At 46.9% G+C, this 72089-nt stretch overlaps 1 non-coding gene and 1 pseudogene across 1 annotated transcript; one reads left to right on the top strand and one right to left on the bottom strand.

Annotated features, from left to right (window-relative positions):
* Positions 1 to 37570: 37570 nt before the first annotated feature.
* Positions 37571 to 46830, bottom strand: LOC128949288 (antigen peptide transporter 2-like; annotated as a pseudogene).
* Positions 46831 to 53249: 6419 nt separating this feature from the next.
* LOC128949293 (small nucleolar RNA SNORD45) lies at positions 53250 to 53332 on the top strand. Its single transcript, XR_008484195.1, has one exon. It is a non-coding gene; the product is annotated as a small nucleolar RNA SNORD45 (small nucleolar RNA).
* Positions 53333 to 72089: the final 18757 nt, after the last annotated feature.

Below are 72089 nucleotides of genomic sequence, written 5' to 3'. Positions count from 1 at the left end.
CTCCCTGCACAGGCGGGACCCCCCCCTTCCCCTCAGAGCTCTCCCGCGCTGAGGGGCCGCTGCCGCTTCCCGCCCTTCGCGCCCGCCCTCAGCGGCCGCCGGGAGCCGGGGCCGCCCCGGCCGCCCATTTATCGGAGCCATGGAGAAGGAAAACCGCTTTAAATTGTTCATGCCGCCGCGCCTGAGCGCTGGGCAGGTGTCTGCGGGTAGATCCCAGGTGAGCGCTCGGCCGCGGGGCCGCTGAGGGCGGCCCATACCACCCCCCCGCCCCCCTGCCGCCCCCTCGGGCTGCGCTGCTCTGGAGGCCGCGGCTGAGGAGGGGACGGGGGGAAAGCGCAGGGGCCCTTCCCCGGGGACAGTGCTGGGCCCGGGGAGTGCCCCGGTAGAGCCCCGAGCTGGAGCACACACACACCTGCCCCTTGCCCCGGGCTGGAGCATACACACACCTGCCCCTTGCCCTGGCACAGCCCCGGGCTGGAGCACACACACACCTGCCCCTTGCATTGGGCACAGCCCCGGGCTGGAGCACTCACACACCTGCCCCTTGCCCCGGGCTGGAGCACACACACACCTGCCCCTGCATGGGCCGTGACAGCTCCTGCACTGGACTAATTTCTGTGCATATGCCTAGAGTGGCGTATGTACAGACATATTCGGTTTGAATTTCAAAGACTTTTGTTGTTGTTTTCTGTCAGAACTGAAGGGAATCATCTTCTCGAGCATCCGCTCTGTGCTGTAAGTCCGTGTTTGATGTGGGTAATTCAGCCCAGAGAGCGAGCAGGGCTCTATCGCCAGCCGGGGTCTGTGTACAAATCACCAATGGGATGGAACTGCTGAGGAACTGCCTTGAGCTGTTTTATTTTCCAGCATCAGTCTCACTACATGGTTATAACAATGGGAAGATGCCAGCAGCTCACATCCCAGGCAGCAGACAAAGAACTTAATGTTACAACTTACTTTAAAAGTTTTTTGACCAATCACACAAAGCAAAAGCAGATTGATGGTAATTCTATCCAACCACTATAAGCACACGTACCTTTGGTTAAAACAATGCTTTCTTATTTTGAAAACAATACCTGCTTGTAAGCCCTAAAACACAATGCACAGAGCTCCATTATAAAGCTTAGAACTTCCTAATATCTCGCTAGATAAACTTTTCTGTAACTTAGGGTGTTATTAGTTATTCTAGCCGAGCGTTAATACACAGACCATTGTTCTATTTGTCCTTACTTTTCTACTTTTTACATAATTTTTCTGCTGACCAATCTCATGGCTGCTGCTTGGCTCTAATCACAGTTCTGCTGTCTCTGAGGCTGCCTTTTGCAGCTTTCCCAAACCCCTCTGATTTTATGGATTCCCACAGCTCCACTCAGATGCTCACACTGGTGTTGGTGTCTTGGTCTCACCAGATCAGGTGTGCAGTGAAAATGTTCTGTCCCCACACTGAATTATGGGAATTCAACAAGTTATTTTTTCATGTCGAAGCTCCTTATGAAATATGTTGAGATTCAAATGGGATATTCTGACAGCAGATGAGTTAGCTGTTTACAGGATGAACTTCTGTGACTTCAAAACCTTGTAAAAGGTTATTTTCATGCTGAAACATAATCAGATATGGTTTAGAAGTGCCCTTGGAAGTAAAGCAAAAAAGAAATATCAACTACTGGTCTTCAAAAAAGTAATTTGTCTCCTTGAGTCCTTTGCCATGCAGCAGTGCCCAGACAGGCAGGAGCTGCTGAGTTCCCTGCATTGAAAGCTCCCCTTTGGCCACAGTCTATAAATCAAACTGCAGGACACCAACAGTTTGATAAACCACTGGGAAGTAAGAAGTGAGTTCCAAAGCCATTACCAATACCTTGGGCTTTGAAAATTGTAGGCAGCTGTTTTATTAATGACAAATTCTATTTTCACATCAACTGTAGGGATTTTTTTTCCTGGATTTTATAATTCTTTCTTTGCAAATCTACCCATAAGAAACTAATTTTTAAATTTGTGCAGGGTTTTAAGAGATGCTCAGATGATGACTTTAAGCTGCCATTGGATGTGTCGAGCCGTGGCGAAATCACTGATTCAGGTATGATTGGAATATTTGCCACGCACCTTCTTTAGATTTTTATAGATGGTCAAGTTTTAGTTTTCATGAGCTGTCTCACAGTTTCATACCTGTAACTGTTAAATACAGTTTCACTGTTACTTTTTTTAGAAATACATTGATCAAAATCTCTTCATGTTTCAGATACAATTTCACAGCAAGTGAAACTTTGCTCTGAAGTAGATGAAGAGGTCAGCTAAGTATCAACTCTGCACATCTCATTCCTTGGGGTCTTTTGAATTTGTTCCCAAACAGTGCCTAAAGCATTATTCAGTAGATATTTCAGGCCTAAAGGAAGTAGTCAAAAGGGAATAATGTTTTCTGTCTCCTGTTGAAAGCTGAATCACTTAGAGGAGATTTTTGTGATTTAGTGAACATGCTTGGAAACAAATCTTTAAAAATTAGGGTGATAGCAATATTGTTGTTGTTTTTTCTTTATTTGAAGTGCCTGTGTAGTCTAAGAGCTTTAATTAGAATAAGATTTAAACATTTAAGTATCCTTGTGGAACTGCTTCTGAATATTCTGTTGAGGGGCAGAAGGGTTGAAGTCAGAGTATTCTTTGGAAAACTGAAGTAGATTATCCTAATTGCCTTGTCTGGCTTTATTTTATCTGTAAAACAATGAATTCAGTGGTTTCCTCAAGCACTGGATTCTTTTCACAATGTCTTTACCAGCAGATCTCTGCTTTGGCACAACTCAGTACAGCTCATTTTTTTTGCAATAGCTTCTATACTTTGCAGCTACAAAACACTGTTTGCTACCACAAAATAAAACACATTTCTTGTGCTCTCCCTGCTGATTTTCATATCCCTGACAATTTTTAGACTTTTTTAATCCTAAGCTATTAAAGTACCATCAGGACTGTAACAAAACTGTGGTGCAGCCAGAACAAGGATGGTGTTTGGGGCTGTTGTAAGTGAACCAAAGGGCCCTTGGGGCTCGTGTGTTGCTCTCCCTGCCTCGACCACTGGGCCAGCCCTGCTTGTAGGGCACTTTCAAGGTGTCCTAAGGGCACAAGGGTGGTAGTTTTCCTTCCTGCTCTGTGTGTGAGCAGAGAACTGCTGGGACACTTGGATATTTATAAATCCCTGGGTCCAGATGGGATCCATGCCAGGGTGATAAGGGAGCTGGCAGATGAGCTTGCCAAGCCTCTCTCCATCATTTATGAGGAGTTGTGGCTCACTGTGAGGTTCCAGGTGATTGGACACTGGCCAGTGTGACACCCATATACAAAAAAGGTAGGAAGGAGGATCCTGGTAATTCCAGGCCACTCAGCCTGGCCTCAGTAGCAGGTGAGATAATGGAGCAGTTCACACTGAGTGCTATCACACAGCACTCACAGCATGGCCAGGCTATCAGACCCAGCCAGCAGGGCTTTACCAAGGGTGGGTCATGTCTGACCAACCTGGGCTCCTTCTGTGAGCAGGTGACCACCTGGTGCATGCAGGAAAGGCTGTGGGTGTTGTGTGTCTGGGCTCCAGCAAGGCCTTTGGCACTGTCTCCCACAGCACACTCCTGGAGAAGCTGCAGCCATGGCTGGGACAGAAGCACTCTGTGCTGGGCTCAGAACTGGCTGGATGGGCCCAGAGAGTGATGGTGAACGGTGCCGCATCCAGCTGGCAGCCAGGCACCAGTGCTGTCCCTCAGGGCTGTACTGGGACCAGTTCTGTTTCATATTTTTATAGACGACATGGATGAGGGCATCGAGTCCTTCATCAGTAAATTTGCAGAGGACACTAAGCTAGGAGCTTGTGTTGACCTCTTGGAAGGAAGGAGGGCTCTGCAGAGAGACTTAGATCAGTTGGATGGATGGGCAGAGTCCAGCAGCATGAAGTTTAATCAGTCCAAGTGCTGAGTTCCATATTTGGGCCACAAAAATCCCCTACAACGTTCCAAGCTGGGGACAGTGTGTCTGGACAGTGCTCAGGCAGAAAGGGCCCTGGGGGTGCTGGTGACAGCCGGTTGAACATGAGCCAGCAGTGTGCCCTGGTGACCAAGAAGGCCAATGGCATCCTGGCCTGGATCAGGAATGGTGTGGCCAGCAGGAGCAGAGAGCTCATTCTGCCCCTGTACTGGGCACTGCTGGGGCTGCACCTTGAGTGCTGTGTCCAGCTCTGGCCCCTCAGTTTAGGAAGGACGTTGAGATGCTGGAGCACATCCAGAGGAGGGCAGCAAGGCTGCTGAGGGATTTGGAACACAAGCCCTGTGAGGAACGTTTGAAGGAGCTGGGGCTGTTTAGCCGGGAGAAGAGGAGGCTCAGGGGTGACCTTATTGCTCTCTACAGCTTCCTGCAGGGAGGTTGGAGCCAGGTGGGGTCGGTCTCTTCCACAGGACAGAAATGACAGAACCAGAGGACACAGTCTCAAGCTACATCAGGGGAGGGATAGGTTGGATATTAGGAAAAAAATTTTCACCAAAAGAATAATAAAGCACTGGAATGCTCTTCCCAGGGAGTTGGTAGAATCACCATCTCTGGATGTGTTTAAAAAAAGACTGGACATGGCACTTGGTGCTATAGCTGAGGTGTTAGGGCATAGGTTGGACTCGATGATCTGAGAGGTCTCTTCCAACCTCATTATTCTGTGATTCTGTGATTTGTGTGTGTTCATGGCAATATCACAGGTACTCCTGGGCAAAGTCTCTGAAGCTGCCTTTACTTAACTCAGCAGTGTCTGTCAGAAGGAGAGGACAGAAATGGGGTGAAGAACCTGCTAGAAGGAATTTTGTCTTCACTGATAATTCTGGCAAAACTTTTATTGATTTTGCTGGCCTGCAGTTATCCATGTCTTTAAGCCCATCTATTTGGTGATGTCTGAAGGGGGTTTGGGATATTTCATGTTATTTGTTTCTCCTATGTGCTCTGTAATGCCTTTTGCTACATACATAGAGGATGCAGAAAGATTTAAACTTGGGCTCCTGATCATATCTAAGATTATATCACCATCTGTGGAAAAAATATTACTCTTGTGATGTTTCTAAGAGATAAATATGTTAACTACAGCAGTCTTAATTAGATAGTATTTGAGATTAAATTGTGGAACCTGTTTTAATAGAATCCAGAAACAATGAATGAATTGTTCTCAAAACTCTACAAAGAGGCTGAGAAGATCAAGCAGTGGAAACTGACTGTGGAATCAGAACTAAACCAGAAAGAAAGAAAACTCCAAGAGAATAGAAAGATTATTGAAGCACAGAATAAAGCCATTCAAGAACTGCAGGCCAGTATTGTATAGTGTACATTGAATAGATGAAGTTCAGTGCTTCCTGATTCAGTCTGACACTATGTAAATATTAAAGACTGTTGCAGTTTGGTTTGTGCCTTGAGAAAATGATTATTTTGAGAAGTTGCAGGCACCTGTCCTGTGTGAGGGTGGATATGAAGAATATACCTGTAAGTGTCTCTTTTGCTGGTAAATTATTGTTCATTAATAATTACATCTTTCATGCAAAAGATGACTCAGCATGTAATACCAGATAAAACAGACTTCTGTCTACTGATGCCCCAAATTACTTTTTCATGAGGAATTTGAGAAGCCAAAGTGCATTTCTAATAGATTTTTCAATAACAGTGTCTCTTTGCATTTGTTCCCTATGAAATCAGTTTGAAAATGAAAAACTTCATTTGAAACTGGAAGATGAGATATGTGAAAATAAAGATCTCTTGAAAGAGTAAGTAATAGAACCAAGTATATATTTTTTGTGGTGGAAATAATCAGTTTCCATGTGGGCAGTTTTATGTAGCTGTTAAATTTTGAAGGTCATTTCCATTGTTGCTCCTTAGGTACACAAAACACTGTGCACTCCTGTGCAAACATGATATTTTACCCTCCCTTAGAGCTGCTGCTTTGAGGCATCTGTGTAATCTGCTCAAGGAAACTTGCACTCGCTTCACAGAGAAGACCAGCAAATGTAAATGCTTTTTTAGTTTTTATTTATCAGAGTAAAAGTGCTTCTGGCTTGCTCTAAATTCACAAACAGAAGAAAGAAGAAGAAATTTCTTGTGCTGTTCAGAGAAGTTCTCCAGTTGAGATCGACTGGATGTGGCTCTCAGAATGAGAAGTGAATTTTAAGTGGCTCACAAAATTGGAAGTGAAGCCCCAGGTCTAACAGACTTGTGGTTTGTAGTGCTAAATGGAGAGGGCTTTTGAAGGCAGTGAAATTGTTTGCTGCAAGGTTGCCAGCCTGGGAGCTCTTTGGGTGCCCAAACAGTGCTCCAGGTTTGAGGCAGTGCCCACAGCCCCGACTGGCACTGGCAGCCACTGCAGAGCAGGGCAGGGCTCCTCAAGGCTGCTCAGCCCATTGAAGCTTTGCAGTCCCAGCCACACTCTGGGAATATATTCAGACATAAGAAGTGACACTTCATGCCTGGTTTTAGGCAGTAGAATCTACTCTAAATCCCCAGCACTCTGGAACAAATTTCCAGAGCTGACATTTCCTGTTTTCAGCCATCACACATTTGTGGGGGAAAAAAGTCTTAACCCCAAGGTATAATGAATAACTGGAATTCTTCTCATGAAACTGAACAAGCCAAGACAGCTGGATAACTTCATGAAGTTTAAAGCCTTGAGGTTTTAAAATATGTTCTTGATTGGAAATCCTACTTCATATGCAATTTAGAATCGTTATTATAATAATTAGAATTTTACTAACTTGATCCTGGATACTTAAGTGTCTGTTTCTTTTTAGCCTTAATTCTAGAAACACTTGTATATAGTTGTACTGTTCTTTTTTGATAGCTGTTTCTTTTACTGTTCTCTTTTTAATTGTTTTCTTAGGAAAAAATAGTATCAATTACAAAAGTGAAAGGAAAGAAGGAAAATATGGACATGGAGTGTTGCAATTTTATAATGACAGCTCTGTGGTTATAGGTATCTGCGGATAGGAAGAAATTCAGTGCTAAACCCTAGATTACAGTTTATAAATACTAACAGGTTTGATACATTATTATTCAACAGCATTGATACTATAATAAATAATATGGTCATATAAACTGATCCAGAATTACACTTGTCACAGAAAAAAAATATCTTAGGAAGGAAATTTAAAAGCTGAGCTTGCTTAATGTTTCAATGAAATACACATTTTCCCTAGATTCTGTAACTTTTGCACAATGTTTCATAATGACTTATTTAATAAGAATGGAGCTGATAATTCCTTTTTTAATTCATTATGCTGATTAAATACAATGACTTGGACAGCTGGCATTCTTGTTCAAAAGAAAAACTTTCTCATATGTTCTTGCTTTGATAGATGAACAGGAAAAGGAAGCAACAATACAATTGTATGAGGAACTTCACTGCAACATAGAAGTAAGTGACCAAGCTTGATGAAAGGAATGTGAGCTATGTGAGCTGAGCCGAGTTCCATGTTTTTGTTGGGATACTGTTTGTATCCATCATGTGTGGGTATCATGTCATGTGTGAGCAGGAAGTTGGGTTTTCAATCCCTTTTCAAGAATTATTTTTGTGTTCTATCAAACACATTCAATGGAGAAGGTGCAGCAGTGTGTGGGATGTAGATCCCTGTGATCTGTGTGATGTGTGCTTAGTGCTGGGTCACTGCCACAGCTTCTGGCTTCTCTTTGGGCTCTGTTTCACCTCCCTGCTGGTTCCTCAGAATGGCTGAGGCGGGCAGCAGCCCCTGGAGAAGTTCCAGGGTTTCCAGTATTGAACTTCAAATATTAAATTTTGTTTTTAGAGAATGACAGTGGCATTTGAAGAGCTTCGTGTGCAAGCAGAGAACGACAGATTGGAAATGAGTTTCAAATGTGAGAATTCTGTTTATTGAGTTTATGCAGCTGGCTCAGTTGCTCAGTTTAGTACTTCATAGCTTGTGTTACACAAGCAGTGTCAGGGCAGCAGGATGTGAAGTGCTGGAATGGTGAGCAGCTCACACTGAGACACTGGGACCCTTCTTTTACTCATGCTGCCTTTGGTCACTGCCTGGCCCCTTCTGTTGCTGTTCCACTGGGCCAAATCTGGAACTTTATTTTTCAAACAGTCACTCAAAATTGAAGTTTTGTCTGTGAAGTACATTCTAGAGATCAATACTTATTTCCCATAGTTTGTTGAATTAAATTATAATGCACTAGTGTATAGCTACAGAAACTTTAGCTAAATGCTCTCTCCCTGTGTGTATAGCCTGCTATGTTCCTGTTTCATTTTCACATGCTCTTTTCTGTTTGTATTTTGATTATAAAATCAAACATTGCCTCAACAATTACTCTTGGGAAACAAATGGTACAGCTGTACAATTCCAAGCAATCTTAAACTGGAAGTTGTATTGAACTTGGAGTATATTTCAGCTAGAATGTTAACTATGGATGTTACTGTATCTCCAAAGTAAAAGAAGAAGCAGAAAAACTGGACAAGTTTGAAAAAGAATGCAAACTGGAAGTCAGTCAAAAGGAAAAGCAGGTTTGCTCATTTTCCATCCAATATGTAGAGCTTTATTTGGAACTAAAGGGGCAATGCAAGAGCCAAGAAGTCTTTCTGGGTTTAGTGATGTTTCAGTACCTTTAGTCTACTGGAATTCATGGTTTGATTTTGAATTGAGAACTTTTTTGTTTAGAGTAATGTGACTTGATCAATATTTAGCTAAGATTATATCTAGCAAATATTTTCTATCTGTCTGTCTATCTATCTATATCTATCTATCTATCTATCTATCTATCTATCTAATTAACTTGAATGACAGCAAAATGTCTGCTTATCATACCTGGGTACAAATGAAAATTAATATCTGTCCCTTTTCCAGACTTCATGATGATATTTCTTGCATTTTTCTAGATTTCAGCTCTTACCATACAGAGAGATGAAAAAGATGATGTCATAAAAGACGTCAGGGCTCAGCTGCAGATGTCACAAAATAAGACTGCTGACTTAATGGAAGCAAAATGTAAGAGTTCTGCCTACTGTGTTTAAATGTAATTGTTTATTGAATTTATATGTAATTGTTTATGATTGTTTATTTATTATATGTAATTGTTTATAGAAGCATAGAAAACAGGGCCATGATAGTCTTATTCTGTTGCTGGCTGGCAGCAGAATTTTGGGGCCTTGAAGGCCTTATTTTTGTTTGGAACAGGAGCTGCTCATGTGGGAGCAGGACTGGCAGGGCAGTTTTTAGGGTGAGTCAAGCAGTGAGAGCTTTTGAAAATTGCAAGGGGAAAAAAGGGTTGCTTCAGTTTTGCAAATTTAGTCAGGCAGATGTCACTGAGGAAACTTACTTTTCAGAACTTGATTTTCAGCATTTTTAAGCCATCTGTATTCAAATTTTATGTATTATTTTATAGTATTTGATGTCAGTACTGTTGATCTTTGTTAAATTCTTTAAATGTATGTAATTTTCCATTTTTGTCAGCATTTTTTAGTAAATATTCTATTTTTAAAATATAAACCTTTTTTTTTGTTTAGTACATAAGGAAGAAATGTTAAAGGAATCCCAGGGAAGTAAAGAACATTTGAGGGCAGAGCTGGAAGAGGCTCAAATTTCATTGCAAAAGGCAGAGGTACCTCTTGCTTATAGTTTTACAGTAGAAATAGACTAGATGAGTATTTGCATAAATAATTATGGATACTTTAGACATGAAACAGCTGTAGCTGTTTGTTGCAAAACATGTTTAGAAATGATATCATGTTTTGAAGGTTATTCAAAAGAACTTGGAAACTGAATTCCATACTACAGTGAAAACATTAATTCAGGTTACTGGAGAAAAGGAAGAGCAGGAGGAAGAATGTAAAAAAATGAAGGCTTTGCTTGCAGCCCTGACAGAGGAGTTTGAGACTTCTGTTGCCAATTTGAAAAGCTTGCTGCAAGAAGAGCAAAATAGGTAAATTAAAGAGTTTAAATTCCAAGAGTGATCTTACAGGTTGCAGTCTATGACAAAACCAAGAATAATTGGAAATGAAGCTGAAATTTGGAGGTTTTTTCCCCACAGTGGTCTAAATGCAGAGTATTTAATGTATTTTTTTTTGTTTGTGATAGTTGATGCTGTATAAAAAGTAAATGCCCCCTCCAACTTTCATAATTCTGTCTTAAAGAAATACAGATTTCTGTAGGTATATATTTGTTTACTTTTATGTCTGCTGTTCTGAGGTTTTAAAAGTGAAATTTGATATGTGTTGCAGGCAGATATCTCATCTGCCTGTTGAAAGGTAAATGTTCTTAAAGTGCTTGTGGTAAGACTTTGTCTTATTGTCCTGTAAGTTTCAAATGCAATGTTTTGTACTCCATATTTGGGATTTTTAATTTACCATTTTCTTAGATTAAAGAAATCTGAAGATGATTCAAAGCTGCTTACCTTGGAGCTCCAGAATAAATCTGCTGAACTGGGTAAGGCTTGTACAAAGGCAGAAAATGAGCTAGGCAGTAATAAAAATGTTTTCTGCTGTTGTCTGGAAATGGACTGTCTCTGGTAGTTGGGAAATGATTTTACAGTACCTGTACCTGTCAGGAATGCCTGGATTTATTTTTACTCAGCTGATCCCTTTTCTTTGGGGGTCATTGGTGCTGGCAGCAGCCAAAGGGCAGTGCTGTGCACAGCTCCAATAGTCAGACCATTCATGCATGAATTCCTCTGGAGCTAATTTTGGTTTGCAGCTCAGAGCAGCAGCACTGCAGGTGCCAGGAGTGACTTGTGCAGCAGAGATAAAACCCTCCCATGGAGGCTTCTGTGACCCTCCTCATGCTGGAAGTGGAATGATGCTGGCAGGGGTTGTCTTTAAATATCATCAATTTGATACCCTGTGGTTTCTAGGGATGTGCTCCTTAGTCCCCAGAGTAAGAGCTCTGCCTTGCTGTTGAGAACTTGCAAAAAATACCAGAATTGTGGATGTGCACATAGAAACCATCTGGAAGTTAGTAACAACTGGTTTCCTTTCTCAGCATATCCATCTGATACCTTCAGCAGTTCAGATTTTTTTTTCTGGAACAATGCAGGTGCATCAATACTTGGAGAATACTCCAGTCTTACAGTCCATGGTTTATTTGAAGTTATAATTGTGGACAACATAATAGGCTCTAAATTTTATTTAAGATAAATATTTAGTTTCTCTTCAGATATAGATTTGCTAATGTCTGAATCATTTTTTCAAGTCTACATTTAGATTAAGTCATAAATTAGCTTTTCAGTTTCTTAACTTAATCCAACAAGTTTTGAGAACTGGGTATTGCAAAAGGGGAAATGTTTTATACTGCCTGCTAAATATGAAAAATTATTCCTGTTCCATTAATTTTACATTCCATGTACTGTAGAAGAGATGACTAAAGTAAAATGTGATAAAGAGGTGCAACTTGAAGAGCTGTCAGAAACTCTGGTAAATATTCGTTTTGTTAATCTCATGGCATTTGCTCTTCATATGAAATTCCTCTTGCTTTGTATCTTAAATGCCATAAATAAACTCCATCTAGTCAACCTTAACATTTCTACTAAACTTTCTCACACACAATTCCAGTGTTTTCTTTGAAGAACTTCTTTATTGCCTCTGTTTTTTCTTGTCTCCTGTGCTTTTGGTTTTTCTTGTCTCCTGTGCTTTTGGTTTTCCTTCTCAAGGTTTTTGGTTATTTCCTTCTTTGTTCATGCCCATTCAAATGCCACTCCCTCTGGATATAAATGCCACTCCCTCTGTGAACCCTGCTGTGCTGTGACACAGGCCCATTTTCTGTCACAGAAATCTAAGCTATATGAAATACACTCTTAACAGAGGTTTATTTTCATTGTGATTTAAATTTACAAACCTAACAAGAATCCATATCAACTAAAGTTAAGAGAGTGTGAAATCAGGTGTGCATTTTACTGTGTCTGCTTGTTGTTATAATCTGTGCATTGAGTGTTCTGAACTGAGTTTCACTCATTTTCTAAAACGGGCAAATTGGAGGACTTTTACTGAAGAAGAATCTTGAGTCTGCTGTAGAAAATATGCAGAGAGAGAAAAATGTGGAGAGAGAAATGAAAATGCGCTCCAAATGAGAGAGGTCTGAAGCAAGGCAATAGTAACATGTTTTTAGAAATAGTGAAGTTACACATCATGACTTGGATACAAGTTTATACATAAGAAACAGCACCCAGAGCAGGGTCCCACCCTAATTTTGCAGCCCAGGTAATGAAACTCACAGCAGAGGACAGACATGAACAGCACTGGTGTCGCAGTTCACTATCTCACACCACTTCCAGATCCCAGCAGAGATTGGAAAGATCCAATCTGGATAATCCATGACATGGATGTTGTTTGGTTCTTCTGAAAGCCTTGTGCTCTTAGCTCACGTCTGATAACCTCCACCAGTTGGAGTTTGCACATGGATACTCAGAACTCTTCCTTTTCATTTTGCAGAAAGAATTCCAGGATTTGAAAGCACAGCTGACAAGTACAGCTGACAAGGAACAAGATTATTTAAAGCAGCTTGTGAGTATGAAAACAGATCTTGAACAAGAGGGGTATGACCATTTTGAAAATATAATATTGAATTAGTTTTGGTGTAATATAGAAGTTGCTTTAATCCACAGTGAAATGAACTACGATTGTTTTCTAATGAAAGTTTTGAACCATATATGTGACATTAATTATATACTTACATTTCTAAATTCCACTTTCTCTATTTGTATGTATTCTATGGCATATGTAGTTGCTCCATGTCTCTCTGACTTATTTAACAGGAAGAGAAAGTTTTTGAATTCATTGTTAATCTTGCTTTGAACTACATCACCTTCACTAACCATTATATTTATATAAAAGTTGACTCTGATTCTCTTTCCTTCTTCTGTCACCTTTTTACATCTCTCTGACTCTGCTGCAAAGCTTATATTTGTAGATAAAGGCCTGGACTTCTTTCAGCATGGAATAACACTTGATAATGGGCATGTTTAATTTAAAAGGAAATTTCAAAATGCATCTTCTTATTCCTCTTGGCCATTTGTTTGAAATTAGGTTAAAGAATGAACAACTAACAGTGTATCTCAGTAAGCTTTCACTAGAGAAAGAACAAACAGCACAAGAGGAAAATGCGGTGGCTGCAGAACTCCAGAAGCTGCAAGAACAACAAGAGGCAAGTTGTAAACTTCCAGCTTCCTTCAAAGGACAATACTCAATTTGACAAATTACTCAGTTTTACAAATTAGACGATGAGCTGCAACATGATTTGGGTCTGTAGAGTACCTGAGCTATTTTTTGTGTGTGAGTTGGAAAGGAAGAGTATTTACACTTCGGAACAAGGCAGGTCAGTGTGCTTTGGATGTCTTTGAATTGTTTAAGAAGTCACTTTGAATTTTATTTCTTTGCTGACACATGGGTCTTTGTTTAGGATAGTAAGAAAAAAGAAGAAAACACAAAGCAGTTAGTTGAAATCCTAGAAGAGGCAAATAGCCAGCTAAGGCAAGCGAAAACAAATATTAATAACTTATATTGTTAAAGGAAGTAGACTGAAATAGTTGTGTTCAAATGCTGCTTTCTGGGATTTTTTGAATAATGTTTTTCTAGATTACATAGCTAAACAGAAACTATTCAGAATTTCTGTTGGCCAAGTAGAAATTTTCTCAGATTAGAAATACCAATTGCTGCAGGAACAATGTTTGCCATCATTTTGTATTCCATAGTAGGAGCTGTCTTGTTTTGCATTAGACATCTCAGGTGTGAAGGAAATTCAAATGGAAGCTGAAGGTTATGGATTAAATGTGACAAGGCAAAACTGGATCAGAGTTACTCTCTGTATCCCCAGTTCAATAGACAGGCAGCTCCCATGTTTCACAGCTGCATTGCAATAGTCCAGGTCAGGATGTATCTTCCTTGGGTTCCTGGAACATCTTTTCCTACTTAAAAGAAGTATGGACAGTTCACATATTGACTTACTGGGCATGTGGCTGCATTTTAAGAACATTTTCATTGAGCAGCTTATGAAGTTCCCATCAACATTAGCAGCTCTTTTTAGAAAATAAAATATGGGTTTGTTAGAAGTACTGAAAATAAGTTAAAGACATTAAGTAAATATTTACTAATGCTTGTTAATTTGGCACTTAGAAATGAACTGGAGTCTTTGAAGGAGAAAATGGCAAAGAAAGGTGAAGAGATGAAAAGTACACTGGATGAAAGAGAAGAAAATGTATGTCATGTGTCATGAAAATATCTTACAGAACCTGTAGGACAGCATTCAATGTAAAATCTTTGTTGGGGTTTTTTCTGCAAGTCTCTGCCTGGGGGATGTGATCTCTGCCAGAGGTTTCTTCTTTCCCAGCTGCTGCCAGCTGTGCCATGGTGTGTCCACATGTGAGCCCTGGTATTTCAAAAGACAAGCACAGTCACTGGGATGTTCACTCTAAAAGAGTGAAACATCTTAAAGATTTGTTTGTTTTCAGACAAACAGAGAACCTGCTTTTCTGTTTTTTCATATACCCACTCAGTGATGGATGGGCTCTGGATTAGCTTATAATATGTAGTGTGAGTTTTAGCTTAAATATATTCAAGCATTTTTACTTTCTTTCTATTGGTTCAAAGCAACCTGGGATTTTTAGCTTTAGAATGGATTTCAGAATTTCATTGTAAAAGTCAAAGATCTACAATTGCAATTTCAGGTTAAGAGTATTGAAAATTAAATTTCAAGAAAGGAAAAGCCATTGAAGATTCTAGAAAATAACTGGGAAAATTCATTTTTTCATGGATGTAGGGAACTTCATACAAGTGCATTTTTTAAATTGTGAAGATCCTGGTTTTGTTTTTTTTTTCTTCTTCCTTCTTAACTCTATAACCACTAAGGAACTGGTTCACTGCTATAAATTAACGTCTTGTGGTACTTTATGGCTAAAACTCTGATTACTCTAACATGTCAGCTGGTGTTTCAGTCCCATTGGAACAAACCAGACTGGTGCAAGTGCAGGTTTGAGAACATTTTCAGGAATTGCTCACATAGGGAGTCATTTGTAGAACTTACTAATTCATGTCTGAAATATTTCTTTCAGATGAATAATTTAAAGAGACAGGTGGAAAATAAAACTAAATGCATTGAAGAGTTGCAGCAAGAGGTGTGTAGAGATTTTAATTTCACAAATACATAAACACATCATACTTTGGGTTGCCTTTTCAGCAGGTTTGTGTCTGCTGTGATGTCTTTAGATACACCTATGTAATTTAAAAATTCTCCTTTCTTATCCTAACCCTGAGCAAATTAGGGAGTCGTCTTAGGGATCACTTGATTTGTTAAATGAGCCTTAATTTGAAAAAAACAATTGCAAAAATAATATCTTTAATAAACTTCTACTCTTTTTCATTTAGTGCACAGAGTTATTTATGTACTTGTATGAGTATCTCAGTTCCACTAGGATAAAAAAATTCTGCACTGGCACAAACTGTAGTAACTTCACTGTAAAAATAAATAACTTGTATTTTTGGTCATGACATCTTCACACCTTCTGCCAGCAGCATCTTAGTTTTAATTCCCATTCTGCACCCCATTTGTTATTCCCTGCTGCTGCTCAGGAGGAGCCTTTCTTAAGGTCATGAAGAAACAGTAATTATCACAGAAATTAGCTGAACGTTCATTTGTTTTAAGAATTATTCTGGAACCTGAGCTGCACAACAGAGAGTTATTTGCCTGATGAAAGCTGGAATTTCTTGATGCAGTTAAACCATGACATAATTCTATGAACTTATTAAGGTACAGTGTTTGTTTTGTTTTATTTCAACAGAATAAGGTGCTGAAAAAGAAAATGACTGCAGAAAGCAAGAAAAGCAATACTTATGAAGGGAAGGTAGGTTTAAATAACATCATGTAGAAGATGAGGTGAGTGTTTTTAACTTCCAGTGTAAATAATGATAATACTTGTTAAATACATTCTGAACTGGTTTTTGGATCTGGAATACAGACTTTGCAGGAATGAGCTCATAGTTTTTAGAAGATGCTTCCATTTGTAATCATTGGGCACTGACTATTGGACATTTAAGAGATGGATTCACATTGCAATTAATGATGTTTCCAATCTGTTCCTTTTTTTTCTTTTGTTGATAGTGGACTGAACAGGGCTCAGCAACCTCATTGTAACAGAAAAGCATTTAAAAGAAATATATATATATATATATATATAAACATATTACTCTTTTTAGGCTGTTCTTTAAATGTGTTCTGCAGTGGCAATCCCTCTGATGGGAATATTGTGTCCAGCTTTGGGTAATGCACTTGAAGAAAAGTGGACTTTTTTGAGGATATTCATATGATAAACTTAAAAGGGAAAAACTGTAATCAAAATGCACAGCTGAGAGGAAAATGTACCATAAAACCTGTGAAAATCTGATACAGATTTACAAGAGAGGGAATAAAATCTCCATCTGTATTTGGTTTTTTTCCAAGGCATTCACAGCATTTAAGGTGACTGCTTAGGGTAGTCTTCCCCACTCTGCTGTTGCCATTGTTCCTTTGAGTATTTTCTAACTCACTTCAGGCAAAAGTTCAACTCTTTATTAAAAACAAAAGCTGAACTTTATATAGGAAACACTTGAATCATATACCTGAAAAGTAACAGTGTTTGTGCTCAAAAATAAGAGGTAAGAAAAAATCATTAACATAGTAATTCCTAAACAAATAACAGCAGCAATTCTGCTTTCTCCAAAGGTGAATAAATTGCAGTTAGAGATGGAAAATATGAACAAGCAACATAAGGAAGAAGTTGACATCTATCAAAAAGACATAGAAACAAGAAAAGTAAATGAAAATAAACTTTGTGAAGAGGTGAGAGGTGTTAATTTTTATGCAATTTATTTTTTTAAATTTAAAATGTTTTTATGAAGATTTATTGGCAGGATCCTTGCTTATATTTCAGTCTTATCAACATAAATGGAACTTGTTGTGAATCCTTGTGAGCAAAGCTTTAGTACATTAGGTGCTGAAGTTGAAGTATTTGAATGTGTCTTTGAAAATAAGAACTCCATTAAAACTTCTTTCTTTCAAGATGTAGTTCAAAGAAATTCCACCTTTGGTATAAAGTCAGCACAGTTAAATTAGATTATAACTTCTCCCACATTAGAATTTTTCTGCCCACACTTTTTTTATGGCAATGCTAAGAAATGTTAGGACAGAGTGCTTGAAATGGCATTTTGGTTTGCAGTGAGCTTGCCTGCCATGGCTGTACCTTTGATCTTGCCCATTTTAACAATCTGCAGAAAAGATGAGGGATTTGAAAGGGATCTTAAAAGCAAATAAAGCCCAAGTGGGACTGCAAACTTTGCACCCACAGGGGGAAGAAGAAATTAAGATTTAAAAGAAATGTATTGTTATGTTGATGAATGAAATGCAATTCATTACTGACAGGTAGAAAATATGAGGTTGCTTTGTGATGAAACTGCAATGATACAGAGAGAAACTAATGCCAGATGTCAGCACAAGATAACTGAGATGATGGCATTGATGGAAAAGCACAAGGTCAGAGATTTTCCTGCTTGCTGTGGTTTGCAATGTGTGATACCATGTCAATACCATGTTTATAACTTGTGACACCACGTTAATGACCTTTCAAAAGCAGAAACAGGCCTGAGTCCGGGAAAAGGAAGCTGAACACATGCTGGACTTTGCATCATCTAAAATCACATTCATTTGAAGATTATGAACACATTCCTATGGGCAGATAAATTCCATTCATCTAAACTTCTGGGATTTTTAGATTTTTTTCAATTCAGGCTTCCTTTGATACCATGTGAATATTTTTCAGTATCAGTTTGGTTCTTTCTCTGAGATTACTTAGTGACTGTCAGCAGTTTAGCCTGACACATTTTAGTTTACCTTTCTATTCCTCTATTTTGCAATATCTTTAGCAGATACATTAATAAAGATGGCACAGCTGGCTCTTAGTGCTGAGCACATATTGCTGCACAGAAATAAAGCACTCTCTGCCAGTCCACAAAATAATACTTGAATTGAGCATTTCCTGTTTTACAGTTTCTGCAGAAGCATCAATGAACCTTTTCTTTATGAATCTTAAGAGCCTGGTTTGAAAAATGATGTTTTAAGACTGGATAACTCTATAATTGTAACATTTAGTTACATGTTTTGAGTTTGTTGTTGGTTTGGTTTTTTTACCACAGAATGAATATGATAAAATGGTTGAAGAAAAAGATGCAGAGTTAAAAGTATATAAAATGAAACAGTAAAAGCAGTTCTCATCAGAATGAGCCCTGGTAAGGAGCACTTTCCAATGGTCAGTAATTCAGTGAAGGGGCTGATGTCCTTGTGTAGGGGTTTTATACTGGCTAAGTGCAGGCACACACAAAAAAAACATTCACTCATTTTTCTCTGCTGTAGTTGAGCAGAGGAGGGGAAAGAAAAATTCAAGTTGAGATAAAGATTAGGAGAAAAACACTTTGAGGGTAAAGCAGATTCAAACTTAAATGGTATCAAAAAATTATTACTAATAGAATTAAAAGTGAGTAATGAGAATTAAAATAAACCTTTAAAACACCTTTTTTCCCAATCCCTCCCTCTTGCCCACCCACAGCACAGAGAGACAAAAGATGTGATCTTCAGTCAGTTTGTGACTTCTCAAAATCTTTTTTCAGTTTGCTTAGAGAATTCCTTTTCCTGCTGTGCTCTGGGGTCTTTCCCACCAGAGACAGTTCTCTGGGAACTTTTCCAGTGTGGTTTGAATTTTTACCAGTAGCAGTCCCACCCAACCTGCTGCAACAGATCTTATTCTGGGCGCTAAAAACTCAAAATGTTTCTAAAAATAAATTGGAGTGGCAGAGTGCTTGTGTCTGCTCTTCCAGATAGTGTGTCATCGTCTGACTCCCCACTTTGAATAGGAAACTTTTGTTTTAAATATTTAGATTGTGCCCCCTCACCCCTCTTCTCCCAAGGGTTTTAAGGTATTACCTTGAACACTTCTGATCAAGTACCTGTTTCTTACAGTGCTTCAGTCTTTTTTAAACAAGCTAAAGCAAAGCTTCAAGTATAGGGCTGAAAAGCAAATAGAATTATCTTGTGTATCTAATGAGTGTCCCTGTTAATTACTGTCTCACTTGGGACTGTTTTCCTTTTTCTGGGCTGTGCATAGTTAACCCTGTTCTTTATTTAATGGTTGGTAGGAAGATGAGCTGTCATGTTTGAAAAGGGAACTGTCCTCCCCTAAGGAACAACTGAGAGCAGAAATGGAAGAAAAGGTGGAGTTTTTTATTCACTGAGCAGTGGGGGTGAGAGGTGTGGCCTGGGCTTGTGCTGTGGGAGGAGTTGGGTAAGAAATGAAACTGAACAGAAAAACAGTGACTTTGGAATGCTGGGGTTGTGCTAAATCTGGTCATAGATTTGTGTGAACTTTGTAACAGTCTGTGATTATAGATTATATATAAATAAACAAACAACAAAACAAAACTCTTCTTTATTTTAGTTAATTTTAACTAGTTAAGCAAAAAAGTTCCCTAAACTGTAGGATTTTTCAGTGACTTTTAAATGCTGAGGTTGTGCTAAATCTGGTCATATTTTTGTGTGAACTTTGTACAGTCTGTGATTATAGACTGTGCTCTGTAATCACACCAAGAAGATTTTTAACAACTGAATTCAAATCAATATTTCCTTGCTGTCACAAAACTCTTTTGTAGGAGAATCTTGTCAAAGAGCACTCTGGCAGTAAGATTCCTGAAAGTGAAAAGAAGCACAAGGTAACTTTAACTTTTTAATTGCTTTTAGAATTTGGTAGTGTTATATGTGTAGAATCAATTGAAGTGCCATGAGAATTTATTTGCATTCAGCAAAAGACATTGGAATGCTTTTGACTTAAAATTTTAAATTATAGAAAGTAAAAATTTATGTTCCTGGGATTCCTAAACCTTGTTTAGATCTATACAGTGAATCTATTCATGTAAAAAATAGAAGGTCTCCAAATTATATTCCTAACATTAAAAAAATAAAAATAATAATTAAAAATGCCTCCTTCAGTACAGGAAGCTCCTTGGGCAGTCCAACACTGATATTTTATAACTCCTAACCGTGAATTTTTCTTGTTGCATTTTTCTGCCTGTATTTCTTACTTCTCTGTCGATGATTTTTTTCCCCCCTGGGATAAGAAGGGATTTTAAAGGGTCACACCATTCCATGGAGATATTAGCCAGCAGTTTCTGGAAGGGCTCCCAGTGTGTAATTTTTCTTGCTCAGTTGTTGATTTTTTTCTGTCTCTAGAATTGTTTCACTTAGTCTTAAAAGTGTCCATTTGTAAAGGCACTTTTCCTCTATGGAAGAGAAAAAAGCTGATACAGCTGTAAAAATGGTCCAAGTATCAAAGTAGTCCTGACTGCAGAACTCACCCTTCTTCCCTGCCAGGAGTTCACTTGTGGTTTTCATATTGGAACAATGGAATCCAGCACCATTTTGATGTTATCTGTCAAAAAAAGGACTGCACTGGACCATTCAATGCTTCTCAGTTTAACTTCTAGTGAAAAGACTATTTTAAATAACACCAATCTTGATGTAGCTATCAATCTTTCTCTGAAAGCCTTTTCCTGCAGTTTTGTTTGTTCCCATTTTCTTTGATGTTTGATAGAGTCCAATGCAGTGGCTACAGTTCAGAATAGCCTGAATTTCTGCAGATAAGCATGGAGAACTTAAATACAATGTACCATGAAACTCAGCTCTTCCATAGCTTCCCCTTCATTCTCCTCATTTGGCAACAAAAATGATATAAAATATTATATTTCCACCCCTACCCACTTTGTTTGGGTCTTTGCTCCATGTTTGGATGGAAAGATCTGAGTTCCACCATTTCTGTCAGGTGAATTCTTGGGCACTCAGACTGTAAACTGGGTCCTGTGTTTGGCTTTAGATTCCACACTTAGCCCATAAAATATAATCTAAAACTAGAAACATTTTCTTTCCCAGACATATGTTATAAAGACTCCTCCAGTGGATAAAATGCAGAGTGGAAGAAGCACAAACCTGCCTGCAGGGCAGAGCAGCAGGAAAAAGCAGAAAGTGCTTGTGCAGCTGGACACTCAGTCAGACAGCTCTGAGCACACTGACCTCCTGGTAAGAGCCAGAGAACAAATCATGTGCTGAGCAGCTCTTTGTGCTCACTGCTGGGGCTGAGAATGGAAATAAAGAGTTTGGGCTTCCACATTCAAGCCAATATTTATCTGTATATTTTTAATTTATTGGTTCTTTCTGGAATTGTCATTGCATGTACATAATTAACATTCTTTTTATTGAACTGTTATAATGTTTGATTGAACTGCCTCATAATGACATCTTAATTTTTCTTTTTCAGAGTTTAATATCCTTAGGGGGAAAGAAAAAGTATTTTTAATATAGTGTGACTAAGTAACTTTTAATTTAACTTTTAACTTTTCATTTATTAGAGCATAGTCTCGGAAGAAGAAACGTTTAAAAATTTGTACAAGGATTATCCACATGCTTCACAATTACACTCCACAGCACCAAAAAAGGTATGTTAGCCTTTCCTAAGATTAAAGCAAGCAGTTAATCAGATTGCTTACAGAAACTAAAGGATGGCTTTATTTTCCTTCCTAGAGCCCAGCTCCATGCAGTGTGAAATCTCCAGGCTCTGCTCTGAAACTCAAAACCATGAGGAGAATGCGCCAGGCGGGCTGGGCTACGCTCTCCAAAATGGACAGGAAAAGGAAAACTAAAGTTGCTGTAAAGCTCTTTGCTTAAAATGCAGAAATACCCAGTGCCCTGGCATTGCTTGCAGGGTTGTTTTTCTCTCAGAGTTAGTGCTTTGTTGCATTTTTCTGTCATACTCAGTGTGTTTAATACTTCAAAATGTTGTAACAAAAATTGGCCAAATATTAAATTTTGAAATAAATAGAACTACATAGAAAGTTGTTTCAAAGCTATTTCTGGCATTAGAAATTCTGGTTTTAAAGAACTTCTGTTCTTTTAAATTTGCTCTGTTTTTCTTAACACATAAATACTTAGTGGAAGCTGTTAAATGAATGTTCTTTTACCTGAAGTCCTCTTGCTTTTTCCTGCATTTTAATGGCTGTTAGACCGGTCTTTTTAGACTGTTTTGTTTTCTGTATGTTAAAATGGTTTCAAAATTTCTAAAATTTCAGTAGAATTTTTTGTATTTAAAAAATTTCAGCTTCACAAGGAGTAAAATATGCATGTTATAAGATTGTGTAAACAATGTTAGGATGCCATTAAATTGTTCACCTGAAATATCAAGTATGGGACTATTTATTGTTGCTTTAAATATTTGAACACAGACAGAAATCACCAACCAGCCTTCCTAGGGACCAGCAGAAGTGCAAGGATAGATTAGAACATCTATTTCAGTATTAATCCTTGATTAATCTTTGTCAGGATCTCTGGCTGGTCAGAGTGACCCTGAGAAAAGTTCCAAAGTCTCTTTTCCCAGCCTGGTGCTTGAAGAAGGAGTCAGGGCTCTTCATTTCTCAGTCTCAAGGATGTTTATTTTATCTTATCTATAAAATATATTCTCCTGCTTTGCCGAGGTCCCTCCAGCAGGACAGCCTGAGGCACTCTGTCTGCCCCCGGGGCGGTGTTATGTCTTTATACTAAAAACTACATATACAATGTTTACAATTACTTACCTATCACCTACATTAGACAGTGAGCTTCTACTCTAAACCAATCTGTAAGTGCCAACATCACAGCAGAAGATGGAGGCCAAGAAGAAGAAGGAGAAAGCTGGACACACCTAGTTCCCTCCATCTTGCCTCCTGAACCCCCATACCAAAAACCCTAAAATCTACTTTTCCATCCCATAATAACTTCACTAATATGCTACCTAAAATGTTGTGGCTTGCTGATCTTCATACCAGATTGGTAATTTGCTCCATGGGTCATAATCAAAACCACAGGGGCATTTTGGGCTCTGTGACAGGGTCTCTGAGCCCCCTGGCACGGGTCTTGGCTGCTCCAGACAGCCAGAGGGATGTCCTGGGTCCTGACAAATCTTGGTTTCACAACAATGACAAACCCTGCTTCAGAGCCTAGACATAACAAGAAAACTACAAGTACATCTTAATCCCCGAGCCCTGAGCCCCCTGCCCATCACTGGGGGCTCTGAGGGTTTCTCCCCCTGCCCCAGTGTAGGATTGATGGGGGTGGCACGGTCAGGACGGACGGAGATGAGAGATCACTGCAGCCAGGTCGTGGAACTTGGGGTTTAGTGCAAAGGGCCTGGGTGCAGGGCCCTGCTGGGATTTGGGGTTTATTGCAAAGGGCCTGGGTGCAGGGGCCCTGCTGGGATTTGGGGTTTATTGCAAAGGGCCCGGGTGCAGGGGTCCTGCTGGGATTTGGGGTTTATTGCAAAGGGCCTGGGTGCAGGGGTCCTGCTGGGATTTGGGGTTTATTGCAAAGGGCCTGGGTGCAGGGCCCTGCTTGGAGCTGCAGCCACAGCTCAGAGCAGGCCCAAGAGAAGAGAGGGGTAGAGAGGATGACAGGGTAAGAGAGTAAAAGCATAAGAGAGTAAAAGGGGTAAGAGCATCAAAGGCAAGAGCTGAGACAAGAGGTAAGAGCAAGAGTAAGAGAGGTAAGAGCTAAGAGAGCGAAGTTCCCGTTACAATACAATAAATCTTCTTCTGTGTTGAATATTCTGATTCTCACTTAAACAATCTAGTACAATATACAAATCCTATAGCATTTCCATACCGCCTATAAGAATCACTACATTACCATCCTGTGCTACATTTTAAACCCTAAAAACTCCTCTTTGGACCCCTACAGTAGGGGCTGCTCTGACCCTGGGACCTGCCTGCAAGCAGAAGGAATTGTTCCATCAAAAGGGGATTACTTTCAGTGGCCACACCGTTGTTTTCCCGTTGTTCAGTAACTAAGGGATCTCAAAGCTTGCTTTCATTTCAATCTCGCTTATAGTTTCCATATTCTCAAAATCTTTTGCCAGACAATCATATTTGTAAGGCTTTCCTGTTTCATCTCCCCCAACACCCCAGAGCCGGCGCTGCTGCGGCCGTGGGGCAGAGGGGGTGCGAAAGGGGGATCCGGCCTTGGAGCGGGAGGAAGGGGAGGGAGAGGGGAAGGGGAGGAGCAGGAACAGGAGCAGCACGGAGGGAGCAGCCCGAGGAGGAGCAGCAGCCGGGGAAGGAGCATTGCGGGGTTCCACGGCGAGCCCGCAGCTCGGCTGGGCCCGGCAGCATCGCATTGCCCCGCGTCCCGCAGGTGAGCGCCGAGGGGAAGCGGCAGCTCCGGGAGGGTTTTTGGGGGGGAGAGGGGGATTTTGCTGGGGTTTGGACCTTGCCGATTCCGGAGTTGTGAAAAGTGTATATTATATGGGTCTATGCAGATATTTACTGTGGGAATCCATAAAATCAGAGGGGTTTGGGAAAGCTGCAAGAGACAGCAGAACTGTGATTGGAGCTAAAGCAGCAGCCATGAGATTGGTCAGCAGAAAAATTATTTAAACTGTAGAAAAAGCAAAGGCAAATAGAACATTGGCCTGTGTATTAATGCTTGTCTGAATAGCTCTCTAAGCTGCAGAAAGTTTATCTAGCAAGATATTAGGAAGGTTAAAGCTTAAGAATGGAGCTCTGCATTGTGTTTTAAGGCTTACAAGCAGGTATTGTATTAGAAATAAACAAGGATTGTTTTAACCAAAGGTGCGTGTGCTTATGGTGTGTGAAAAACGCCAATCACTTGTTTTTAAAATTTTAAAAGTTTATAAGTAACAAAATGGTTCTTAAAATAGTAAGACATTTAGAGTAATAATAATTTGGACAATTTCAATTAGGACAATATGAGACAAGAAATACAAAGAGTTACGGATGTCCGGGTACCTTTTTCTGGGCAGCACGAGCCCAAAAAAGGACCCCGCTAACAGAGGATTAACCCTTAAAAACAATAGGCCATTGCATATTCATACACCTCATAGATGATGCATAAATTCCTTTCAAACACAGGATTCTGTCTGGTCATGGTCAACTTCTTCCTTCTAATCCTAACAGCCCCTTCGAGGCAGGAAGAAGTTCGTTTCTTCTGATAAGAAAGCAATAAATTCTCTTTCTCTGAAAAATTTAGGTGTCCTGTGGCTGCTATCCTGCTGCAAGCCCTTTCTTTAAAAAAGTATCCGACATAGCATTGTTTCTATTTTAACAATTTTTATAACCTAAAACTATATTTAACATGGTACTTAAGAGAATTAATACAGCATTACTTTCTAACACAACACATATAATATTCATTTGAATATTTGCGAAAAGCCAATCATAAAATGCATGCATTTTACACGTTTACCATATGTATTTTGATGTATTGATTAATAGTGCTGTATTAACATTTTAATAACAAATGTAGTCTTGTAATTAAAAGGTAACTCTTGTAGTTAAAATAAGAACTATGTTAGTGGGTTTTTTTTAAAGAAAGGAATGAGGCACTCGCACCAGATAGCAGCCACAGGACACCTAAATCTTTCAGAGAAAAGAATTTATTGCTCTCTTACCAGAAGAAATGGACTTCTCCCTGCCTCTAAGGCACTGTTAGGATTAGAAGGAAGAAGCTGACACTGACCAGCCAGAATCCTGCCTCGAAGGGGCTGTTAGGATTGGAAGGAAGAAGTTGATGGTGACCAGACAGAATCCTGTGTTTGAATGGAATTTATGCATCATGTATGAGGTGTATGAATATGCAACGTGCTATTGTTTTTAAGGGTTAATCCTTTGTTAGCGGGAGTCCTTTTCTGGGCTTGTGCTGCCCAGAAAAAGGTACCCGGATGTCCATAACTCTTTCTGCTTGTTGTCTCGTATTGTCCTAATTCAAATTGTCCAAATTATTATTACTCAAGTTGTATTACTATTTTTATAATCATTTTATTACTATTAAACTTTTAAAATTTTAAAAAGAAGTGATTGGCGTTTTTCACAGGAGTCGAGTCCCAAATATGTTTCAGTGTCGCTGAGAGAGGTGTTTTTAATTCATTTGATGAGGGGATATTTTTGGATCTCTTAGGAGTGCAAAGGGGAGCAGGGGAAGCGCTGAGTGGCTGGAGTGGAGGGATGCTGGAGAAAGGGGACCCTGGAACACCTGATATAAAATTTCAATAGCCAATCCAAATTTTACTTCTATACCTTTTATTTTAATGCAAGCAAGCAGCGCTGGGTGGCCGGAGAGTCACTGCTCCACTCACAGCACACACAGTTTGGTAAAGTATATATACTGTTTTTAAGCCTACAAAGCATTTTCCAATGTGCTTGGTTAGTCCAAATTAGCAAATATCAAAAAGCTGGGAGCACCAATTTCATAATCTTTCCAGGTGGTCATTGATTTCTATCCTTGTTGTGGTTGTCTGGAGGGAGGTCTTAGACTGATGTCTGCTACATGATTTTGTCAAGTGCATCAAGTTTCTTATTATACATAAGATTTTAATTGCTTTTTTGCAATATCTCTTTGCTTTACCCCAACTTCCTCTATTTTATTCTAAGCATCAGTTATCTTGCTACCTCATCTCTTTTGCTCTACTATACTTCTTTGATTTTGATGCTTTATTTGGCTATTTGGTCATAAAGTTTCAAAACTTTTCTTTGTGTCTCTTTTGGACACAGCGGATAGAAGGATTTGCTGATTCCATTGCCAATTGACATGAATCACAAAAACAATTTCCACAGAATCAGGGGAGGATGAGCTCTGAGACCTCCAAAACCCCCTCAGCATGCCTGAGCAGGACCTGGGAGAGGGGGGAATGCCCGAGACCCCCCAGAGCAGAGCTCTGAGAAGAGGGACCCACATAACCTCAAAGTCAGGACACTGGAAATGGGCAACTCCTAGAAGAGTGTTTTTGGAATTCCTGGTTTTTGGAGGTATTTCTGGCCACCAGACACCCGGTGACTTCTAGAGATGGACTTGGCCAGTGGGACCTTCAAAGCCAATGTCCTGGTTTAGGGCAGTTTTGGGAGAAAAACCTCTAAAGGTGTTTCCTGTAGAAGACCAAAGTCAAGCGGCCCCTCATCCAACTGATTCTGGAAAAGTATTTCCTTTGAGAGAAGTGGAAAAACCTGTTTATTTAACAGGCAAAGCACTCACCAACCCCAAAAATTAACAGTATTAAACAATAAAACTGCTTGCTGCTCCAAGAGATGACAAACTCACAAAGTCCCTCTGTGGGCTGTAGCTTGGCTTGCTCAGTCTCTTATCAGTCACTTATCAGTCTCTTATGAGTCTCTTATGAGTCTCTCTGGTGCTGGAAATGCCGTGGCCCAGCCCCGGTGGGGCACAGGTGTGAGCACCTGATGCTCTTCTGGGTGTTCAGTACAGAGCAGGTTTAGACAGGTCCAAAGAAAAGGAAAACCAAAAACCACAGTCCAGGGAACTTCTCTTCCTCTGCTAGCTAAAACTAACTAAAAGCAAAGGAGGGCTCTGTCCCGCTGTCTGTCCGTCCGCAGACAACAGAGGAGCCGGAATGTGGAGGAGTGAGAGAGGTTCTGAAAACAAACTCCATGCTTCTTCTTCCTCCATCTTTGTTCTCAGAACCAGCCTTAAAGGTGAAAAGCTTATTTCAGACAAATGGGGATATGAGCATCATAAATTTGCCCATTATCCCTGGGACCCACAGAAGACCCTCAGGCTGTGTAAGCAGGACCCAGGAGAGGGGGAATTCCCAGGACCCATGGGCCCCCCAGCAGCTCTGAGAATAGGGACCCCATAACCCCAAAGTGAGGACACTGGAAACAGGGAACTCCTGGGAGAGGTTTTTGGACTCCTTGATTTTGAAGATATTTCTGGCCATCCGGTGAATTCTAGAGATGGACTTGATCAGTGGGACCTTCGAAGGCAATGCACTCATATCTTGTTTTTTCCGCAAACCAGGATTTCCCATTCCCAAACCTTATCTGGATAGAGAAGAAGGCTGCGAGGAAGCCGAAGATGCCCCAGGACACCCAGGCAGGTGAGGAGGACATTGCTTCCCCTTTCCCCCTCTCTCCTGCTCCATCTCCCTGCCCAACATGGCCCCCGGCTGCAGGACTGATGCTGCTGATGGTGTCCAGCCAGGGATGCACTGGGGGGATCTCCTTCCCCTTCCCTGTGGCACAGATGCAAATCTCATCCTCTCCTTGTCCTTCCTCCCCCAGAGCAGGAGCTGAGGATGGAGACCAGGGAGGGCAAATCCCCATGGCAGAACATCGTGGCAGAGGCCACTTTGAGTGGCTGCAGGGCACAGGAGTGCAATGGGGAGGAAAAGCCCTGGAGATCCCACAGGAGGAGGGGCTGCAAACCCAGCCCAGGATGCTCTGAGGAGGAAGGACCCAGCCTGTGCCAGGAAGGCAGGTGGAGCTCTGGCCAGAGCTCTGAGGTGGTGGTCTATGAGCAGCTTGATGATGGCAAGAAGCCCCACCAGTGCTTGGAATGTGGGAAGAGTTTCCCCACGAGCTACCACCTGATCATCCACTAGAGGATGCACACCGGGGAACGGCCCCATGAGTGTGGGGAATGTGGGAAGAGCTTCAGGTTCAGCTCCCACCTGATCATCCACCAGAGGATCCACACCAATGAACGGCCCTATCAGTGTGGGGAATGTGGGAAGAGCTTCAGGTTCAGCTCCCACCTGATCATCCACCAGAGGATTGAAGCCCCTAAACGGGTAGCCTTCAAGAAATAATGAGTTAAAACATGGCATGTGAAACATTTGAAGAAAGCTTAGCACTTAGGAAACATATAGGGCAATAAATCGGCTAAGGCATGGAACACCGTGACAGGAAAGAGAGATAGGGATAGGGGAACTGATGGGCTAAGCGTGTTCAGAGCCAACTAACCCTAATAACCTTGCCAAGCCATGGGACCAAGCCAAATACACCGGGAATTGGCCATATTTGGATAGGAGTTCAAAAGTTTAAGGAGGAAGACTCATCAGGTGACCCCTGTCCATGATGAAGGCAACCGGAACGACCACCGAAATGATCCTCAAAAGAGATGTTTCCGCCCACGCTCCGCCTACACCACGCCTCTTATGAATATGTATGCAAAAACATGATTATGCATGTGATATGATGTAACTTCATAATCAAAACTGTATAAAAGGCTTGCTTTTGTTACGAGATACTTAGAAATCCCTTTGTGATTTCTCCGACGCGTTGTAAAAAAATCCCTCCTGTCTATGCTGACTTAAATTGAGTCTCTTAGGCAGTTATTCTCGCCTTTTGGGGCAAAATTCGGCATCAGGATCCACACCAATGAACGGCCCTATCAATGTGGAGAATGTGGGAAAGGCGTCAGGAGGAGCTCCAGCCTGAAACTCCACCAGATGATCCACACTGGGGTACGACCCTTTGTGTGTGGAGAATGTGGGAAGGGCTTCCGTGACAGCTCTCGCCTGATCATCCACCAGACAGTGTACACTGGGGAATGCCCCTACACGTGCTCAGTGTGTGGGAAGAGCTTCATCGAGAACTCCAGCCTGATTATGCACCAGAGGATCCACACTGGGGAGAGGCCCTACAAGTGCAGGGAATGTGGGAAAAGCTTTAGGCAGAGCTGCCATCTGAATGCCCACCAGAGGATCCACACTGGGGAGAGGCCCTACAAGTGCAGGGAATGTGGGAAAAGCTTCAGAAGGAGCAGTGGGCTGATTCTGTACCAGAGGATCCACTCCAGGGAGAGGCCTTACAAGTGTGGAGAATGTGGGAAGAGCTTCGGCTAGAACTCCAGCCTGATTGCCCACCAGAGGATCTGTGCTGGGGACAGGCCCTATGAGTGTTCTGAGTGTGGGGAGAGGTTTTTCAGAGCCAATACTGTCTCCTCAAGCATCAGCAGATTCACACAGAATAGAGGCCCTTCTGCTGCCCTGACTGCAGGAAGGGCTTGAAGAAAAACTCCACCTTTGTCACCCACCAGCAGATCCACACTGGGGAGAGGCCCTGACAGTGTCCTAAGTGTGGGAAGAGCTTCTCCCAGAACTCTGCTGTGACCCAACACCAAGGGAGGCAGCAGTAAGGGATGCCCTACAAGTGCCCTGTGTGCAGGAAGAGTGTGGCCTTGATTTTTTATGATTTTCTAAGCCTTCTGATGTTTACATTCTTGTAGCAAACTTTCTCACACACTTTCTGTAAATAACTTATTGTTTTGCATTCTTTTTTGGAAGAAAAATTTGATGGACTGTTGGTTTGTCCAGTGTCATTGGAGAGGTGGCACTTTCACCCTCCAATCCAGTCACTTTTAGAAAACTCTAAATGTTGGAGTCAGAAAATAAACTTCCCTTTTCTCCCCCTTGAGAGCAGCAGTGTGTGCGCTCGTGTTGTTTTGTGTCCTACAGTGACAGGAAGAGCTTTGAGCGCTGCTTCAACTCCATCCCCCGTTGGGGACCCCCACTGGATGGTCCACAGTGACCCTCGCTGGGCAGAGACTTGGTCATCCATGGTCCTGGTGATCCATGTTGGGAAGACACCTGGCTGGTGGTCTCCACATCTTCCTGGCTTCCCTTGGGCACTTGGACACAGCCAGAGAAAAATCCATTGGGATGCAAACTGACATCAGAATTTCATAGGGGACAGGACATTTTTTTTACTTTTGACACCAAAAAGTCTGACCTTTGGCATCCAATCATTGCTTCGGGTGGCATCCAGGAATTCCAAATGGTGTTGGAGGTCTTTTCCAACCTGAATCATTCCATGATTCTAATTCTCTCTGGCCCACCAGCATCTTCCACAGCCAAATGGTGATGGACTGGGGCAAAAAACCAGGATTTTGGAGACAATGGAGTGGAAATCCCTCTTTTAAAACAGGTCATTTCTACCCACCCAAGCACATGGATCCTCGGCCAGCATGGACACATAAATGCTTTTATTTTGGCCTTTATTTTCTCTCATTTTTCTTTGCCCTTCACCCAACATTGGGGTAAATATAAAGACATTTAAATATCACACGGATGGTGACATTGTGGGACATGGGTGGGGACATGTTGGGGATGGGGATGGGGACAAGGACATGGGTGTGAACATGGCTGTGGATGGCGATATTGGGCATGGGGGGGTGTCACAGATAGAGATGGCGACATGGGGCTCTATGGCCATGGATGAGGACATGGGGGACATGGCCATGGATGGCGACACAAGTGGCCTAGGGGACAAGTCCATGGGTTGACATGTCCATGCCATGAGGTGTCCCATGGCCAAGGACAACATATCCCCACCACCACCATGATACTGTCCCTTTCATGCTACCATTTGTTCCCTGCTCTTCCCCTGGCTGTGACACCCGCCTTGTGGGATGTCCCCATGTCCTGGTGACCCGTGTCACTCAGGCCACTCCCGCCAGTGGCTCCAGCAGCAGCCAGAGCCCATCGTTGGCACGCAGGATCAGCTCGGGCTGGCGGCGCGGGGGTGACCTCACGTTGTCCCTCCGCAGCACCAACTGGGACGGTGTCAATGCCACTACCACCTTCATCTCAGCCATGGCAAAGCTCTGCCTGATGCAGTTCCTGCCACCACGTCCCCACTGTCACTGTCATCCCACTGTGAACCCAGCCAGGGACAGGGGTGGCACTTGGGGACACTCCTGTCCCCACTCCAGCACATACCTGGGGCCAGAAGAGAATGGGATGAAGGACGGCGGGGACTGTCCCTTACTGTTCTCCGGACAGCCTCAGAGGATTGAACACCTGGGGTGACACCGACACAGTCACACTGAGGGGACACAGCTGTCACCACTGTGGTGGCAGAGACACATGGAGGCCTTGAGAAAAGTTAATAACAAGTCAATAACAGGATGAGAAAAACAAGTATTAGTCTCAACAAGAAAACCACAGGTATTGGCAACAAAGAGGGGTTGGTGTGTAATCTACAACCAATGATGAGCTCGGGTTTTGTAATATGTATAAGCTTAATTAACACCACTATAAAAGAGTGTAAGCTAGATCAATAAATTGGAGTTCGATGCTGATCAATTAGGATGTGGTCGACTCCCTACGCTTCCTCAAATGGTGACACCCGATTGTGATACAGCAACGCACCACGGAGGAGTGAAGACACGCTCAGGTCCTGAGAAGCAGCCGGGACGGCAGAAAATGCGGAGAACGGAAAAAAAAAGCGGATAAAAAAGAAGCTGAGACGCCTTGTGCCTCGGGTGTCGTACAGGCGAGCCCGACTGATACGTGCTGCACGGACCTTGAAGAGGCTGCAACAGCGCTGACGATTTTAGGTATGAAAAGGCAAGCAGCATATGATTTATTTACTGCCTTTTTACAAAAAAGGCAGGTTAAGGGGATAGATTTGCAAAAGGATTTACCAGGGCTTTTGGCTTATGGCTACGATAGGGGAATTTTTATTAAGCCCCATACAGTTCACGAGTTAACGGAGTGGCGTAAATTCCGTGATTTATTATGGGAGGCTACTTTAGAGGGCGATAAAACTGCCAAGAAGTTAGGTAAATTATGGTGGGTCGTTCGCAATGAATTACTGCAGTTTCAGGCTGAGAAAGAGGCTGCCCAGCAGGCTAGCGCTGCTCATGGGTGTAATAAAGATTACGACCAGGACAGGGGATACGATCAGGATAGGGGATTACCAGTAGCCCCTGCAATGAGGACGGTCTTATTACCTGCTTCGCTGCCCTCTTCTGCTTTAAGCCAGGCTACACAGAGCGCTTCTGAGGCTTCCACACTCCCTGAACAACACGAACTATGGCCAAGATCACCCGATAATCTCCCAAAAATCAATGAGCTGATCCCTGGGGCGGAAAATGACCTAGCAGGGTCTATTGCAAGGGAGCGGAGATTGGCCTGGGCTGCGCTTGCCAGAGACGCTATTAAAAAGGGGGATGGGGAGCTTATCAGCGCTGCTACCCAGCTGGCTTGTCCTGTTGTATTCAATCCGCAAGAGGGAGGGGGCATGCAGGCTACTATTACAGCTCTTGAGTGGAAATTGCTGTCTCAGCTGAGGTCTACTGTTAGTCAGTTTGGAGTGAAAAGTGAGCCAGCCAAACAGATGTTAGATTATATTTTTGATGCCAGTCTTCTTCTTTTGGTGAATGATTGTCATGAGATAGATAAATTGATCTTTACTCAGCCTCAGCAATTGTTATTCAATGCTCATTGGCAAGGGCTTGTAAATGAATGCATAGCACAGTTAGGGCTAGGCTTACAAGAACAGGCAAAGACCTCTCAAAATCAGGTGTTAGCTGCTCTTGGACCTCTTCAAACGTCAGCAGCACTGCCTTCAACGCCTAGTTGGTGCCAGAACCGCAGTGACCACGCACCAACAGAAGTCGTCACTGCAGCGTCAGCACCCTCTCCTGTCTCCAACCCGACACCACAGGGAGCCTCGGCTTGGAACCGGCAGCCGCCGTAGAAGTTATGCTGATGACCCTGCACCCACGGAAGATCCCGACAGGGATTCACGGACCTATTGTTATACAGGGTCACGCGGTGGGTGCTTTGCTTTTCGGAAGATCATCTGCATTGGGATTATTTGTTTTGCCTGGCGTCATTGATGTGGACTATATGTTATGGTGCATACTCTTTTCCCACCACTCCAAATTAACAAAGGACTGAGAATTGCTCAGCTGGTGCCACTTGAGCCAAATGACTAAGGGATTACAGACTATGAAAGGACAAGAGAGGGGGGAAAATGGTTTTGAATCCACCGGAGGACTTACCTTACTGGCTTTGAACCTTTCTGAGAGACCCAAGAAAAGGATGGAAGTGGAATTTCAAGGACAGAAAGGATCATTTTCAGGCTTGTTGGACACTGGAGTCGATTCCAGCATTATTAGCCCTAGCCGTTCGCCTCCTCTCTGGGTTCGCATGAATGAAAAACAGCTAACAGCTTTCCTTTTCAGTGGTCCAATTACCACCTACCGTGCAATGCCTGATAAGGAAGACATTATGGCTCAGTTGGGGGTGGTTTTAACCCTTTGGGGTAAAAGCCATTGCTTGGACCATGGCTGAGGAACCTTGTGACATATGCTGTAGAGATATTAGATGTGCTTTTAATGCTTCTGCTTATTTTACCTTTTATTTTTAATTATATTCAAAATATGGTCAGTAGAATGATAGAAAAAACCTGGCAGACTAACCTCCTTGTGCAAAAAAGAAAAACGGGGAATTTGTTGGAGAATTTTGCTCAGACGTGGCTTGAAGGAAAAAAGGCCATGAACATATACAGCTGGTTAAAAAATAAAAGGCAGCTGTACGCAGCAAGTTCTCAGGCTTTTCCCTTAACAACAGTAAACACCATGTCCTTGAGGAAGTGATGAGAAAAAACATGGTGGAAAACATGGAGGCCTTGAGAACAGTTAATAACAAGTCAATAACAGGATGAGAAAAACAAGTATTAGTCTCAACAAGAAAACCACAGGTATTGGCAACAAAGAGGGGTTGGTGTGTAATCTGCAACCAATGATGAGCTCGGGTTTTGTAATATGTATAAGCTTAATTAACACCACTATAAAAGAGTGTAAGCTAGATCAATAAATCGGAGTTCGATGCCAATCAGTTAGGATGTGGTCGACTCCCTTTGCTTCCTCAAGGGACACCTCATAGGGTGGCCCTACCTCAGGCTCGGGCCAGAGGTCTGGGCTGTGGTGGGTCCCGTAGATGCTCATCAGGCAGATGACCCCTGGTGGGATGGGAATGGCCACTTTAGGGACAGCAGATGAGGGTGGCTGGTGACACTGGGGACACCCTGTCATACCCTTGGGGATGACATGGCCATCACGCTGGGGGATGTCCTCGGTGCAGTGCCAGGACACAGCAGTGACAGGATTGGCGTTTTTTACATCCTGTGACCTCCCTGTCCGTGGGATGTTGTGTCAGACACTGCGTGAAAAACGCCAATCACTTGTTTTTCAAAATTTTAGAAGTTTAATAGTAATAAAATGGTTATAAAAATAGCAATATTACTAGAGTAATAAAAATTTGGACAATTAGGATTTAAGACAATATGAGACAATAAAAACAAAGAGTTACAGACGGTCCGGGTACCTTTTTCTGGTACCCATTCAGCACCACAGCCAGATGTGCTTCCACAAACAAAGGCATTGCACAGTTTTTTCCACCAAGATGCTTGAGCTTTACAACAGCAATTTCAGCTGTCAAACACAGAGGTTTGTAATATTGTTAGCATCTGTGCTGTCAAGGTCACGCTGCACCATTGCAGATAAGAGTGAACCCTCATGGACTGTGTGCTTTGCAAATCTGGCAAATTGATGTCACACACATCCCTGATTTTGGCCGTTTAAAACACACCTGTGTCTCAATTGGCACCTTTTCCTCAGCAATATGGGCTACAGTACACACAGGGGAAAGGGGACTGGGTGCCATGGTACACTGGCAATCAGCTTTTGCAGCCTTGGGCAGTCCTCAAACCATCAAAACTGATAAAGGGCCTGCTACACTTCCCAGGAAACCAGGCAATTTCTACAGCTCTGGGGTGTATCACACCAAACCAGCATCCCTCATTTACCAGCTGGACAAGCAATAGTGGAAAGAGCACATGGTGCCTGAAAAGGTATAGTTAATAAACAAAAGGGAGGTATGTGGTGAGACCCCACAGAGTAGAATAGCTAAAGCTCTATACACATTAAATCACTTAACAGTCTTAGGAAAATCCCAGAACCCAGTTATGCTAAATCACTTCTTATCAATGCAATTGTGTGATGTTCAGCTGCCCAAATCCAAGGGAATGGCACGAGACCTCCTTACCAATACATGGGGGGGTCCCTGGGATCTCATTACCTGGGCTTGGGGACATTCATGTGTTCCAACAGACAGTGGGACACATTGGGTACCTGCCAGAAGCATCCAGCCTGCACTGCATCCTGACAGCACCTCCTGATAAACCCTCAGCAGACACAGAGCCGTGTGATCAGTGATTGGTGACAACCTCATGGAAATCTGGGACTGCAGTTCACATAAAGATTCATCTGTTTACAAATTATTCCCCTGTTTACAAACTGTTTTCCTTGTCTACAGATTGTTTCCTAGTTTTTGTGTTTGCTTTTCTTTCTTTAATAAGGGTTGAATGATTCTTGTTCTTACAGACTGTTTTATTTTCTTCAAGGCTTAAATGGTTTGTTTTTTTTACAAATAAGTTGCAATCTGTAACCTATAAGCCTAATGCCTGGGGCATATTTACCTGAGCTCTCCCCTAGCAGTTCCTGGACATAAATGCTGCAGCTATAATGCAAATCAAAATTTATAGAAAAGAAAGGGTGAGATGTTGGTGTCACCTTGCCAGCCCCTGGGCTCAGTGACAAGAGCTTTGGCCAATTTGATCTCTCATAAGCCTGCAGGCATCTCAGTGGCTCAGGACCCAAAGGGGTGCGGAGTTCAAACCAGTGACAGCATCCAGACCAGGTCTTTCAAATGCTCTATATAAAGGAGGGAGTGGAAAACAAAACCCTCTCTTGCCATACAAACATCAGGGTGAGTGGTGTCTGTCTCCTGTGCCCCTCACCCTCCACATGTCACCTAACACGGAGGCAGATCCAGCTCTGGATCACCTCCATGCAGGTGAATCCTGGTGTGTGATCCATGCTGGAATCTCATGGATCCTCTCATTCTGCAGAAACAGGCAGAGAAACCAATTGCGTGACCACAGGTACAGAGGGGAATCTGTGCGGGATTCCAGAAGGGATATAGGGCAGGATTCCAGACCAGGGCATGATTCCAGATCAGGATCAGGTAGAATTCTAAAGTGTATCTGGGCTGGATTCCAGAGCAGGATCAGGTGGGATGGATGGGGCAGCATTGGAGTGGGATTCCAGAACAGGATTGAGAGGATTCCAAAACAGATCAGGTGGTGTTGGTGGAGCAGGATTGGGGTACAAGGGATGCAGTAGGATCTGGTGGGATCCTTGCTCTCTGTGGGCTCTTCAGCCAGATCCAACCCATGGCGACAGAGACAGGGTGACACCAACTCTTACTCTCATCACCAGCTGAATGATCCATGGTGCAGGTCCAACCCCTTCCCTCTCCCTGCAGAAAGCCACAAATTGCTGGCAGAGCTCATCCTGCTGTTCCCACTCATCACACAGCAGCCCTTCCCAACAGACTGACTTCATGTTTTCCCATGTTTTAAACACAAGAATTACAGTTGCTCAAAATGTTTTATTTCTCATGTATAAATACCCTGGTTTGGGCAATAAATCTCAGTCCCATCCTCCAGTGCCCAGCACTTCCTCTCAGGGAATGAGGAATAGAAAAGGGGACATTGGGAACTGGGATAAAGACACTGGGGATGGGGACACTGGGAAAGGACTGGGGACACCAGGAGCTTGGAGTGAGCACAGCAGGAGTGAGATGAGGACGTGACACCCATGCCCAGATCCATTCCTTGGGATTGATTTCCCACCCTGTGCCCCATGTCCAGGAGCAGACATGGGGACCAGGGATCATGGGGACATGGTGGATACAGGGGATACACACACATCCAGGGAATGGGCAGACCTGGGGGACACAGTGGGGACATGGGGGACACAGGGAGTTGGGATCCTGAGGATGTGGGGAGAAGGGATTCACAGGACACTGTGACTGCGGACACCAGGAGCTGGCTGGTGACACAAACACCGGGAATGGGGACACTGGGGCTGATTCCCTTTTATTCCCTGCCAGATGCAGCCCCCTTCTCGCTGCCCATCCCGGGGCCCTTGGGCTGCCCGGTGCTGCCTCCTCCAAGGAGCAGGCGGCTGTAGGCGCCGCGGCGTTCCCGCAGCTCCGCTGGTGTTCCCGTCTCCATCACGGCCCCGCGCTCCAGCAGCACCAGGCGATTGGCCCCGTCCAGCACCCGCAGCTGGTGGGACACGACCAGCACGGTCTTGGCCAGCCCAGTGCGCACCCAGCACTGTGCCTGCAGCCAGAGAATGCTCTCATCCCAACCCGTCCAGCTCAGAGAACACTCATCCCAACCCATCCAGCTCATCCCAACCCATCCAGCTCAGAGAATGCTCATCCCAACCCATCCAGCTCAGAGAACGCTCATCCCAACCCATCCAGCTCATCCCAACCCATCCAGCTCATCCCAACCCATCCAGCTCAGAGAACTCCCATCCCAACCCATCCAGCTCAGAGAACCCTCATCTCAACCCATCCAGCTCAGAGAACACTCATCCCAACCCATCCAGCTCATCCCAACCCATCCAGCTCAGAGAACGCTCATCCCAACCCATCCAGCTCATCCCAACCCATCCAGCTCAGAGAACTCCCATCCCAACCCATCCAGCTCAGAGAACCCTCATCTCAACCCATCCAGCTAGGAGAACACTCATCCCAACCCATCCAGCTCAGAGAACGCTCATCCCAACCCATCCAGCTCAGAGAACACTCATCCCAAACCATCCAATCAGAGAACCCTCATGCCAGCCCATCCAACTCAGTCCTACCCTGTCCCACCTGATCCCACCCAGTCCTGACCAACCAATCCCACCCCACTCTCAGTCCCACCCTAATCCTATCATCCTGTTCTTACCATCCCATCTCCTTGTTCTCCATCCCATCCCCATGCCCACTATGCCATCCTGCCCACACTATCCCCATTCCCACCGTCCCATCCCATACTACTCCTACCACTCCAACCCTTCCCATTGCACTCCATCTCTGTCCTCATCCCAGCATTCCCATCCCCTTGATTCCCACCCCATCCCACCCCACCCTATCGTATCTCCTTGTCTTCATCCTTTGATTCTACTTTCCTGCCATCCTACCCCCCTGGTCTCTATCCCATCCTACTATCCTGTCCTATTTCTCCACTTCGTTGACCCACACCAGCCCATCCAATCCCTGTCTTCATCACATCATTCCCACTCCATGCCAATCATTATCCCTTATTGCCACCACCTCATCCCACCATCCCATTCCAGCCATCCCATCATACCCCATTTTCACCAACTGCACCCCTATCCACACCAACACCCTCCATCCCACCCCACTCACCGCTCCATCATCTCCATCATCCAGCGCCTCGTCGAGGATGAGCACGGCCGGACACTGGAGCAGAGCCCAGGCCAGGGCCACACGGTGCCGCTCCCCCGCCGCCAGCCACCCCCCGTGCTCCCCCACCTCTGTGGGAGCGACCACAGGGGATCAGTGGGGTGCAGCCCTGGAGTTCTCCCCTCTGCTCCCACCCCCCACACTCCCCCACCTCTGCGGGGGGACCCTGGGATCAGTGGGATCCCAGCACGAGAGGTTCCCCCCCTTTCCCCTACCCCCCACACTCCCTCACCACTGTGTGAGCAATCCCATGGGATCAGTGGGATCTGACCTGCGTGAGCAATCCCATGGGATCAGTGGGATGTGACCTCAGGGATCCCCCGCACACCCCACCATGTGCCACCCACTCCGCTCTCCCATCACTGCCAGAGGATCCTGGGATCAGGGGGATGTGCCCCAGGGGTGCCCCATCCATCCCCCTGGCTATCACCAGTGTCCCAGCCCCTGGATGAACTCCATGGCTCCAGCAGCAGTGGCGGCCTCCCGCAGCTCTGACTCTTTGCAGTGCTCCAGCCCCAGCAGGATGTTCTCACGGATCGTTCCAGAAAACAGGACGGGATCCTGCTCCACCAGCACCACCTGCCCCAGCCCCAAGCCCTATGACGCTGTCTTGGCTCCTGGTGTCCCCACTCCTGTTCCATGACCCCATCCCACCTTGGTGTCCCCATAGTGTCCATCCCTGATCCCATTCTCCCCATCTGTGTCCCCAGTGTCCCCACCCCTGACTTCCCACTTTTCCCATCCCGATTCCTGTCATCCCCATCCCATTTCCCAATGTTCCTATCCCATTTCTTGTTGTCCCCACCCTATTCCTGATGTCCCCATCCTCTTCCCAGTATCCCCATTTCTGCTCCCATGCTCCTGTGGTCCCAGTTCCATCTCATTGTTTGTTGCAGACATCTTTTATGGAAAATCCTTTCCTTAGGATTTTTCCTCCTGAGAAGCTGAGAGGCCTCAGGAACAAAATGTAAACATTGATTATCTGCTACTGTGGAATGCAACAGGTGCATCTGTGATGGGCCCATGTTGGATGTTTGTAATTAATGGCAAATCACAACCCAGCTGGTGCAGACAGAGAGCCAACCCACAAGCCTTTGTTATCATTCTTTCCTATTCTATTCTTAGCTAGCCTTCTGATGAAATCCTTTCTTCTGTTCCTTTAGTATACTTTTAATGTAATATATATATCATAAAATAATAAATCAAGCCTTCTGAAGCATGGAGTCAAATCCTTGTCTCTTCCCTCATCCAAAAACCCCTGTGAACACCATCACAATTGTCCCCTGACCCCTGTCCCCATTTTCCCCATTCCATGCCCAGTGTTCCCAGTGTCTCTGCTGTCCCACCTTGCGGTTCAGGTACTGGTGTTCATACTCTGGCAGCGGGATCCCATCCAGCAGCACCGTCCCGCTGCCAGGATCCTGCAGCCGCTCCAGCAGCGCCACGGCCGTGCTCTTCCCGCTGCCATTGGGCCCCGTCAGCACCGTCACCTCCCCAGAGCGCACCTCGAAGCTCACGTCCTGTGGGATGGGGACAGGTGTGAGAGTCTGTCTGAAATATTCCTCATCTGCCTCACCATCATCATTGGGGGACCACTGAAGAGTCCCCACTGTCTAAAATCTCTGGTTCTGAAGGAGAAAGTCACATGCCAACAAGGCCCCGAGACCTGAGAGCATTGTTAAGCTGTTGTCCACAGGTGTATTTACTATATGCTACACTGAGCCCAATGAGAAGAAGAAGGGGGCACCTTGCCTTTTTGCAACAGTAGCCTTGGAAGCTGTCCCCTCTTTGCCTGGCTGGACTTCTCCTGAGTTTTGGGTGGTCCCCCACAAAAGACCCCTCACTCGTCTTACAACTGCCGTGACAGACGGACTGAGATGTAAGAAGCCTCTCCATCAAAGACCAAGACATGAAACCCCCATGTGAAAAGGCCCCCCACACTCTTTCCAAGGACTGGGACTGAGACCCCCAACCTGGGAGAGATGTGTAGGGGAGGCAAGCTAACCAAAGCAAGATGGATGTTGCAGGTGTGAGCAGTGGACCACGAAAACAATGGCTCACGCCCACTGCTGAACATGGACTGTGTGTACCCCTTTTCCAAACATTATTCTTTCCTCCCTGAAGATACAATAAACTACCTTTGACTCGGTTGCAAAATCCATTCCCCTTCCCCCATCAAAAAAGAGTATAATTGGGGTCCAGATGGACTGCAACCCTGAGATCTCCCCGACGTAACAGGCGGATCCTCGACTGGACTGGACCAAAGGATTTTGTCTCTGCATTTGGTAGCTATATCCCCCTCCTTCTCTCTCTCTCTTTTCTAGCTCTATCTTTTTCTCTCCCTTAATCCCTCTATTGCATTTTGTTGTGGTCATTCAATAAAGCTGCATTTGTTTTATTACTGCAAACCTCCTGTGCCGTATTGGTTTTTTTGCACCCTGAGATCAATCCATGAACTATCAAGAAACCCGTTCGTAAGGATGGATTGTGACAGCCGGTGATGCCAAAATTCCCACCCCTGGGAAACCCCACCTCCCGCCAGACCCACCTTCAGCACAGGGTGCTCTGGATTTCCAGGATATGTGAAGGAGACCTTCTGAAAAGTGACATGGCCCTGAAGCTCGGGGGGCTCCCGCGTCCCCCCGACATTCCCTGCGGGTTTCCAATCCAGGTATTCCCAGATCCTCTGTCCAGCAGCTGCGTTGGTCAGGAATTCATTGAAGCCGTAGAGCAGCACCTGGGGAGAAGGAAGGGGGTGGCACTGGGATGGACAGAAGCACAGTTGGATGGACAAACACGTGCATTCCATGGGATCACCTGGATATGGCTACCAACTCTGTCCTGGTACAGCAGGAAGGTGACGAGGACCCCAGGAGTGATGGATCCGTCACGGAGCTGCTGGTGGCTCCTGAAGAGCACCATGACCCGGATGGCCAGTTTGATCACCTGTAGGTGGGACAGGGATATTGCTGCCCACAATCCACTCCTGGCGTCCCCATTCCATCTGCCCCCAACCCACTCTTGGTGTCCCCATTCTGCCTGTCCCCATCCCACTCCTTTGTGTCTTTATCTCTGTTCCTGGTGGCCTCATCTCTGTTCCTGGTGTCCTCATTCCAGTTCTGGTGTCTCCATCTCACTCTTGATGTCCCTATTCCTGATCCTGATGTGTCACAGACATATTTTCTGAAAAATCTTTTCACCAGGATTTTTCTCCAGAGAAGCTGAGAGGCCTCAGAAACTAAATGTAAACAATAATGATCTGCTGCTGTGGAATGAAGCAGGTGCATCTTTGATTGGTCTCATGTGGTTGTTTTTATTTGATGATCAATCACAGGTCCAGCTGTGTCAGACTCTCTGGTGAGTCACAAGATTTTATTATTCATTCCTTTCTAGCTTTCTAATGTCTCCTTTCTCTTTCTTTAGTATATAATTTTCTTTTAATATAATATATATCATAAAATAATAAATCAGCTTTCTGAAACATGAAGTCAAGAATTTTGTCTCTTTTCTCATCCTGGGCACCTGCAAACACCACCACACTGATGTTCCCAACCTTTATCCCAGTGTCCCCATCCTGTTTCTAATGTCACCATTCCCATTCCTGCCATGCCTGTTCCTGAAGTCAATGTCCCTGTTCTGTTGTCCCCATTCCTGGTGTCCCCATTGTACTCTGAGTGGCCCCATCTCAGCCGCTGGTTTCCCATTCCCGGTCCCAGTGTTCTCATTCCCAGTGTCCTTATCCCTGACCCTGGCATCCCCCATTCTCTGCTGTTCCCATTCCCAGTTCCCCCTGACCCTGTAGACAAGGACGAAGATTGCCAGCTCCAGCTCTATCTGCTCCTTCAGCCTCAGCTCCTTGGCCAGGTTACATCTGTGCTGCTCCTCCTCCTCCTCCTCTGCTGAAAAGGTTCGGATGGTCTCGATGGCGGCAACAGATTCCTGCACCCCTGCGGCTGTGTGGGCGGATGCTTCCAGCATGGATCGCTGAAGGGCCTGTGGCAGCAACAGGGGATCTCCAACTTTCCCAGGTCACCTTCCTGGCCCACCATCCACATCCCATCCCACCACACCCACTGCATCCCCACTATTGCATTCCTGCCATCCCACGCCCTTCTCTCTCACCCTCACCATTCCCATCCATTCTCCTAATCCCACTATCCCCATCCCCACTGTCTCATCCCATACCCACCACCTTATCTCATCCTTCTCTTCTCATCCACACCAGTCCCATCTCGACCATTTTGTTCTAGCCTCATGTCAGCACTCCCACCGTCTCACTCCCCTGGTCTTTATCCCCTTTCATCCCACCATTTATCGTCCTCCTTTCCATTCTCCATCCCATCCCCATTATCCCATTCCCCTCGTCATCATCCCCTTTCATCCCACCATTTCCACCTCCATCGTCCTCCTTTCCATTCTCCATCCCATCCCATCCCATCCCCACCATCCCATTCCCCTAGCCTCCATCCCAGCTCCACCATTCCCACCTTTCTTCAGTCCCCTCCCACTCTTTCCCTCCTACTCCTGACCTGTTTGCGGGTGCTCTGGATGCGGCGGGTGGCGATTCCAAGGGGCACCTCCAGCAGTGCCAGCAGTGCCAGCCCCGGTGCCAGCCCCACCATGAACCCCCCCACCACCAGGGCCATCACCAGGCTCCGCAGCAGCTGGTTGGCTCCACTCGGTGCTGCCCTGAACACCCATGGCACTTCCATGGAAAACTGAGCCAGGAGCTCAGCTGCAGGGTGGGAAAAGAGGTTGGGATCGTGGTGGGTGAGGCCATGATCCCATCATGGATGATCCCATTTGGGATGGGAATGATGTAATGGGGAGCAGTGGGATGGGATGATGGGAATGGCTGTGGAGATGGTCAGGGTGGAATGGGGCGGGACAGGGGAAATGGGATGGTGGGAAAGGAAATGGTGGGATGGGGTGATGGGATGGTGTGAGGCAGCTGGGGATACGCAACAGGGTGGAGGCACGGGAGTGAGAATAATGGGGACAGAACAGTGGCTAGAATGGGAAAGTGGGATGGGGACAGGATGGAACACTGGAGTAGAATGAAGCCAGGAAGATGGCATAGGATGGAATTGGATGGGATGGTGGGAATGGGAATGATGGGGATGGAGTCGTGGGATGGGATAACAGACAGATGGGATGGGATGGGATGGGATGGGATGGGATGGGATGGGATGGGATCAATGGGATGGGATCAATGGGATGGGATGGTGGGAATGGGATGGGATGGGATGGGATGGGATCAATGGGATGGGATCAGTGGGATGGGATGGGATGGGATCAATGGGATGGGATGGTGGGAATGGGATGGGATGGAATCGATGGGATGGGATGGTGGGAATGGGATGGGATGGGATGGGATGGGATGGGATGGGGAGGGATGGGATGGGATGGAATCAATGGGATGGGATGGTGGGAATGGGATGGGATGGAATCAATGGGATGGGATGGGATCAATGGAATGGGATCAATGGAATGGGATCAATGGGATGGGATTAATGGGATGGGATGGGATGGGATGGGATGGGATGGGATGGGATGAGATGGGATGGGATGGGATGGGATCAATGGGATGGTGGGGATGGGACTGGGTTGACAGACTAGCTGGGATGGGATGGAACAGGTGGGATGGGTCAGGTGGGATTGGGCTGGGCCGTACCCCGTTACCTGCTGGTGTTTCCTGGAAGAAGTCCAGGTCTTGGTGCACCAGGTGGGAAAAAAGCCGCAGGCTCAGGCTCTGACGGAGACTCGCCATCAACAGCATGAAGAGAGACCCCCAGCAGCCAGAAAACAGCACACTGTGGGGACACAGGAACACGGTGACATCGGGGACGCTGGGGACACGGGGACAGGCCCTGGGAATGCTCCAACCCACCTTGTGGCTCCAGCAGCCGCCACCATCCCGACAGCTCCAGCGGTGACTCCATCCCCACTTCCGACGGCATCCAGCACCTTCCCGGTGGTGTACGGCCCCGCCATCTCCCCTGGGTGTCACCGAAGCTGCGTCACCACGGGTGAGACCACTGACACAGGGGGACCCTGATTTGTGGGGGGCAGGATCCGGTCTGGGGAGCGGGGATCTAATTTTGGAAAGGCGGGACACAATTTGGGCAGGAGACAATTTAGAGAAGTCAGGACCCAATTTGGGGGGTTTCGTGAAAAATTTAGGGATTTTACACCCAATTTAAAGTGTCAGTACCAATTCTGGGGGGGTTCAGCACACAATTTTATGGATCAGAACCTAAACATAGGAGATCAGGACCTTAAGATCCCAGGTCTTAGAGGTCAACATCCATAATTGGGCATCAGACCATTAGTTTGATGGTCAGCACCCAATTTTGGGGGACCAACAGTCAAGTTTGCAGGGTCAGAACCCATTTTGGAAAGTGAGCACCCCATTTTTTCAGGGTCAGCACCCAACTGAAGGGGTCAACTCACAATTTAGGAGGGTCATCACTCTATTTTAGGGTGGTCATCGCCTATTTAGGAGCTCAACACTCAATTTTAAGGCGCCAGCATCCAATTTGGTGGGGTATCCCAGATTGGGGGGTTCCCAATTTGGGGCTGCAGAGCCCAAATTGGGGGTGTCAACGCCTGTCACCACATGTCAACGTCCTAAGGTGACGTTAGGATGTTTGTATCCCCATCTGTGTGTTCTGTTTATGCTGGATATCATGTTCTGTGCCTTCAAGACTGGCTCTGAAGAGTGAAAGTTTTGCTTTGGTTTTGTTATCAGCCGCTCCCCCACGGCTGGCGGGACACAGACACCGGGCAGTACATGGTGCTGCTTTTGCTTTTTGCTTGGCTTTTTGCTTTTCTCTTGCTTCTGCTTTGCTCTTGCTTCGCTCTTGCTTTTGTTTCCGCTCATTATTTAGTTTAGCTAAGCAGTCTGAATTTTTCCCTCGACTGTTTCTCCTTTCCCTTTTTTCGACCTACTTGAGCCTGCTCCAGACCAGGACCTGGGAACACCGAGAGTTTGCACTTTGTGGCTGCAGCAGCTGCCCCAGGACCAGAGGGACTGAGAACAGAGTGACCACCCCCAAGAGAGACTTTGTGAATTTGTCATCTTTTTCAGAGTGGTGAAAGAGTGTTGTCATCTGGTATTGTTCATTTTGTGTGCTTTGTCTGTTAAATAAACAGGTTCTTTCCACTTCTCTCTGAGGAATCTTTCCTGAACTGGTTTGGGGACGGGCTGTGTGGGTTTGCTTTCTGGAGGGGCCCCTTTTGGAGGTTTTCTCCCAAATTTGCCCTAAACCAAGACAGTCACCCACCAACGACAGCCAGCACAAGGCAGAGGACAGCAGCTCCAAGGACGTTCCTCTGCTCCCAGGTCAGTGCCAGAGCGCGCCGGACGCTGCCAGGAGCCTTGGGGACGCCTCCGGGGGTCTCGGGGACGCTGTCGGGAGCCTTGGGGACGCCTCCGGGGGTCTCGGGGATGCTGCCAGGGGCCTTGGGGACGCCTCCGGGGGTCTCGGGGATGCTGCCGGGGGCCGGGGGCGCGGGCCAGGCCAGCACGGCCAGGGCGGCAGCGGCGTGGGTGACCCCGAGCCAGGCGGGCGCCGCGGCCACCAACAGCCCCGGGCTGGCCCCGGGCGGCCCCAGGAGGCTCTGGAAGGTTCCGAACACCGCGGGGGTGGCGGCGGCCGTGACGGCGGCCGCGGTGGCTCCGGAAGGACGGCGAGGGGCTGGCAGCCGGGTGGCCATGGCCAGGATGGGCAAGCGCAGGGCAGCCTCGAGCCACACGCCCAGCACGCCCAGCGGCGCCAGCAGCGGCACCAGCGGCACCAGTAACACCAGTGCCAGGGCGTCGGCCACCAGCAGCACGCCGGGCAGGAGAGTGGCAGGTGGCAGCGCCATGGTGGGACCGGTATGGACAGTGCTCTCTGTGGGGCTCACGAGGAATGAGCAACAGCCTGTGGAGACACCAGTTAAAACCAGTTAGGACTGGGGCGCTCTCCTGTGCACACCAGTGCTCTCAGTCTAGACTACAGTGCTCCCAGTCTGGCCCCCTGAGCTCAGCAGTCCACACCAGCGCTCCCAGTTCAGCCTGGGGCACTTCCCAGTCCAGCTTGGGGCACTCACCAGTCCACACCAGTGCTCCCAGTCCAGCCCTCTCATCTACCCAGGCCACACCAGTGTTCCCAGTCCAGCCTGGGGCGCTCTTGAGTCCAGCCTGGGGCGCTCCCCTGTCCACACCAGTTCTCCCAGTCCAGACTATGGTGCTACCAGTCTGGCCCCCTGAGCTCAGCAGTCCACACCAGTGCTCCCAGTTCAGACCCCTGAGCTCAGCAGTCCACACCAGTGCTCCAAATTCAGCCTGGGGCACTCTCCAGTCCACACCAGTGGTCCCAGTCCAGCTCGGGGCACTTGCCAGTCCACACCAGTGCTCCCAGTTCAGCCTGGAGCACTCTTCAGTCCAGACAAGGCACTCACCAGCCCACATCAGTGCTCCCAGCTCAGCCTGGGGCACTTCCTAGTCCAGCCTGGGGCATTCTCTAGTCCATATCAATGTTTCCAGTCCAGCTTAGGGCACTCACCAGTCCCCAGCAGTGCTCCCAGTCGAGCCTGGGGCTCTCCACAGTCCACACCAGTGCTCCCAGTCTAGACTACGGTGCTCCCAGTTCAGCCCTCTCAGCTCCCCAGTCCACATCAATGTCTCCAGTCCAGCTTGGGGCACTCACCAGTTCACACTAGGGCTCCCAGTCCAGCCTGGGGCACTCCCCAGTCCACACCAGGGCTCCCAGTTCAGCTCCCAAAAGCTCCGTTAAGGTTTCGCTTTCGAGCCCCCGCCCATCCCGCTCTGCCCCGCCCTCTCCCCGCATCGCCCCGCCCCCATCCCCGCCCAGACCCCGCCCCCTCCGGGCACCATCTCCTTCGCCTCTCAACCCGCTCCAGCCCCCTCTGCCTGGCAACCGATGATGTCACCTCCGCTTTGACCAATCACAGAGGCTATTTCAGGCGTGGGCGTGTCAGGCCGGGATTCCCGCGCGCGCCTTCCGGGGAACGGCGGCGGCTGCGGGGAAGGGACTGTGGCGGCATCGGGACCACACCGGGACCGTCCGAGGGCGACACGGTCCGGACCGGGACACGCTGCGAGCAGCACCGGGGCCCGCACGGGCCCCCGGCACTGCCCGGAACCACCGGCGGGAAGAACCGGGAGCAGGACCGGGAGCCAGCAGGACAGACCGAGACCCACCGGCCACAGCAGAACCCACCGGTCCCCGTGTCCCCGATACTGTCTCCCCCCATTCGCCGGCTCCTGGCCCTGATGGACCCTGAGCGCGGGCGATGGACGCTGGTGGGGAGCTGATGTCGGCTTCTGCTCTTGGTACGGGGGGACCCCGACCGGGGGGGCAGGACCCCTTTGAGGGGCTTTGGGATCTGATTTGGAGGATTTGGACATAGCAGGACCCCTTTGAGGAGCTTTGGGATCTGATTTGGACATAACAGGACCCCTTTGAGAGGCTTTGGGATCTGATTTTGAGGCTTTTTGGACATAACTGGAGGGGGACAGGATGCCGTGGGGGGTTGCAAGGCCAATTTGAGGGGCCAGGACCTAATTTGGGGGAGGCAGAATCTGATTTGAGCGAGGTCAGAAACTAATTTGAGGGGTCAGGACCCAATTTAGAGGTTTTGAGCACCGGGTTTGGGGAATCAGGATCCAGTTTTGGGGCTCGACACGCAATTTTGGGAATGGTCAGGATCAATTTGAGGGGATTTGGGATCCAATGTGGAGGGTTTGGACATAACAGGACCCCTTTGAGGGGATTTGGGATCTGATTTGTGGGTTTGGACATGACTGGGGAGGGGGACAGGACCTGATGGGGGGTTGCAAGGCCAATTTGAGGCCAAAACCAATTTAGAAGTTTTGAGCACCCAGTCTGGGAAATCAGGATCTGACTTTGGGGTTCAACACACAATTTTCGCAGTGGTCAGGACACAATTTCCAGTCCTCTTCCCTCAATTCAGGGGTCACCACCCATCGTGATGACGCTGATGCTGTGTCCCCACCGGTGAGGTGGCCGCCCCCTACTTCACGGGCCATGTCACCCACCGGGTGGCACAGGAGGAGAACGCCTCAGGCACTGTGTGGCCCCTGGGGCTGGGTAGGTGGGTGACGCCGGGTGAAATAAACAGGGCAGGAGACTTTTTCTCCTTTTTAATGCCTTTATTAAAAGTGATCAGCTCAAGGTTGGGAAACTCGATGGGTCCGAAACTGCTCCCAGGGTGACTCGGAGGAGGAGGAAAGTGCAGCTTTGTCCACTAAAGGGCAGAGCTGGGCGTCCCACCTGTGACGGTGTTCACAGGGGTTCTTGGATGAGGGAAGAGATGAGGATCTGACTCCATGTTTCAGAAGACTTGGTTTTTTATTTTATGATATATATTACATTAAAACTATACTGAAAGGATAGAAGACAATGTTTCATCACAAGGCTAGCTAGGAATAGAATAGGAAAGAATGAAAACAAGGGTTTGTGTCTCGGACAGAGTCTGAGCCAGCTGACTGTGATTGGCCATTAATTAGAAACAACCACATGAGACCAATCACAGATGCACCTGTTGCATCCCACAGCAACAGATAATCATTGTTTACATGTTGTTCCTGAGGCCTCTAAGCTTCTCAGGAGGAAAAATCCTGAGGAAAGGATTTTTCATGAAAAGATGCCTGCGACACTTCACCTTGGCAGCAACTGGTATAACTGGTTCACTCTGCAACCCTTTTTTGCCCAAAAAATTGGCAGATTGTTTATTTATAACACCCCTGACCCCTCTGTCCATCCCGGCTGTGCCATCACCCAGCTGGGCTGTGACAGCCTGGCAGCTGAGGTCCTTGCTCAGGGTGAGAGGCAGCAAAGGTTCTCAGCATCTCTGCAGGCTGGGTACTTTGTTCCTCACCTCCAGACATCACGCTGATCTCTTAATTCTGTATTGGCTCGTTGTTTTTGGGTTTTTTTTGGTAAGTTTGGTGGGGTTGCTTCCCATGGCATGCTGGTCCCGAGGTTATTTTGCATTTTCTCTGATGCCCTCCCCCCCATATTCCGTCCTCTCACTGTTTGGAGAGAAGGGCCATCAATTTAGCCTCAGGCAGGGCCATCCCGATACAAAAGGAGCGATTAACTAAAACGACTGGTGATTACAATAACAGACAGGTAGAACTTCACTGTGACTGTGCTCACAGGGGTTCTTGGATTGGGGAAGAGACGAACATCTGACTCCATGTTTCAGAAGGCTTGATTTATTATTTTATGATATATATTACATTAAAACTATACTAAAAGAACAGAAGAAAGGATTTCATCAGAAGGCTAGCTAAGAATAGAATAGGAAAGAATGATAACAAAGGTTTGTGGCTGGGACAGAGAGTCTGAGCCAGCTGACTGTGATTGGCCATTAATTAGAAACAACCACATGAGACCAATCACAGATCCACCTGTTGCATTCCACAGCAGCAAATAATGTCAATGTTTACATTTTGTTCCTGAGGCCTCTCAGCCTCTCAGGAGGAAAAATCCTAAGGAAAGGATTTTTCAGGAGAGATGTCTGTGACAGCCTGACTGCCTGTTCTGACAAAAGCCTGTGCTCTAAGAAACTGCTGCAGCCCAAGACAGAGATAAAGGGGGGGCCCTTGAACTCTGAAACAGAGAGAGAGGCTGCTGTGGAAAGCAGGGTCAAAATGACCCCAGGAATTCTTTCTGATAAAGAAAAATTCACAGGAAATGTAACAGGAAATCAGTAGAATGAATATGTATGAACCTGTTGTGAAATTGCATGCAGATGTATTTGAGAGGGAGGTATGTGACTGTGTTCTCAGGGGTCCAAGGATGAGGGAAGAGATGAAAATCTGACTCCATGTTTCAGGAGGCTTGATTTATTATTTTATGACATATATTATATTAAAACTGAGCAGCCCAGCTTCTGTCCAGGCATTATTTCTTCTAAAGAGCCCATTATCGGTCCAGGGATTATTTATCCTGAGCTGCCCAGCTTCTGTCCAGGGATTATTGATCCCGAGCACCCCAATTTCTCTCCACAGATTATTGATCCCTTACCTGTAGGGTTCCTGCACACCTCAGTACTCCTCAGATGATTGAGCAGCCCAGCCTCTGTCCCAGGATTATTGATCCTGAGCTACCCAGCTCCTGTCCAGGATTATTGATCCTGAGCAGCCCAACTCCTGTTCAGGGATTATTGATCCTGAGTTACCCTGCTTCTGTCGAGGGATTATTTCTCCTGAGCAGCCCAGCTTCTGTCCAGGGATTATTGATCCCTTACTTGTAGGGTTCCTGCACACCCCAACACTCCTCAGGTGATTTAGCACCACAGTAGCCCCCGGATGCAGAGACATTTCTCCATCACATTTAAAAGAAAAGTTCAGGTGGGTTTTCCAATGAGCAATGTGGATTTCCCTGGAGTTCAGCAGGCAGGATCACATACCCCAGAACTAGAGCTTCTGTATCCCTATGGAAAGGTGATGGCACAGGGAATATCTGCTCTGCTGCTGACAAACAGCTGCAGCTGCTTTGGGTGCCTGAACATCTGCAGTGACAACTGCACCCAGCTGTTCCTGCTGCAGGGAGCGATTTTGGGAAAACATGGGCAGGATTGAGATGCTGTTCCCAGGTGCCTTCTAGAGCAGTATCAATAATCTTTCTGGAAGGAATGAGCTCCTGAGTTTTGTTTTGCATTCTTTTATAGAAGAAAAGAAATTTATTAAACTGTTGGTTTCTCCAGTGTCATTGGAGAGGTGGCACTTTCAGCCTCCAATCCATGGTCACTTTTAAAAACCTATAAATGTTAGAGTCAGAAAATAAACTTCCTTTTCCTTCACCTTCAGAATCCCTGAAAAGAACTGCTGCACCTCACCTGCACCTGGGTGCTGGGCCCCAGCTCCTGAGGGCAGCATCATCTGCCTGCTCACCTGTGACACAGGTACCAGCTGGGGAGTGAAAGAGCTGGGGCTGGGTGATCCCAGCGACAAAATAAAGCTATGCCTGCTTTTAATGTACGAATTGGTGTTAAAAAGTGTGAAAAACGCTAATCACGTGTTTTTAAAATGTCAAAAAGTTGAATGATAATAAAATGGTTATAAAAATAGCAATATAATTAGAGTAATAATTGGACAATTTGGATTAGGACAATAAGAGACAATAGAAGCAGAGTTATGCATGTCCGGGTACCTTTTTCTGGGCAAAATAAGCCTGATAAAGGACACACGTTAACAAGGGATTAACCCTTAAAAAACAATAACCTGTTGCATATTCACACACCTCATGCATGATGCATAAATTCCATTCAAACACAGGATTCTGTCTGGTCAGTGTCAGTTTCTTCCTTTGAATCCTGACGGCTTCTTCCCGAGTGAGGCGGGAAGAAGTTCGTTTCTTCTGATAAGAGAGCAATAAATTCTATTTCTCTGAAAGATTTAGGTGTCCTGTGGCTGCTGACTGGTGTGAGTCCTTTCTTTAAAAAAAAAAAAAAAGTATCTTACATAACATGGTTTCTATTTTAACATTTTGTTACAACCTACAACTAGATTTAACACACTACTTAAGGAAACTACTACAGCATCACTTTCTAACGTAACACATCAAGTATTCGTTTGAATATCTGCCAAAAGCCAATCAGAAACCGCACGTTATTCAAAATGCCCATTGCGGTGGGTGGAAGGCGCTGATTGGTGCCGGGGCAGGCGGAGGCGGCTGCGGGCGGGTCCCATTGCCAGCCCGGCCCTGCCCGTTCCGGCCGCGTGTCCCTGGCAGCGGAGCGGCGGCGGGTGCGTGGTGCGGGCCGGGCCCGGGGCTTGTGCAGGGCCGGGCAGATCCGCGGTGCCCGAGCGGGGCCGGGCATGGCTGGGCAGATCCGCGGTGCCCGAGCGGGGCCGAGCATGCCCGGGCAGATCCGCGGTGCCCGAGCGGGGCCGGGCGTGGCAGGGCAGATCCGCGGTGCCCCGAGCGGTCGCTGCCCCGAGCGCGGTGCCCCGAAGGGCGCTGAGGCCCAGGGCTCCGGGCCGGGCCCGGCGAGGCGGTGGAGGGCCGAGGGCGCTGAGGGCGATGGCGGCGGCGCCGAGCCGGGGCCGCGGAAAGAGCCGGGCCGGGGCGGCTCTGCCCGGGGCGGGGTTTGCTGCCAGCAGCGGCACCGGCTCCAGCGCCGGGCCAAGGGCTGCAGTGGCGGGGCCCGGCTGCAGCCACAGAGAGCGGCCCTGGGCGCTGGAAACGGCGGCTCCGGGCTGGGAGGGCCCCAGCAGCAGCAGCAGGAGGAGGAGGAGGCGGTGGCCGGGCCCGCGATGAGCGCTGGCATGTATTATCTGAGCGGCGCTGATGTCTCTCACGCTTTAGCTCTAGAATTACTCTGAGGCCCGGCCAGCCCCCGATCCCTCTGGCAGTGCAGCTTTTCCCACTGCTGGCGTCGAGTGCTTAGACCAGGCTGGGACCCAGCCTGGGGAGAGGGCTCTGAGGCAGAGGGGGAATTTTCCAGAGGAGAAATCCATTTGGATTGAGGTGAAATGTGCATCTGTGAGCTCAGTCTGCAGCTTGTTGTTTAGTCTGACTGTGACTGTGTTCACAGGGGTCCAAGGATGAGGGAAGAGACAAGGATCTGACTCCATGTTTCAGAAGGCTTGATTTATTATTTTATGACATATATTATATTAAAACTATACTAAAAGAACAGAAGAAAGGATTTAATCAGAAGGCTAGCTAAGAATAGCAAAAGAAGGAATGATAACAAAGGTTTGTGGCTCGGACTCTCTGTCCGAGCCAGCTGACTGTGATTGGCCATTAATTGGAAACAACCACATGAGACCAATCAGATCCACCTGTTGTGTTCCACAGCAGCAGATAAGCAATGTTTACATTTTGTTCCTGAGGCCTGTCAGCTTCTCAGGAGGAAAAATCCTAAGGAAAGGATTTTCCATAAAAGATGTCTGTGACACTTGTGCATAGTAAACTTTTTTTCCCAAAGAAAAAATATTCCAATATTTTCTTTTTTCCCAAAGAAAATATTCCAAGAGCTGTTTAGCATGGGTCCTCCTCAGTTCTACCTTTTTAGGGCATGTGTATTCCTTGGTTGTGGTTTTGGTCCTTTCTTATCATCTTCAGTTTTGGCCGCTGCCCACACTGCCTTCAGAGGATGGGTGCTGATAGCTGGCACATCTGTACCAGGTGTCTTCATCCCATGTTCATTGGATGTTATCCCATCCAAGCAGGCACTGTAACACAAGCACACTTATATCAACTACATCACTATTATGTCTAAGCTTATAATTAACAACAGAAATGAAAACTGTATCTTTATAACAAAGTTATTTTAACAGCACCCATCTAAAATCCATGTTAACATTTGCACGAAGCCAATATTGCAATCTGTATCTATAGCAGGCCAAGGGCCGGGCGCCCCTCGGTGGCTCTGGCCCGGCAGAATTTTGGGGGTCCTGGTGTTTGGTGCTGACAGAGCCCCGGCGCTGGGCCGGGGGTGCGAGGGACCCTCCCTGGGGGGGGTCGGGCTGCCCGGGGCAGGCGCTGCAGCGTCAGCCCGGAGCCACAGGGGGATGGCCCGGGCCCGGCAGGCTGGGGGCTGGCACAGCGGAGAGGGGGCCCCAGAGCTGGGGGAGCCTCTGCAGCCTGCGGTGTCAGACACCCCGATAAGGGGGAGCCCAGGAGCCCGGAGATGGTGGCACCATGGACAAGGGACACCCATGGTGTGAAGAATGCATATTTTATGATTGGCTCTTTGCAAATATTAAAACGAATGTTATGTGTTATGTTAGGATGTTATGCTGTATTGATTTTTTAATTGATTTTTTAAGTGTGTTAAATGTAGTTTAGGTTATAACATAATGTTAAAATAGAAACTGTGTATGTGAGGTATTTTTTAAAGAAAGGAATGAGGTACTCGCAGCAAGATGGCAGCCACAGGACACCTAAATCTTTCAGAGAAAGAGAATTTATTGCTCTCTTATCAGAGGAAACTAACTGCTTCCTGCCTCCCTCAGGCTTGAAGATGCCATCAGGATTCAGAGGAAGAAGCTGACACTGACCAGACACAATCCTGTGTTTGAATGGAATTTATGCATCAGGTATGAGGTGTGTGAATATGCAACAGGTTATTGTTTTTAAGGGTTAATCCTCGGTTAATGTGTGTCCTTTTTTGGGCTTATGCTGCCCAGAAAAAGGTACCTGTACGTCTGTTACTCTTTGTTTTTGTTGTCTCATGTTGTCCTAAATCCTAATTTTCCAAATTACTAATGCTCTAATTATATTACTATTTTTATAACCATTTTATTACTATTAAACTTTTAAAATTTTAAAAACAAGTGATTGGCGTTTTTCACCCTTGGGTACCCTGGGTGCTGAAACGGGGACCCCGCACAGGCAGCACCCCTGGGCCCCTCTGACTCACCTGGGGAGCCCAGGGAAGGAACCTCTGGGGTTGCCCCAGCAGCCCAGAGAGAGGGGACACCAATACACACTGGGGCTGCAGGAGCCCAGAGAGGAGGGAGCCCCTGAACTGCAAAGTAGGGAGACCAGAGAGGGGAACTCCTTGGTGGGTGTTTTTTTGCTGAATTTTGGAGGTTTGGGTTTTTTTGAGGGTGGCTGAATCCTGGTGGTCTGGAGGCTTTTATGGACATCAGACACCTGGTGAATTCTAGAGATGGACTCAGGCAAGAGGAACAGCCAGTCCCCAAAATGCCACTCTTGGCATCCCTCATACCCCTCTGCAGTCCTCCCTCTAACGTCTTTAAGCCTCTGGGAAGAGCCCAAAGGGATGGAAGTGCCTAAAATGCTGCTGAAGTGTCTGAGCTGCTCTCACCTGTGGATGTTCCTGTCCACAAACCTCTCCTGGTCAGTGCCACGGGGGGCTGGGAAGGAGTTTAGGGGATCCTGAGAGGATTGGAAGGGGTTTTGGTGGCTCTTGGCTCCATTTGTGGTGCTGGGAAGGGGTTAAGGGGGCTCTGGAGGGGTCTGTGGGAGAGTTTTTGGAGTTCTGGAAGGGCTGTGTGGCTTGGAGAGAACTTGGGTGGGTCTAGGGAGAGGTGGGAAAGAGTTTTGATGGATCTTGGGGCCATTTCTATTGCACAGAGTGGTTCGGGGTGTGGGGGACAGCAGGGATCTGTGGGGTGGTTTGATGGAGCTGGAGTGGCTGTGGGGCTGGGAGGGGGTTTTAGGGCAGTCATGACCCCCCAGACCCCCAAAGCTGCCCCCAGACCCTGCGCACAAGGTGCTGCTGGGGGACAGGGGCTCCATGGAGGGGTTTGTGTTCCTGGCACCCTGAGAGTGAGGGGGGATTCCCCAGGGCCCTGTGTGACCCCCCCATGCCAGTGTCACCCCCTTGTCCCTCCCCACAGCACTCCTGCCCCAGCTCTGCTGCCCCAGAGGGAATTTGGGGAGGGGGCAGAGGGAGTGAGCAGCCCCTGCTGGGTGATGGCCCTGGCCCAGCCCCTTTGTTCAGCACCGAGCTGGGCTGGGGCCGCAGGAGGAAGAGGCCGATGGGAAGCAGATCCTGCAGCTGGGACAGTGCTTGGGGTCAGGGCAAGGTCCTGCCCTGCACACCTGGCTCAGGTGTGACCCTGCCCCAGCAAGGGAGCGGGACATTCCCATCCCCACAGATCAGGGCTGGGAGCAGCACTTGGAGCACGGATGTGGAAATACTGGGAGCTCACTGAGAGGGTGAATTATCCCACCTTCCCCTTCTGAGGTCGTAGCCCAGGAGGGCAGCCAGGGAGATGCCCAGCAAGAGGCAGAAGTGCAGGAGCTGCAGCTGCCACGTGTCTGCCAATGCCAGGAGGAGGAAGTGGCTGATGGAGCTGCTGTTGGACATTTGCTGTGGCTGCACTTGGGCACCTGTTCATGGAGAAAGGGACAGTGAAGGATTAGAGGAGATACTGTAACCAAAATCAAAGCAATTTCCCATACACCCTCCTTTGTAACACACAGAGACATGCTCTTGTGTTGAAGAGTTCTGATGTTTCCTTTTTAAGCTCTTTCCATGTACTTCCTGGTATTCTTGGATATCAGAAACCCTCAGCATTTCTGCTGCCCTCTGGTAGAACAGAGTGATTTCCCTGAGGCAAGATAATGAGTGGAGACTGGGGGCAGATGATCTGTCACTTCATTCTGTTTGCAGTTCCTCTGGGCTTTCACTTTTCTCAGGTGGAGGATATTCACAGTCCCACGTTTCTCTTAAAAACCCCCAGGCACGGCTGAGAGCAGATGGATCCATCACAGCCCAGCTCCACATTTGTAGCCAAGGACTCACATTGCTCATTTCACCAACCCAGCAGCATTTTCAGTGTCACAACACCTCTGCCTTTCCCCATGGATCTTATCACTCAGAGATGATGTAGGACAGGTTTGCATGCTGGGTTGAAGCTCCCGGCTTGGACTGAAATCTCAGAGGGACATCCAAGTGTCCTTATGCTGGCATTGGATGAAGGGAGATGCAGCTCCTTCCCTGGCTGCCCTGACAGCATTGCCCAGAGCCGGGTACTGGAGACAGCATCACCCTGAGCCAGCGGTGCCCCCTTCAGAGCCCCCAGGGCTGGGCAGCTGCTCCCAGCCCTGTGCTCTGCAGAGGGAACTGGGCCCGGGGCTGCAGAGCTGCCCCATGGCTCTGCTGCAGCTCTGCCTGCACAGGAGGGGCTGTGCACGCCTTGGAGCCTCGTCCCTGAGGCAGGGGCTTGGCTGGGGCACAGGAGGGAGGGGGCTTGTTCAGAGGGAGGGGCTGCACTGGAGGGGATCCTGTGGACATCTCTCAACTCTCCCTGCCAGAGCATTGCTGGGTTTTGTTTTCTCTCATTGCCTGATCTTCTCTCTGTTTGCTGGAGATTTTCCTTCTGCAGGTGTTTCCCTGAGCCTGATCTGTCCCTGCCAGCTCTCACAGACCCCAAATCTCTGCACTCTCCCTGGCCTGACAGAACCCTGCCTGTTTGCAGGGCACTGGCTAGGGGCAGATTCTGTTTGCAGCTTGGAGAAAGAACAGCTCAGACTCAGCCTGATGACTCCAGCAAGGGTGATGGTGCTGCTGACCATAGGCAGAGTGGCTGAAGGCACATCAGGGATCTCCTGTGAACCTATTGATCACTAAAAGGAACAGTTCAGATGTCTCAGGCACTTGTCAAAATTCATAATCGTCCTTTAATATTTATCCCTCCCTCCATGTCATTCTCCAGTATCAGGAATCTGAAGACAAAGTCTTAGGAAATGTCCTCATTTTTATCAAAATCCTTGTCTTGGAAATATTCTGTGACTGATCAGAAGCCCTCAGTACATCAGAGCTTCATGAGTATTTCACCTCCCTGCACCAGAAATACTCAGAGATGTACTCACAGAGTCTGTAGGCATTGGGATGTTCCAGCTGTAGGAAATCACTCCAGGAGCTGCTGCTGCATTGTCCTGCAGCCAGAGGTTCCTGTGCCAAGGCTGGCAGTGATTCTGCCCCAGGCACTTCTCAGCCCTTTCCCAGCCCTGCCTGATTGAAGCTCTCTGTGCCTCTGTGCTGTGCCTGGGGTGGCTGCAGGCAGTGCCCCAGCCCTGCTGGGCTGTGCACAGGAGCTGCTCCTGGGCAGAGCTGTCTCTCTGCAGTGCTGTCCTTGCCAGGAGCTGCCTCTGGGCCAGGAGCCCAGCCCAGCTCAGCAGCACAGACACAGCACAAAGACTATAATGAGCCTCTGGGGCTTTGTGCTGATGCCCTGAACATCAGTCCCTGAGAGGGAGCTGAAGAAACTTCTCCAGAACTCCAAGTCAGAATCCAACTCCAAAGTTTCTTTGACTTTTAATGGCTCTCACTGAGGGACACGACTGAGAAAGTGTCCCCAGGCCCCAGGCAGAGCAGAGAACTGGAGGCACTGATGACAGCTGGGGACAAAGAGAAGCCAAGTCTTGCTGCCCACGGGCACAGCAGGGTCTGTGCCACCAAGGGCTGTGAGGAGACACCTTGTCCTGAGGCACTGGGGCCTCCTGGCACAGCCCCATCCAGGCTGGGCACTGTCAGCCCCTTGTCCTGCCCTCAGCATCCCCCCCTAGCTCACATCCCAGCGGCCTCAAGAATCTGCTGGAAGGAGTCCCTGGGGAGCCTTGCTCAGCAATGGCGCTGGGGGCTCCTGAATGCTCCCTGCAGGGACTGCAGGTTTTACAAAGGACTTTGGGTTTTGCTTTGGCCTTGCAGTCTCTGAGAGCTTTGTGCAATCACGGCCTCCAATTATCTGCTGTAATTAGTCCATGGAGAGGCTTTGTCAGTAACAACCCTCAGTGGCGCTCATTAACGCTTCAAGGTACTTCAGTTTTTTTAAGGTACTTGGTGTCTCCCTTTTGATAGAGACTGCGTGAGAGATTTGTGCAATCATGGCCTCAGTTATCTGCTTTAACGAGTCCCTTGAGAGCTTTGTATTGACACTCAGTGGAACTCATTAATACTTTGAGGTAATAATGGTTTTTAAGGTGCTTTGGAATTTCCTTTCCTCAGTGAGGCTTCTGAGAGGTTTTTGTGCCATCTAGCCTCCAATTCTCTCCTCCAAGGAGTCACGAGGACCATGTTTTCCGGATGGACCTCAGTGGGACTCATTCATGCTTTGAGACACTCTGGGGTTTTCTTCTGTCTTTGACTCCTCGAAAGGTTTGTGCAATCTCCTCTCAGGCCCTGAGATTCAAGGGCTCAGCTCCAAATGCACCATGGGGCTCATTAGAATCAAGCAAGTCCTGACAAACCATGGTTTTGCCTTGATTTCCCTCTACTGTAGTGCAGTTCACTAGGACGTTTTTTTTCTATTGTTATGGAGAAATATTTCAAAGAGCTTCTAATAAATCCACATTCCTGTTTTAAGGGTGTATGGTTCTATTTAGAGAAGAAATGTTAGCAGCCTTCTGTGACTGATATTGACCCAGGGACTTTGCTAAAGGAGCTCTGGCCTGCTCTGAGAAGCTGTGTCTTGAGATCTGACACAGTGTGGAGAGCCTTGCTCCACATTTCCAAACCCCATCCTGTCTCTCCTCACTCACCTGGCATCAGCTTAGCTTGGAGAACTGGCTGCTCTCAGGCAAAGAGGGGTTTTTTTTCTTATCTTTTAGCGTTCTAAAACTCCTAAGCTCCCTGTTGAAAACAGACACCCTCCTCAAGTGTGTGCCAAGCCCAAGCTGCCACCAAGACCCCTCCAGAGCTGCCCTGGGCCAGCTGTGAGGATGTGTGGAGGCCCAGAGGCATAGCATCACAGTCTCAATCCCCCAGACATGGAGGACTGGTTCTAGATAAGAGGAATAGGCTTTCAGGTTAGGGTGAGATGCTTTCTTCTCATATTGATCTTTGCAGACACATGCCGATTTATGTTACGTTAGGTTACCCCATTGGCCCATTGGCCTAATTACCCTAGTTCAACTCCTATTGCCCACATTTGTTTGGCCCTAGAATGTTCTCTCTGTCCCTCCACTTGCCCTAGTTTGCTGTATTCCTCAACCCTTGTTTCCTATTGGCTGACCTGAGATCTGACCCCTCCTCTGCACCATTTTCCCCCATATCCATTGGACCCTGACCCTCAGCTCCACCCTCACTACCCCATATAAGACCCTGATCCCTCAGCCTACACCCTGTCTTCATCCCTGGACCCTGTTCAGCTGTGTAGCCTGTTTCCTGTAAACCAATAAACCCAGTTTGCTGGAGATCATAGGAAGACCCATCCTGCTCATTCTGTCACCTTTCTAAGGCAGCAGTGAGGTTTGGGCTCATGAGTGCTGGACGTTCCAAGGGCCTCAGTAGGGCCATGATGCTACACATGGCGCCCGAAGAAGAACCAGATTCCTTGAGGTCCCTGTGAGTGTCTCCAGCAGTGATCCTACCAGCCAGACGTCACTGGAAGCTGTACCCCTGCGGGTCAGCCACAACACTGAAGTGAGACTCCAGTTTTATCGAATCTCGCTAAAGAAGAAGTTGACAATCCCCTCAATAGCCGTGGGACCAGCTTCTCTGACAGCCCCATAAGCCCCACTTTGGCTGGAGATTGTGCCTGTGAGACTGAGAGTGAGTGACTGAGTGGCAGAGAGCTCCAAGGGCTTTGGGCTTTTGATTTTCTGTTCCTGTGGGTGGGCATTCCCTCTTCCACTGGGGGCAGCTACGGGAAATACTCATTCCCAGGCTGAAAAGGATGCTTTTGTTAGGTTTTGGAGAGTTTTAAATTTAGAGGAGAGTTAATTTTCTGAAGGGAGTTTAAAAGGTATTGTTCATGGTTATTTGAGGAGCTTCCTGATATCTCTGTTGATTCTATCTATCACTTACCATTTTGGGATGCTGTTGCGGAAAATCTTTATATTTTATAAACACAAGGGGTTTTAAAAGTTGAGAAATTTTATCTGTTGTTTCATTCAATTTATAGGATCATTTAATGAGTTCATGGTTCCAACCCTTTGCCCTGGTTTATTCAACCCACCCTTCACGTTCCCGAACCCAGGTTCCCTGAGAACAGGATGGGAGATGGAGCCCGCCCTTTGGCACAGACAAGCCATCTGCTGTCTGCCATCTCCCCTCCTTTTCTGTCCTCTCCTCAGGGTGGCAGTGGCCATGCTGCCTTGAGATATTCCCTCACCCACATTCCTTCATTCCCTAGTTCTAATCCCCCTTCCTATAAATCACAAGATGGCAATACTCCTGTTAGAGAGACCGCCATTTTAGATCCCCTCCTGCCTTCATCCCCATTTCCCGCCTTTGCTCCAGGCACCTCCTCTGTGACAGGTCCCACCTTAATGTTGAATTCTACCGCTGCATTGGGTCCCTCCCCTATCATCAGAAAGCTCCTCCCTGATGCGGGCTCCACCTCTCCCCTTCCAGGCAGGCCCCTTCTCCAGTCCAGCCTCTTCCAGTTCCCACATCACTGGAACCGGACATGGGGCCAACTGGAAGGAAGCCATTTTGGCTACCAAAGGCCTTCAACGCCAGGCATTGCCGGTCGGCAGAAAGGCCTGCGCCTCTGCCAGCAGACCTGCCTCCTCTACAGAGGAAAAGAGTGATAGCTTATCTGAGAGTGAGGATGAGCCCAAGGATTCTTGGCAGAGGATGCGGAGAAAAGCTGCAAAGGAGGGGGACTGGGAGGTGGTATCCAAGATTCAGGTGGCACCTGTGCAGTATAAGCTGGGGCCAAAACCTAAATGGGAATCCATAGGGAATAGATTCCCATTTAGGTTTTGGCCCCTGGGAATCCATAGGGAATAGATTCCCATTTAGGTTTTGGCCCCTGCTTATACTGCACAGGTGCCACCTGAATCTTGGATTCCCTACCTCCACAGGGAAATGAAGGACTTAGTAAAGCTGCCAAGGATTATTGGAGGAGTTCTCCCTATTTTAACAATTTGCTGGACATGCCATTTGCTGCCCACATAATGGTGCCAGAAAATTTAAAATGGTGTATGAAAATTATATTGTCACCTGATGAATTTATTTTCTGGAAAGGAGTTTGGATAAATAAAGTTCATGAGTTACCAAAAGGTTATGTTGAGGAAGAAGGGCGACAACACCTCACAATGGACCACATTACCAGGGAAGGAGACTATACTAGACTGCAGTATCAGGCTGAAGTCATTTCCCAGTCAATACTGGAAGATCTCAAAGGCGCTGCATGGTCCACCCTCCTCCAAACACCTGATGCTTCTACACCCCACACTGACTTCACTTACATTCACCAGGGCTTGGATGAGGGCTATATCCAGTTCATAAAGCACCTTATGAAAGCCCTGGAAAAACAGGTAGATGATCAAAAGGTCCAGGATTATCTTATTAGCAAATTAGCTTTCTGTAATGCCAGTATTGACTGCAGAAAGGTTCTTCACAGCCTCCCCCTTGACCCTGAGCCGACCATTGCTCAGATGGTTGATGCTTGCATTTGCCAGGCGATCTCAGACTGTGACTCCAGCCTAGCCAAGGCCACCAGCCAGGGTGCAATTGAAATGCTGGTTGCAGCAAATGTGCTTCCCCACAATACAGAATGTAATAAAGGCAGTGGAAACTGTTATAACTGCAGGAAAACTGGACATGTAGCAAAAGATCATAAATACAAGAATACTGTTCTGGTTTTTTACCCAGCCCTCAGTCCCACAGCCATTACCCAAACTGTTCTTGAAGCCAACAGCACTACCAGCCCTCAGGAAACTCCCAGCAGAGCATGAAATGACACCAAATATGAAGTTATTCTTTCTCACCCTTCCATTGGTGAGAGATGTCCTAGGTTACAATATAAAGATGTATTCTATTCCCATCCTCAAGAGCTGTTGAAACAGGAGGGGCATTGTTTTATTCCTTATCTCCTGTTAAATAAACCCATCAATGCCTTTCTGCATGACTCAGAGATAAGGCCCTCTAGGAGCCATTTCTGTTTAATGGACCACCTCATGACTCATAGAATGATATCAGCCCATTGTGAGATGCTCCACCCAGGGGGGAAGAGCTAAGCATGCCCCCCTGGATATTATCTGGGGTTTGGGACAAAACAAGCTGCCTTTCCACTGGATTCCCCAGAGCAACAGCTACCTTTTCCACTGGGTCTTCAGAGGTAGGCTACACCCTACTACAGGATCTCTGCTCCAACATTACCACATCTGCCACTCCAGGAGGACTGCAGCCACCATTCCAACTGGACTGCTACCAACACCCTGACCAACAGAGTGACAGGTTATATTCTGACTTTATCAGTGTTTTTTATTTTGTATTATTGCATGATTTTTTTTCCTAATAAATTGTATTTCTGACTTTGAGTCTCTCTCTGGTTTTGCGGGGTTTGCTGCCCCTCCACCAGGCCTGCCATACCAGCTGAGATCTCAGAAGCAGCGCCCGGCCCCTGTGAGATTCCAGCTCCTCTGTGCCATGCTGCTGCCCCTGTAGCCATCTCTGCCTGCAGTGGAACCACCTCTCTGTGCTTTACTGTGACTGAAAGCGCCCCTACAGTTGTGCCCAGCCAACTGGAAGACATCCTTACTGTGACTGTTCCTGATAAAAAAATCCACCTTGTCCTTGCTGTGGTACCCAGGTGAACTGTGTGTTGGGCTTGATTGAACATCTGAGGGTAACCCATGGGAAAAGGAGGGTTTGCTTTCAGTGTGCTCAATGTCAAAAAGAGTAGAGTAATTATCATAGTATTGTTTGTCACTTTCCTAAATGCAGGGGAACAGCAGAAATGGCTCCAGGCAGGGAGTGGGTATGTGAGGAATGCAGCAGGGACTTCAAGATGAAAATTGTTCTGGGACAACACAAAAGATTGGCACATTCATTGATTAGGCATCAGGAAAGGGTTGCTTTCCCACCCAAAAGAGACTTCCAACCAAGGAGCCCACAAAAGATGCTTGACTAAAGAGGAGGAAGAACTACTGATAAGATTGGAGGCTCAGTTTGAGGGGAACAAGAACATCAATAAACTCATTGCAAGACACTCATCACAAGCAAAACAGCTAAACAAAGCAACGACGAAACGAGATTGCTGCCCAAGAAACCAGCCGAGGATGTAGATAAAGAAACAGGGATGAGTCATCAAACCAGGAGACCACATGAGGGCCTGAGAACGGACTTGGACAAAGATCTTGGGAGGAGTCAGATGCTTGGGAGAGCAGCTGCTGGAAGGAAAACAGATCCCAACATGAGTCACTACCCCGATAAGGATAACAACAGCTGGGAAACAGCAAGTGACAGAGGGAGAGGCAGCTGCAGACCCATTATCTCAGAACCCTCAGTGAATGGTATCAGCTGGGACAATTAACACCTTCCCACAGGCATTCAAGCACTTCCTAGATGGCCAAGAGATGCAATCAACAGTCAATCAATCAGCACAGGAATGCTTCTGATGCTTTGAATCAATCAGCCAGATAAGAATAGCAACCAGAGATAAGGGAAAAATGAGGACCCAGGAAAAAGGAACAACAGGAGCTTTTCAAAAAAAAGAAGAGCAGTTGAGAAAGGTAATTTTCGTCCAGGACCTGTTCCATCTAGATAGGGGAAAAAAATGCTAAAATGATCCTGAATGACACAGTGTTTGTCCTGTGAAATCATACCCATGGAACATTTTTCAGTTTTAAAAGCCATATGAGAACACTTGATAGCCTTGGGAACTTTCAAACTAATGGGAAAGCCGACAATGGTGCTTTCAGAGAATTAATTACAGCAAAAGAAATTGAAAAAAATGGGCAGGAGATGAGCAAAAACTCAGCTCCCAGTTTGGGATAACTCTAAGAGACATCAAGAAGATGGACCCAGAGAACTCCTGGACCACGGAGATCTTCAGCTTATGGTTAACATCAGGAAAAATCCCAGACATGGTGAGGGGTTGCAGGACTGTTTTGATTCCTAAGTCAACCAAGCCAGAGCGCCTAAAGGACATTAACAACTGGAGACCCATCCAGATCCGATCTTGCTAAGACTGTTCTCCAGCATTTTAACAGCCACACTGACCAAGGCTTGCCCCCTCAACCCAAGGCCAAGAGGCTTTATAAGAGCAGTGGGATGCTCTGAAAACCTGAAACTCCTGCAAATCATAATTCGGTTGACAGAAGAACACAAACCCCTGGGTATTGTATTTGTGGACATCACCAAGGCTTTTGACACTGTAAGCCAGCAGCACTATCTACATGCCCTACAGGAAAGGGAAGCATATCCCCACATCATCAATTTGGTGAGCAAATTGATGTGTGAGCATTAATTTGTGTGAGCAAATCCATGTGCCTGCTCCCATATTTTTGCCGGAGGGCCCCCTTAATATAAAATTTATAGTAATTCAGAGGGGTGGGGAGGGTTTACATTCTCCATTTCAGGGGAGGCTCCTGCCTTCCTTTGCAGACTCCTGTCTTTCCAAACCCAGACAGATTTTGGCGCCCAACGTGAGGTTCGAGGGCACAGCAACAAAAAACGGAATAACAGTTCTTGAGTAATCTAATTTTTGTGTGTGGCTATAGAAACTTCATTAAGTGACACCATGTGGTCCAGCTTGCCCTGGTTTGGGTGGCATGTGATCATGGTCTGATTTCTCCCATTTGTAGGCCCTTATCCAAACATGGGTCCTATAACCAAGGCTACTGTGTCTGTTATCCGGATTGTTTTATGGGTGAATAAGGTGAGGAATTAATGGATTTTTAACTTCCTCTGGAAAGCAGGCACATGGATTCACAGCTATCACACACTAAATGTATGTTTTTGGGGTTACTTTAATAATGGCACCTGCTGTAATGAAATGACACTGGGCGAAATCTTCTCCCAACCCTTTAGCCATTTCTTTGGGTCCTCCCCACCAGTTTTTGAAGGGTTCAGTTCCACTCTGAATATTAATTATATCATACAGTGGCTAGTGTTGCTGATAAGCCTGCTCTATTTAGCATTTAGAGAGAAGGGATGACTTACTTGGATAACCACCCTGACACCTACCCCAGAACCTAACATGCCACCAGAGTCTAGGGATGCTGCTGCCCCAGAGCCTGACCCTGCCCCACAGCCCACCCCAGATTGAACTACCCAGATTGGGTGGGGGGGTCTGGTGAAGGAGATACATGAGATGGGCCAGATGCCGAAGGAATACACTTCCCCAGCTGGTGAGGAAACCTCTCCCTGCCTTGAAGAGGGAGAGTCTAATAGTGCAGCAGCGGAACCCACAGATGTTACAACTGTCCAAGTTTCCAGCTGAATTGCAAAGGCAGACACAGCCAGCAGCAGTTGCCCCTGTAGAAATAAGGAGATCTAAGATGAAAGCAGAGCACCCAGATAGGGGAGGGCCCTCACAACCCACAGGGGAGCCAGAGGTTGCAATCATCACCGAGTCCCTGACGTACGAAAGTCTCTGTATCTGCACAAAGACATTGTACGACGGAGTTGTGAGATTTGTACAACCTGGCTACTTTTGGTCTGGGATCTTATGGGTACAGGCATGCATCTGGATAGTGGTGAGGCAAGGAATTTGGGGCCCTTGCCAGGACTCAGGTATCAATCAGATTTTTGTAAGGGAGCCAGGGTCCCTTTCCCTCTGGGAGTGGCTTTTACGAAGTGTCAGAAAGAGGTTTGTTCACAGAGAAAGAATGCAGGAGCAGCACCATAGAATGTGCTGGAAGACTCTTGAGGAAGGGATCCAACAGCTGAGAGAAGTGGCAGTATTGGAGGTGCTCTTTGGGAGGGATAGACAGCATGATAATAACCCCGACAAAGCCAGGTGCACAGGGAGAATGTTGTGGAGCCTGGCAAATCTGGGGCCATCTCAATATACCACCTTTATTGCAACAATTAATGCCGACACCAACTGAGACACAGTGGATTCTGTGGCCAACAATCTTAGGAATTATGGAAGTATGATCAATGGACTGATGCAGGCTCATGTCTCTGCTGTGATTAAGGACCTCAAAGAAAAGATGAGGGAGGTGGTGAGGGAAGAGGTGAGGAGGAACAGTTCCCACATGGCACCAGTACAATTCACAGGCGCCAGAGTCAGAGCCCAATGTTGCCCACCTAGAGAGAGGGGGGGGTACACCGCACGGGCTGAACTGTGGTTTTTTCTGCGTGACCATGGGGAAGACATGGGAAAGTGGGATGGAACATCCACTTCTGTCCTGGCAGCACAGGTGCATCAGCTCAAGGAGGGAAACACAAATCAAGGGAACTCCAGTAAAGTGAAGGTAGCCTCAACCTCCCATGACTGAGTTGCTGAGTATGATCTGTCAGATCCCCTGGAAGGTACCTCTACCATGTATACCCAGGGTTAGAAGGGCCCTGCCTCCAGCCAGGGAGAGGCACGGGAAAACCGGATTTTCTGGACGGTGTGGATCCAATGGCATGGCACATCAGAACCACAAAAGTACGATGCTTTAGTTGATACTGCTGTGCAGTGTACCCTAATACCATCAGGACATGTGCGGGCAGAACCTATTTCCATTGCTGGGCTGGCGGGGGGATCACAGCAATTGACCCTGTTAGAAGCCGAGATGAGCCTGACTGGGAAAGAGTGGAAAAAACATTCTATTGTGACTGGCCCAGAGGCCCCGTGTATTCTGGGGATAGATTTCCTCCTGAATGGTTATTACAAAGACTGAAAGGGACTCAGATGGGCTTTTGGCATAGCTGCTGTGGAGGCAGAAAACATCAAGTAGTTGAACACTTTGCCTGGACTATCAGAAAGCCCATCTGCAGTAGGACTCCTGAAGGTGGAAGAGCAAAGAGCACCAATTGCCACCTTGACAGTGCACCGCTGGCAGTATCGGATGAATCAAGATGCCATGATCCCCATCCACAAGATGATCCGTGAGCTGGAGAGCCAAGGGGTGGTCAGCAAGACCCACTCACCCTTCAACAGCTCCACTTGGCCTGTGCGCAAGTCTGGCAGAGAATGGAGATTGACTGTGGACTATCGTGCCTTGAATGAAGTGACTCCACCACTGAGCGCTGCTGTGCCGGACATGCTGGAACTCCAGTACAAGCTGGAGTCCAAGGCAGCAAAGTGGTACGCCACCATTGACATTGTTAACACATTTTTCTCCATTCCTCTGGCAGCAGAATGCAGGCCTCAGTTTGCTTTCACCTGGAGGGGAGTGCAGTATACCTGGAACTGACTGCCCCAGGGGTGAAAGCACAGCCCCACCATCTGCCATGGACTGATCCAGCCTGCACTGGAAAAGGGTGAGGTTCCAGAATACTTGCAATACATGAATGACATCATTGTGTGGGGGAACACGGCAATGGAAGTATTTGAGAAAGGATCATCAGGATTCTGCTAGAAGCCAGCTTTGCTATCAAGAAGAGCAAAGTCAAGGGACCTGCCTGAGAGATCCAGTTCCTGGGAGTGAAGTGGCAAGACAGACGGCGTCAGATTCCCACTGAGGTCATCAACAAAATCACCGCGATATCTCCACCAACTAGCAAGATGGAAACACAAGCTTTCCTGGGTGCCATAGGTTTTGGAGAATGCACATTCTCGAATACAGTCCAGGTTGTGAGCCCTCTTTACCTGCAAGAAGAAGGAGTTGCACTGGGGTCCTGAACAGCAACAAGCCTTTGCCTAGATCAAGCAGGAGATCGCTCATGTGGTTGCCCTTGGCCCAGTCAGGACAGGACCAGAGGGGAAGAACATGCTCTACTCTGCAGTCGGGAACCATGGCTTGTCCTGGAGTCTTTGGCAGAAGGTGCCTGGGGAGACTCGAGGCCGACCACTGGGATTTTGGAGTCGAAGCTACAGAGGGTCCGAAGCCAACTACACTCCCACAGAGAAGGAAATCTTGGCTGCCTGTGAAGGAGTCCAGGCTGCCTCAGAGGTGATTGGCATGAAAGCACAACTCCTCCTGGCACCTCGACTACCGGTGCTGGGGTGGATGTTCAAAGGCAAGGTTCCTTCCACCCACCACGCCACTGACGCTACCTGGAGTAAATGGATTGCTCTTATCACACAGCGCACCCGTGTTGGAAACGTGAATCGCCCTGGGATTCTGGAGATAATTACAAACTGGCCCGAAGGTGAGAACTTTGGTCTGACTGATGAAGAGGATCAAGAATCAGTGACACGTGCTGAAGAAGCTCCTCCATATAACCAACTGCCCCCAGAGGAAACACACTATGCTCTTTTCACTGATGGTTCCTGTCTCATCATAGGGATGAACCAGAAGTGGAAAGCAGCCGTATGGAGCCCCACCCGACAGGTTGCACAAGATACCGAAGGAGAAGGTGGTTCAACTCAAAGCTGTTCAGCTGGCCCTGGACATTGCTGAGAGAGAGAAATGGCCAAAGCTCTACCTTTATACTAATTCATGGATAGTAGCCAATGCTCTTTGAGGCTGGCTGGAAAGGTGGAAAAAGGCCAACTGGCAGCGTAGGGGAAAACCGATCTGGGCTGCTGAGGAGTGGAAAGACATTGCCGCTCGGTTCGAGAAGCTACCTGTGAAAGTCCACCATATGGATGCTCATGTCCCCAAGAGTTGGGCTAATGAGGAACACCGAAACAACGAGCAGGTAGATCAGGCAGCAAAGATAGGTGTCAAAGATAGACTTAGATTGGAAACATAAGGGGGAGTTGTTCCTAGCTCAATGGGCCCATGATGCCTCAGGTCATCAGGGCAGAGATGCCACCTATAGGTGGGCACGAGGAGTGGATCTAACCATGGACGGTATATCACAGGTTATCCATGACTGAGACATGTGTTGCCATCAAGCAGGCCAAGTGAGTGAAGATGCTCTGGTAAGGTGGGCGGTGGTCCAAGTACCAGTATGGGGAGGCCTGGCAGATTGACTCCATCACGCTGCCCTAGACATGCCAGAACAAGCGCTACGTGCTGACCATGGTGGAAGGCACCACAGTCTGGTTGGAGACCTACCCTGGGCCTCACACCACTGCCCGGTACACCATCCTGGGCCTGGAATAGCAAATCCTGTGGAGACATGTCACCCCTGAGAGAACTGCGTCAGAAAATGAGACCCATTTCAAGAATGGCCTTATCAACGCCTGGGCCAGGGAACATGGTATTAAATGGATATATCATATCCCCTACCATGCACCAGCTGCCAGGAAAGTTGAACAGTGCAATGGACTACTTAAAACAACCCTGAAGGCACTCGGCGTGGGCGGGGGGGTGGGACTTTTAGAAATTGGGAAATGAACCTAGCAAAAGCCACCTGGATGGTCAACATCAGAGGGTCCATAAATCGAGCTGGTCCTGCCCAGTCTGAACCCCTGCGCACAGTGGGTGGAAATAAAGTCCCTGTTGTAAATGTGAAAGGTATTTTAGGAAGGCCTGTTTGGATTGATCCCACCTCAGGCAGAGACAAACCCATCCGTGGAATGGTTTTTGCTCAATGACTGTTTACACTTGGTGGGTAGTGCAGAAAGATGGAGAAAGCCGTTGTGTACAACAGGGAGACCCAGTCTTAAGTGAGAACTGTGTGTAAGGCTTTTTTTGGGTTTGTTTTTTTTTTTGTGGTGCAGATGGAAATAGAAAAAGGGGTGGATAATGTTGAAGATTGCATGCAAGATGTTTTCCATTACCATCTGTATGGCAGATTACCTTTGTCAAGTGGGCAGTTTGCCTTATCTCTCTCTTTGAGTGACCACATTCACACCTCCCTCTGGAGGGGACATCTGCTGATAACAGACTATTGAATGTCACTGCATGACTGATAACAACTATACCATCCCATTGTGAGATGCTCCGCCCAGAGGGAGGAGCCAAGCATTGCTACCCAGATATAATCCGAGATTCTGGAACACTAGCACGGCTTTCTCCACAGGATTCCCCAGAGGAACAGCGGCTGTCTCTACTCCTACTAGATCTTCAGAAGAAGAATACATCCTTCTCTACAGATCCCCCTCACTCCAACAGAACCACACCTGATACTTCAGGATGTCTGCAGCCACATTTCCAAGTGGACTGTCACCCACACCCTGACCCACAGGGTGTCAGGTTGGGATCTGATTCTGTCAGTGTTGTTCTGGTGTACTGCATTGTTTTATTTCATCCTTTACATTTTTTTTCTTTTCCCCCTTAAAGAACTGTTATTTCTTACTCCCATATTTTTGCCTGAGAGCCCCTTAATTTAAAATTTACAGCAATTCAAAGGGGTGGGGAGGGTTTACATTCTCCATTTCAGGGGAGGCTCCTGCCTTCCTTAGCAGACTCCTGTCTTTCCAAGCCAAGACACCAATGAACTCCTACCAAATTCGGTGAAACAAATTCCTCGGTAAAGGCTGCGTGGCTTATTGCCTGAAACCTGGGCCCCCGGTTGCAGACAGGGGCAAAGAGCTCCGAAGTGGAGTGACCACCCACTCCGTTCTCACCTAAATAAATGTGCTCCTAATTCGATGGCTCAAAATCCGGATTTTGTCCTTTGGAGGGGGGGCGCTCTGGGGGCTGCCAGTACGCCTGTCCAGGGTATCGGTGGAAACTCAGATCCTAGCCTCCCACGAGACAGTGAACCGTTTGTGCTTGGTGAGGGAAGCGGCAAAGAGGTGAGTGAAGGCACACCAGAGGCATTGCCTCCAGTGCCTGGGGAACATGGAGGGCAGTCACCGGATAACATCGTGAAGGTGACTGTTCCTGACAAAAATCCACCTTGTCCCTGATGTGGTACCCGGGTAAACTCTGTGTTAAGCCTGATTGAACATCTAAAGGAGTCGCACAGGAAAAGGAGGGTTTGCTTTCGGT

This window comes from Melozone crissalis, unplaced genomic scaffold (genome assembly GCF_028551555.1).
Source record: "Melozone crissalis strain CALT ecotype California unplaced genomic scaffold, PUWL_Pcris_2 ptg000218l_1, whole genome shotgun sequence".
NCBI classification, from domain to species: domain Eukaryota; kingdom Metazoa; phylum Chordata; class Aves; order Passeriformes; family Passerellidae; genus Melozone; species Melozone crissalis.
The sequence above is the reverse complement of the archived record's forward strand: the minus strand, read 5'-3'. Positions and strand labels throughout refer to the sequence as shown.